This window comes from Humulus lupulus, chromosome 4 (assembly GCF_963169125.1).
Source record: "Humulus lupulus chromosome 4, drHumLupu1.1, whole genome shotgun sequence".
In the NCBI taxonomy this organism is placed as follows: domain Eukaryota; kingdom Viridiplantae; phylum Streptophyta; class Magnoliopsida; order Rosales; family Cannabaceae; genus Humulus; species Humulus lupulus.
In genome coordinates this window covers 242,653,289-242,725,377 of record NC_084796.1, presented here as the reverse complement: position 1 = coordinate 242,725,377, position 72,089 = coordinate 242,653,289, and the positions used below count along the sequence as shown (strand labels likewise).

The 72,089-nt window shown below is 32.7% G+C and overlaps 2 protein-coding genes across 2 annotated transcripts; one reads left to right on the top strand and one right to left on the bottom strand.

The window, feature by feature from the left end:
- Positions 1 to 5,227: 5,227 nt before the first annotated feature.
- Positions 5,228 to 7,853, top strand: LOC133831463 (heat stress transcription factor B-3). Its single transcript, XM_062261765.1, has 2 exons — positions 5,228 to 5,754; positions 7,009 to 7,853. Exons 1-2 carry the CDS (start codon positions 5,494 to 5,496, stop codon positions 7,546 to 7,548), a joined length of 801 nt encoding a protein of 266 aa, XP_062117749.1. The 5' UTR covers positions 5,228 to 5,493; the 3' UTR covers positions 7,549 to 7,853.
- Positions 7,854 to 13,845: 5,992 nt separating this feature from the next.
- LOC133831462 (ABC transporter A family member 1) lies at positions 13,846 to 38,231 on the bottom strand. Its single transcript, XM_062261764.1, has 40 exons — positions 37,971 to 38,231; positions 37,687 to 37,766; positions 36,983 to 37,151; positions 36,643 to 36,725; positions 35,697 to 35,913; positions 34,809 to 35,023; positions 34,630 to 34,690; positions 34,361 to 34,447; positions 33,548 to 33,780; positions 33,334 to 33,448; positions 33,154 to 33,243; positions 32,405 to 32,616; positions 32,207 to 32,319; positions 30,897 to 31,003; positions 30,641 to 30,703; positions 30,467 to 30,553; positions 27,794 to 27,892; positions 27,517 to 27,701; positions 26,326 to 26,380; positions 26,149 to 26,220; positions 22,698 to 23,408; positions 22,260 to 22,438; positions 21,712 to 21,922; positions 21,106 to 21,189; positions 20,455 to 20,496; positions 20,248 to 20,344; positions 19,722 to 19,849; positions 19,527 to 19,631; positions 19,030 to 19,176; positions 18,097 to 18,333; positions 17,739 to 17,859; positions 17,324 to 17,403; positions 17,121 to 17,228; positions 16,604 to 16,754; positions 15,873 to 16,009; positions 15,698 to 15,772; positions 15,056 to 15,359; positions 14,662 to 14,795; positions 14,202 to 14,260; positions 13,846 to 14,110 (listed from the first exon to the last, which is right to left on the bottom strand). The coding sequence occupies exons 1-40, from the start codon at positions 38,055 to 38,057 to the stop codon at positions 14,029 to 14,031; spliced, it is 5,622 nt and encodes a 1,873-aa protein (XP_062117748.1). The 5' UTR covers positions 38,058 to 38,231; the 3' UTR covers positions 13,846 to 14,028.
- Positions 38,232 to 72,089: the final 33,858 nt, after the last annotated feature.

Here is a 72,089-nt window from a genome sequence, read left to right as displayed (position 1 = left end):
TTCTTTAACACATGCCTATATACATTAAAACAAGATTAATTAAACTTATTATTACACATTATTTGAACTTTTAATGTGTATCATATTATAGTTTTTTTTTTATAATTAAATACAAGTAGTAGAATGGTTGTTTAAAGCTTTGCTATATGCTATGATATGCCGTGTTTTAAAGTGATTTTCACACACTTAGTGTAAATGAAATAATAATAAAGTATAATTTAATGATAGATGTTTGCAAAACTAATCTTATTTTCAAAAGTTTTTTTTTTACAAAAGGGTAAATTATTTTTTAAAATAAATTATATTGTGAAAGTGATTTATAAATTATAATTAATTTCACCAAAACTACTCTTCAAGGATATGAACAAAAAATATGTTTAAAGATTAACAATTAACCCTAATTAGTGCTTGGATTAGTAAATGTTTAAAGCAACACTAATCAAAGGATCAATGAATGGTTAAACTTAGCTAATTATAATTAAGTCCTCTCAAATGATTGGAGTTGGGATTGAAAAACTACAAATTGACTATAAGTTAGAAGGATTTGAATAAAGCACTATTATAGTAGGCACCTACTAAAGTGGTGTAACACCATACCACTTATATACATATATGTAAATGTAAGACTTATAAAAAAATAATACACATTATTTTAACATGTAACTTGAACATAAATACAACATATTTTTTTAAAAATAAATAACATTTTTGTCTCTTGAATTTTTGACACTACCAGATTATGCCCCATAAAATATATAATATGTTAAATTTTTTTTTGAACTATTGATACTATCAGATTGTGCCCTCTGTTACCGAATTGGGCCCCATTTAATTATAAAATTTTAAAAATCTATTTTTCTATTAGTTCTTAAAAAATTTAAGAAAAATTATTAAAAAAAATTCAATAAAGGACTAAAATTATATAAAATTCATTTAAGTTTAAAAATACTTTTTAAAAGAAAAACTAAATTGATACAATTAAAAAAATAAAGAAGAAGAAGGGAATATGTATTATTTTCTTCCTTTTTTTAATTGTAATAATTTAGTTTTTCTTTTAAAAAATATTTTCAAACTTAAATGTATTTAAAATGAATTTTAAATAATTTTGGCCTTTTATTGAATTTTTTAATAAAATTCTTTAATTTTTTAAGAACAAGAAAAATAGATTTTTAAATTTTTATAATTAAAGGGGACACAATTTGGTAGTTGTCAAAGTTTAGGGGACAAAAATGATAATTATTTTATGCAATTCGTAATAGATGACACAATTTTATAGTATCAATAGTTCAAGTGAAAATTTTACATAACCATATATTTTAGAGGCACAATCTAGTAGTGTCAAAAATTGAGGGACAAAAATGTTATTTATTCTAAATATGTATATATATATATTTGAATTGGTATGGAAAGACAAAGTAATTATTAGTATAGTTAAACTTAATTGTAATTATCACCAAATGGCCAAATATTGCTATATGTGGTCTATATATGTAGAGAGATGTCATCTTTTTCACACTATATGCCTTCAATTTCACTCGAAACTCCAAATGGAAAAGCAAATGTGTGGTTGGTGAGAGCCTATTGAGGACAAAAACCAGTGAAAATACCTTTAAACAAATAAATATATATATATATATGTATATTTAATTAATATGAAAGATTAAACCCTAGTCAAGAAAGCTCAGCTGCCTCTATGCCCCCACAACCAAAAAATAAGAAACTTCTTTATGTCCAAATGCCATGAATTTCTTCTAAATCATCCCACATCTTCCACACACATCTATATATACACTATAGTTATATACCATACATACATTACCTCAGCGCGTGAACTGAACTCTCCTATCATATAGGTTAGGTTAGTCTTTTCTTCTTTTCTTGAGAAAGAGTAAGCGTACACTTGAGAAGATCATTCAAACTCGTTAGATGAACTCCACCCAAATCGGTTAACATTTCAACTACAAAAAAAAAAAAAAAAAATTCTATCCAAAAGTAAAATAATTCATTAATTAATTAATGAAAACGTATTATAGTAATGATCCAATCATATATACAATTCTCTTAGAACCAATTAATATCATATTATTTATATTTATATTATGAATTAGTTTAAAATTATATATATATATTTTTAAATTATTTATATTTACTTATTTTGATAAATAAAAAATTTGACAAAAACTTTTAAATTATTATTTAGATTTAAAACACATTTATACTTTTTTATCAATAAAACGTATTTACCAAAATTTGGTGAAAAATATAATAGTTTTAAATTGATTTACAATATATTATACACAAAATATTAAAATAGTATTAATTTAACAATAAAGTAAGTAGGGAGTCATTTTGGTGTTGTCACTCTTTTACTGTACCGGTGCAGTCAAGTGGCTCATTTTGGCACTTAAATATTTTTTTTTTATTTTTTTTATAACAGTGTACATTCAAATATCTTATAAATTTTTAAAAAAATTGAAATAATTTATAGTGCTAAAAAAAATTTCAAATTTGCAGGATGTCTTAAATTACTACCATGTACACCTTTATAAAAAATTTGGAAAAAAAAAAAATTATTTAAGTATCGAAATAATAAAACGATTGCACTAGGACAACCTATTTTTTGGTTGCACCGTAGTCGCCCCCAAAGTAAGTATTAAAAATAGGATATTTCCTAAATTAAATTACACATGCAAAAGTTATCCCACCACTCTCCAATCACTAATGTTCAACCAAAGAAAAGTCTCTGGAAAAAAATATAAAAAAGTGAAAAGTCAATCCACCCTAAAGTTTCTTCCATCAATTTTCAATATATCTCTTTTATTTAATAAATGGGTAGATATTAAATTTTTTTTATTTTAACGGTTTTTTTATTTTTTTTAATGTTAATTTTAACGAAATATTTTTATATTTAATGGTAATTTGTAAATACCTAAACTTAAATAAAATAAAATAAAATAAATAATTAAAAAAATTAAATAAGATATTTGTTTTAGATATTTTACAATGATAATTATTTAAAAATAATAAATAATTAAAGAAATTAAAATATGATATTTTTGAGATATTTTACAATGATAATTATTTAAAAATAATAAATAATTAAATAAATTAAAATATGATATTTTTGAGATATTTTACAATAATAATTATTTAAAAATAATAAAATCATATATTTTATAACTTAAATAAAATTTAATTAAACTTAAACTTATTTATTAGAATAATATCATATTAAACATATAATATAATCTATTGTCAATTAGCAACAAATTGTTTTTGTTTTTTAAAATTAGCTGGAAACTAAATTTAGAATCCATGTATAATATTTAATATTACATTAAACATAAATATATAATCTCTTATTATTATTCCCAAATTCAAAAACTAGAACAAACATAAACTTAAACAAAAATAAATAAATTATTTAATTAAAATAAAATATTTATTTAAAATTTATATAATATTAATATAAATTAAAAAAAATAATTAATAAATTCTACCAGCTTTGCTTCTATCTAATATATATATCTATAGAAAGTGATACATACTCGCCAAAGTAGTGAGTTGGGTATTGGAACATGCAAATTTGTCAACAATAGAAATTAAGAAATAAAATATCACATAAAGTCAGAAAGTCACTTCTCTGATGGAAAATATATACACGCCCAAAAAATTAGATCATGATCCATATTGGAAGAAATCAAAGGAAGAGAAAGTGAGAGAAGAAGAAGAAGAAGAATAAGAAGAAGAGGAGAGAGAAAAATTAAGGAATAATATATAAACTAATCAATAAATAATATGTACGAAAGTACTAGCACACCTAAGGCTCTTAAACTAACATTATTCATTTTGAGTGAAGTGTTAAAATGGTATAATCAAATTGTCGTTTCCATGTGTTCACCATATTCTTGACCTTTTAAAAAAATTAAAACAAAACCCAAAATACATATAATATATTTTTTTAGTGTCAAACTTTCAATTTAATAACTAAGTATATATAATAGAAAACGATTATTGTCTATATAAGAGTATATAAAAATGGGCTTTTTATATCAATATAGCAAAATAAGTATAGTCTTTTTTAGAAGATATCATTTGGTTTTTTTATAAGTTTATTTGAAGACCTATTAAAATTGTTCTTTAAAATAGGCTAATTTAGAATACCATCTGGTAACTTTTAAAGATGAAATAACAAAATAATTTTTAGTAACACATAAAGTTGTTTAGTATATTGAATTTTGTTTAAGTTTAAAGTTTTGTTACTTTTTAATTAACCAAATATTAAAGAAACTAAAATGTTACTTTTGATTCCGATTATCTTTTCCAGCGACAATAAAAAAACTTATGCTTCCCCCGTATCAAAATGACAACTTCGAAAAGTAGATCGCAATGGTGTCACACTTGAGCCCAAATGACCGGCGATGTGGCCGAAAAATTTATTTAAAGTCGCAAAGAAGAGAGAGAATTAGTTAAAAAAATAATGCCTATAATTCCTTTCATTACACATTAGTCAAAAGATAAAATTAAAAAAAATAAGGTTGTACAATTTCATCGCAAACATCGGTATAAAAAAACAAAAAAAAGTATTAAAAAATGGTATTTTTGTAAATATAATGTTATACATTATTTTTAGAAATAAAATCTAAAAAATAATACCACTTGTAAATTTTCCTATAAAAATTTGTGTGTGTAATTATAGTTTAAAACCATATGCATGTTGCTTAAATATTAGGCCTTCATTGATCTAGACTATTGACCCAATTGATCAATTAATAATATCTAATAAAATTATGTGATAATTAACTAAAATGTTCTTTGAAGAATTGTCTTATTAATTGTCCAGTATTGTATGGAAATATATTTCACACCTGCTCTTGTAGAAGAAACCATATTCAATTCTTCTATTTGGGGCCACATATGATGACCAAGATGTTTACTTATTTGTCTTTAATTGACTGGTCAAATTACAAGAGATCGTAGAATATAATTAATAATTAAACTAATAATCTTGCCCATCAAAAAAATTTCGATGAAGGGAATCATAAATTGATCAAAGGGTTGACAATAGTGCATGTTTTATTAAGTAACATTTATACAAAAAGTTAGACTACTATAACCCCCATTTAATTATGATATTATATATAATAATAAAAAAAGGTGTGCATGAGATGAATAATAATATAAACTCTTTAATTTGGCGAGTATATAAGAAGTAGGCAGGCTTAGATCATACGTTTCAACCAATATTTCTTTTAGGTTTTCGAAGATAGAAAGAAAGAAAGGAAAAAAAAATCAAAGCCTTGCATTTCTCATGAACTGTGGAGTCGTGTTGGGTTTCTATTGTTGGGGTTGGGAGTTCTTAACTGCCCTTCTTCTCTTCTCTTCTTCTTCTTCTTCTTCTTCTTTTTTTTTCTCAAACTGATCTCTTTCTTCTTTTCTGATCTCTAATATATATATATATATATAGATATATAGATACATAGTTGAATATATATGGAAGGTGTAGTAGTGAGTAGTAGTGATGATCAAAAGGGTGTGTTGGAATTATACATGAGAAAGTCAAGTAGTCCACCACCATTTTTGTTGAAGACATATATGCTGGTCGAGAATCCGGCCACCGACGAGGTCATCTCTTGGAACGCGCAAGGGACGGCCTTTGTGGTGTGGCAGCCCGCCGAGTTCGCCAGAGATCTTCTCCCAACTCTCTTCAAGCATAGCAATTTCTCTAGCTTTGTCAGGCAACTCAACACTTATGTATGTATAAGTATACTCATCATCATCATCATCACTTTTATCAATTATATTACCATTAATCATAAAAACATCTATATTTGTATCGATTTCTTATAAGTAGATTAGAAAATTACAGAGATAGTATAATAATCATGCCAAAGTTGACTTCCACCTAATTATATTCCAAGATTGTTTTTGAGTCCTTTTTTGTTATTAGCTTCTTGAATATTGCTTTTTAATAATATGTATATGTGAAAATTATTATTATTATTATTAGCTGGTTTTGTTTAAAGGATAATAGTTTTGTCTTTTCAAAAAGGAGTCTCTATATGTTTACTGTAATAAACTATATATGTTAGACTGTACATGGATCCAAGCAAGAAGCTTCGTTCAAGTCCAAAAGGAAAATAGAATATAGAAAAGTCATGGAATATTGGCCTAAAAGAGAAGAAATTAACCAATGTTGTAGACCGTGGACTTTGAAGATACAACAATATATATATATATATCCAGGAAATAATCAGCTTTGAAGATAATACACACACATTATATTATCAATATACATGCCTAGCTATCTAGAATATATATTAATTAGGCTTGATTTCCTACGTAATTAGGTGGAATAATATATATTGATCAATTCAATTTTTTTACCCAATTACGCAAAGTTTCAAATTATATGTATATTTGAAGAGGTATATAATCATTAACCAAGCTCAACTTGATAATAAATAATATATAAATGTATTAATTGATTGATGATGATGTTCATTAGCTATATATAGTAGCAGCATCATATATTTTATTTTTTTTCCACTCTTGTCAGAGCTGTAAGAGTTTGGTAGAACATCACCTCTCAAAACTTTGGTTATACTCTCTCATTCCATAATTGGTTGATTCCAAATAATTAATCTCGAACAAACATTCTTAAGTCCTACACATAATATATATATAACCTTTTATATATATATATATATAGATCGAAAGCTATTGCTAGCTTAAACCCGAGGACCAATTAATGATCAGTATTGTTAACTATTCCATTTATACGATTGAAACTTTTTTCATTGTGTCCGAGTCTTGATTTTTGGCATATCAGGTGTTCAATATCATATAAAGTGTCACTTTATAATTGATTAACGATATTTACTTATAAAATTTAAATAAAATTTAAATAAGTGAGATTGCACACCTTAACAATTCTCTATATTTAATTAGCTCCTATTATAATTGGTTTTTGACAATATTTCATGCAAAAAATGTTCTCTTAACTAGGGTTTCCGTAAAGTTGCAACAAACCGATGGGAGTTTTGCAATGACAAGTTCCGAAAAGGTGAAAAAGACCAATTATGTGAGATACGTAGAAGGAAAGCATGGGCCAATAATAACAGCAACAACAAGCACCAATCCCTGGCGGCGGCGGCAGCCGAGGAGGAGGGGGCGGCGGCCGCGGCGGCTGTAGGGGTAGGAGGAGGAGGACAGGTTGTGGAGTCTGATGAAGACCAAAGGTCATCTTCAACTTCTTCATCATCAGAATTCAATACTCTTGTTGATGAGAACAAGAGACTGAAGATGGAAAATGGGGTGTTGAGCTCTGAGCTGAAAAGCATGAAGAGTAAGTGTAGAGAATTACTTGATTTGGTGGCCAAATATTCTCGTTCGGAAAAGGAAGAGAAAGTTGATGATCACAATGATCAAAGGCCTAAGTTGTTTGGGGTTAGATTGGAAGTTGAAGGAGAGATGGAAAAGAAGAGAAAGAGAGCTCAAGTGCTTAGTGAAAGTGCAAGCATTTTATTGTCTCAAGCATGCAAATAATATATGATTATGATAAATACATATATATATGTGATAATAAATATATAAGTAAAAAAAGTTACTTATATAAATTAGAAATTAATGGTTACTATGTAAGGTGATTAATGTCTCTCTGGTAATTAATAATATTTAGATAGAAAGAGTATGGTGTTTCTCAGTTATATGTAGTATATATAGTGATTAATGACTGAACTGAAAGAACAGTTCAGTAATTACATAAATATACATATATGTAAAATATTATTGGACTATTGATTATAAAGAGTAATTTCTTGATGAGCCGCATATTATTATTTTGGCTTCTATTATTGTGAAGATTTTAAAATTTATATTGTCACTAAATAGTAGTTTAATTAGCACCATATAGAATACTATTTTTAGTCATAAAGTAATTATAACTAAAAATGAAAGTTTGTGACTCTAAAAAAATTAATGTTATTATACATTGCTTTTTTAAAAAAATAAAAAATATCAATTTGATCCTTGTATTTTTTCCAAATACACGATCGACTTCTGTTTTTTGTTAAATAATAATTTGGGCCCTGTTTTTTTATCAAAATGGATTAAAATATTTTCAAATATAATCTCGACTACCTTTTTCGTTTATTCGAACCCATTGCATTCTTAACGACTCAAGAATTACTCTTGTAATTAAAAATATTTTGGCCAAAAATTAAATTTAGAGTACTATTTTGATTCATTTTGTAAAACGCATGGTTTGAATTATCATTTAACAAACTAATGGGTCGAACATGTATTTAAAACAACACAAGAGCCAAAATGATATTTTTCCTTTTAAAAGAATAGTACCATAAAATACTCTCTTTTGATCATAATATAATTTGACTAAAATTTAAAAAGGTTGTGACTAAAAAATATTATTAATTATAATTAATCACTCCTCTATTAAAAAAATTATGGTTAAATTTTTTAGTCACGAATAATAGAATGATCTTCGGTCATAATAATAAATAACTAAAATGATGTTAGTGATAATTTTGCTTAAATATTATTTTCTAGTCCAATAAATTTTTAATTTCTTAAAAAAAATGTCTAAATAATTTTGTTTATAGTGTTATTAGAAATGCTACCGCTATACATAATCCATTATATATCATCTAGAAAAACACGTTATGTGCGGAATAAATAGTAATAATAATTGTGTACTATTGACATTTTAGGAGAATTAGTCCCACAAAACAAAGTCAAGTCATCTTCCATTATTAATTCATGTCGCATAAGAAAAGTATGAAATTCTAGTAAGGTTGTTACAGGGTTTATACTTTTTGGATCTTAGTTTTTTCTAATTACTTGTTTGGACTCTGTATTTTGATAAATTAATTAGTGAACTTTGTGCTTGGTAAAATGGTTCAAATAGACCCTTAAAATCAATTTTGATGAAAAAAAAATTGAATATGACGACACAGTTATTAGACAGAATGAGTGTGCTTTTGTTATAATTGTTATTTTTGTAAATCATTTATAATTTTATTTAAAAAGATTGACTAAAATCGAGTTTAGGAATCTATTTTAACCATTTTACAAAATGTATAGTATGAAAGTCATTTATAAAAAAAAAAGTCTAAATAAGTATTTGAACAAAATATATAGTACAAAAATGTATATTTTTTTTTGGTTATTTATTTGTAATTAGTTTAAGTTGGATCATATATATTTGTAGTTTTCTTCTCTCAAACTAGTCAACCGATGATTCACTTTTCGATAAGAGAGTAATTTTTGTTAAAGACTTAAAAGTTGTCAATAAACGACTCACATACAAATGTCGACGTTGCATTATTTTTTTTATTGAGATCATATTATTTAAAATAGCGTAGTTGGAAATAATATGAAGAGACTGGTTATAAATTTGTATAATTACTATTTCAGGAAACGGTTGGCAAGTTAATTCAACATTAATTAAAGATAAGAAGAAAAAGAATATATATATATATTTATAGAAAACAAAAAACGTTCAAAGAACGTACGTAAGACTATTCCTCTAAACAAACAAAAAAACTCATCTTAGTTTGTCTAATTCTTCTTAAAAATCTCTGGTTTTGGAGAGATGTCAAAGTTTTATTTGGCAATTTTTCTAATGTACAGTGGTTTATGTCTACACTGAGCCGAGCTCATAATTCAAGTAAGCATGACGTCGCCAATTTAAATCAACTTTGGGATATATATATTTATGGATAATAATTTTATAGTAGCTTCACTTTAAGTTCTATCGGTGGAGCTCTCAGTATTTCTTGATCTGTGAATAGTTTTCGACACGATTTTTTTATGACTGTGTATATTGTAGTTGTTTAGAGCATCCTGCAAATTTTCAGAAAATTTTGAATAGTTTACAGTACCAAAAACTAGGTTCAAACATATTGTTTTCTACGCGCAAAAAAAAACTTGTCACGCATGCAACATGTTTGAACTTAGTTTTCGGTACTGTAAACTATTAATAATTTTCTAAAAATTTGCAGGATGCTCTAAATAGCTACAATATACACGGTCATAAAAAAAATCACGCCGAAAACTGTTTACAAGTCGAGAATACTGAGAGCCCCACCAGTAAAACTTAAAGTGAATCGTATAAGAGAATTCTCATATTTTTATTATTATATAAATTATAGTAATAGTTTCTTCTACAATTGATGATATAGTAACTAGGGGAACTCATCAACTCCAACCAAAATAAATAGAATAATTCTATTTATTGCTGAGAGAGACGTGTGCTTTGCTTTGCATCATAACTAGTGTAGGTGAATTCTGATAAAATATTATTAGTTAGACTAATGCTAAGAATTAATTGTAGTGCTTAACTCTATAATTAATATAAATGAGTTCTATCTCCCCATTTAATATTATGCCATTATCTGGATTAATATGTAATGGTTGACATAATATAATAATAGTATCTCACAACATTATTTGTTGACAAAGTTTGGAAAGATTTTTAATTGTTAATGTTTCGTCTGGGTTCAATTAAGTTTAGCATACACTTCCAATCACACAAATATTTGAGTAAATATATATAATAAGGATATTATGTAGTTAATATTATTGAGAAATTATAGGAAATGACCCAAAATAAAGCTATCAAGAAACTAATGTCCTCATTTTTAAAATTGTAGATAAATGACTTTTTTAGATTGTTGATTAACTAAATTATATTTTTTTTATAATTTATTTATTTATTTAGGACTGTATGACTTTAATATAGTGGTATATGTATATTAGTTTTGTTTAATTAGTTTTTATTTTAAAGTTATATTGATTTTTTAAGTTTTTTATAGGTTGTTGATATATTATTTTCCAATTAGTGTATATGTTTTTTGTGGTATGGTATATAATTTTTTTTTTTGTGATATTTAATTTCTATTTTATTATACATAGTGGTAGTATATAATTTTGTACCATGGTATATACATTTTAATGGTAGTATATAATTTTGTTAGCATAATATATATATTTTTTAGTAATAATTTTATAAGTTTTGATGGTATATTATTTTTCAACTCAGTATATATATTTTGTGGTATGGTATATCATTCAACAACTCATAAAAAACAAAAAAAAATCAAAATAACTTTAAAATAAAAACTAATTAAACAAAACTAATATACATATACCATAATATTAAAATATTTAGAATAAAATAGTAATTTGTTAAATGGTATATTTGGTAATATGTGATATTAAATAAATTATTAGGCTATTTTACTACAAGATTAAAAACATGGACATTTACTTACTTTCACAAAACATTAAGAATCATTTTGCTCCATGCCTCCTAATTATATCATGTATTTTGTATAGATGGTTCAAATAGATCTCTAAACTTAATTTTAATAAAGAATTTTTTTTTGAATATGATAATACACTTATTAGACAAAATGATTGTTGTTTTGTTTTGAATTATTAATTTAGTAAATTATTTGTGATTTTAGTTAGAAAAAAACTTTGACTAAAATTGGATTTAGAAATCTATTTTAATCGTTTTACAAAACATAATCTAACAAATAATTTATCAAAATATATGGTAAAAAAATAAAAGCACAAAACAAAAATAACCTATATTTAATAGATCAAACTATTGAAATGTGACTCAACCCATAATACATTCTCTGCATGTATATATACAAAACAAAAGTAGTTGAGAAGTTCTAAAAGAAAAGCTTGAAAAGTGAGTCCCCTAGTAACCAAAACAAAGCAAGATTATTCGTTAGTGGATAATGACTTGTACCCGGACGCAGTGCAGCAAATAAGGACTATAGATTAGAATTATGGGCACGGTTTGTTTGATGCTGAGACTGATTGCCGTTGTCTTTTTTTTTTTTTTTTGAATTTATTTATTTGTTATCTTATATTTTTATAAAATATTATTTTTGTATTATTTATTTTTCAGTAATACTTGTATGGTAACTTGTTTTAAGATTATACATATTTTTTATCTTAAATTCAAATTTAATAAATAAAATTTCATTAATATGAGTAAATTTTCATCCGCTATATGTAATTAATAATTTAAATTTAAAATTCATAAAATTGAGATAAGTTTAATTAAATTTACAAAATTTTATTAATTAAATTTGAGTTTAGTATATCAAATATGTACAATTTTAAAATACAAAAATATTAAATGAGTATTATTATAAACACGGTATACTAAAATGACACATAATATCAAATGATTACCTTCTCTTTTTTTTTTCCTCATTCCAAAAAAAAAATAAAGCATGTAGAAAAAATTGCATGACTAATTTAGTAAAGCACATGGCCTATTAATAATACTACAAAGTGAGTGTGCTAAACTACTAACAGCACCAACACGTATTTCAAAAAACTTGGGAAAAAGTTAAATTTGACGAAAATGGATGGAGAATATATATGCGAACAAACCAATAACTCAGAAAAATGCCTAACAAACAAAAACAGTAGTAGTGTAAAGCAGCAAAATGGCAAAATAATAATAATAATAACATTCCGACACCGTCCATCAAGAAAGACCAACAAAAAATAAATTGTCTAATCTATTTATATACTTTTTTATAGCAGAGATCTGTTTACAAGTTTATGTTAGGATAAAAAGAAAGACAGTATCTCTAAAGTTGAAAATAAGAGATTCACAGTTGACTGAACATAATAATTTAAAAAATATATATATAAAAATATACTCTTTTAAATTTTTTTTTAATGAATTTCTTTCTTTTCATAAAAAAAAATATAGGGCAAAAGTGTTTTGTGGACTCTCTAAAAGAAGAGTCCCACATCATTTCGGAACACTTATTTGTAAGTATATATATATTGTGGATTTGAGCTTTTGGACTATGTTCCAAGAAATACCCACTTTTGTGGAAAAGGAAGAAGTTATAGAGAGGAATCTATACCACGACTCAACCTATATGGTTAATTCGGTAATTTCGTCCATGTTTTAATTCTCTCATTTTCTTCGTCAATCTCTCCATGATATGATTTCCAAGGTCTCATTTACACATATTCTTCATCTTCTATTGTTGTTTAAAAGATCTGGTTTTTTTTTTTTAAAAAAACAAAATTTTTTCATTTTTATCTGAATTATTTTCTTCTTTTTCTACTGCTAATTTATTTTTCATAAATTGTTACAAAAAAATTAACCAAAACAATAAAACACATTTTGAAAACTAATTAAAACAATTAAAAAACCACAGTAATAATTACTTGTCCCCTTTAGTTAATAAGTTATACTAAAATCTGAATTTTGACCATTTATTTATTTATTTAGTTTAGCTATTTTTAAATAAAACACCACTTAATTATTAAACTTTTAAAAAAATAGCATCCGAATGTTCGATTTCTTTTTAGGCTGATGAGGTATCACCCAAATGTTAATTTTCACATTTTTTTCCCACAATGTATCTATGTATAGTAACTTTTGACGCATTAAAAACTGTTAATGTTAACTTTACCAAAAACAAAAAATAAAATAAAAAGGAATGTGAGACTTTGACCAACAACTTATTGTTGGCAACATTGAAAAAGAAGCTTTGGAAAAAGGGGGAAAGAACCTTTAAAACGAAAAAAATCAACACAAGCACAACTGTCCGACATCATGATATGCTATAATGCAACATAAGAACCGACCCTAAGAAATTAATTGAGCTCAAATCCAACGACCAAACCTTATCGAAAAAGATCAGATGTCCCGGCAACGTGCCCAAAAAAGTGTAATTGAAGAAAGATTTATCACAAAAGTGCACTTCTCTGACATGCTCTTATCCAACATAAAAAGTCCATCTTAAGAGACACATAATTGAACACTTTGAATGAACAATGTTGTAACTTTCAATTATGTATAAGGGTTTTGGTAATATTTACAAAAAGGTCATGAGATGGTCTCAACCTTCAATGGGGAAAAAAAATGAGGGGAGACACTTCTGTAAGTTGTGGTTGTTTAAATTGTTACATTGTTGTATGAGAGAACCCAGGGTAAAATTTTGTTTGTGTAAATTATGGGTTTGCCGCAAAATGATTGAAAATGGTTTCTAGATTGGACTGGCTGAGACTGTATTCTGCGATGCCAAGTTGATTTCTGAGGAACAGATTACAGAAGATATCATTTAGCTCAAAGGATCTAAAAGCCATGTAGTAGTAGAAGAAGAAATGGATCAATGGATTCGTACCTGTTTCGTTCGAGGTGCCCAAAGACATCGGCTAGTGATAGCCCTTCTCCATAAGGCAACTGCAGTAACGTGGAACCAATTACAATATTAACTGCACAGGTCTACTACCATAAACAATCAAAAGAACAAAGTCGGAGAAAAAGGGACCAAAGTGCAAAATATTTGGGGAAAGAGAGAACGAAGGATTCTTTGTAATTTCAATTTTAAAAGCCAAAAGCTATACTTGGGAAAGTAAGGGTTAATGTGCACTGTAATTTGTAATGGACTAACAGGACTTTTCATAGTTTAAAATGGAGAAATATCAGTGTATCAACCAAAAAAAAAAAGAGAGATGAGAATAATCATTATATAAATTATAAAAAACAGAACTGAGAAATATCACTTTGTTTTGATCCACAAGATTCTGAGAACATAAAATTATAATTTATCCAATTTTGACATGTACATGCTCATGTATTACCTGATATTTAACACTCAACCCATTGCATCCTTGGAAAGTTGCACCCGGAAATGATGAGACAACAAATGAATCAATTGCTGAAAACTTTTCTTTGGATAGCCACCATTCGGAAAATATTGGCAGAGGGATACCACCTGAAAACTCAGAAGGATTAAATAAATTTGACAAAAATTACATTATATATATGCACATTCATATTTATCACAATATAAAATTCCATGGAGACGCTACCAGTTTCCAGTTATTTTTACATTTTTTTACAGATTCCTCATGAAAGTACCTAAAATTGAAAGTTTTCATATCCACATTTTTAATGCAACAAATGTTTGAGAAACTACGTAGCATGTAAACGTAGAAAGAACATAACATAACAACATGCAGTAACAGATCATACCATCCCGAATCAATTGCTCACACAACTGTTCACCAAAAAACCCATCAGGTACAGGTGTCGATGAGATCAGCATCTGAATCCTTTCTTCATTGCCAAGCCACCTTCCAATCATATTTATAATTTCCCGTGACAAGCTAATCTCTCCACGAGACGTATTTTCTGATGTAATGGTGTCAGTTCTCCCAATGCAAGCCTCAAGGTCACCAAATAAACTTCTAGTATGTGTAGGAATATTGACTAGTCTTTCATGAATGATTTGGCAAAGATTTTCCATGTCCGCACAGCTGACTTCAATAGGTTTAATCTAAGGAGAAGGACAACGAAATTAGATATTTAAGCTTGCTGATACCACATTATTGAAACCCTAAGGTGCTGTTTGGTTGAGGGTAATGAAAACATAATAGGAATGAGAATGGAAATAAGAATAGGAAAGGAATAAAGTTTAATATGAATAATTAAGATATTCTTGTGCATTGAAATGCATTTTTTTCTCATTTTTTAGTAGCCATTCAACCAAAATAGTAGAAAAGCTTCCATTGGAATTGCATTCCAATATCTTAAATTGTAACCAAAATGGATTCTTTTCCATTCTATTCGTCCCAATCAAACATGACCTAAAAGTGAAAAGAAAAAGAAAAAAACCTCTAGCTCAAGATGATTCCCAAATCTTGTTTTCAGATGCTGGGGACTTCCAATGCATCTCAATCGGCCTCCTACCTTCAATGAAGAAAAAAATATAAAATTTAAGCATTAGTCTTGCCAATGACACTTAGTAGAGCTTCTGCTTCAAGAATCTACAGAGAGCAGAACTTGGTACCATTATCCCCATCCTTGTACACAGAGCTTGAGCTTCATCCATGCTATGGGTAGTAAGAATTACAGCAGTCTTTCCTCGTCTTGTTGAGATACGGGATATCACTTCCCACATGAAACGTTTGGCAATTGGATCCATACCTGGAAAAAAAAAAACATTGAAGACCTGCAATGGATTGAACTCTACGAAAACAATGTAGTATAAATGGAGAAACATTTCCTTCAAATAGAGCATGAAACATCTTCTGTAAAGATATGGTAGGTTTGCATCTTCTCATGCATCAAATAAAATCAAAGATAATAAGCCATTGCTTTTAAGCTAAAAAATTGTTCCACAATTTAGTACCAACGAAAGAGGTTTTGAAGATAAATGGTTGAAACTTGGCAGATGCCTCCAAGCAACATGAAGATGGAGGTGATTTACAATGGTAGGACATCAACTAATATGATGGTAGCCTTTAGAGTATAATTTCTATGCCCAATTAAATAATGTAAATATATTCTCAATATAATTGGCTTATGCATATTTAGATGCACTAGTGTGTATTAAGAGAGATTTCAATTGGCTATACAGAACTCCTGATACTCACTATGTTCAGACCTTTTATATGCAGTAATTGAGTTTAAATTACAAATCCAACTGAAACTTGTGGATCTACACGAGAAGTGGTTTCTTCATATGTTTTTGTATCACTTTGTGCCCCAACAAAAATAAATAATTCTCAGCTCTTTTACCTGTAGATGGTTCATCAAGTATGACTATAGGAGGATCTCCAATCATTGCAATCGCAACAGATAATTTGCGCTTGTTTCCTCCACTTAGAGAAAATGATGGCTTGTTAGCATGCTTCAACAAGTCAAACTCCATTAACTTTTCCATTACAACCTGTCCAGGGTAGCACACATAAGGGTCGACCTTTTGTTCATTACAATTATGCCGTTGTGTAGAAAACTTATGTTCAGTGTAAAACTTAATTTCAGTGTGCATGATCTCTCTCTCTCATTGTAAAAAAAAACATTACAGTCTCTCTCATTTTAGAAAAAACATTACAGCCAAAGGGAGTTTTAATAATCACATTTCTTTCAGTGTTTCTAATACAAGCAGACACAATTTACAAATGTAGAACCAAGCAATAAAAATGATGAGAAACCTGAGTTAACTAGATAGACATGTTGAGATTGAACACAAAATCTAGTTTAATAATCTTGTAGCAATGACAGAAAAGATCAAAAGTTTGAGATGAAAACATACATCATCTATCCGATAATCTGACACCCCTTTTATTTTTGCATAAAGCTCAAGATGCTCTTGGACAGTTAAAAATTCTAGCAAAGCATCGAACTGTGGGCAAAAACCAATCTGAAAATGAATAATAAAGACAATCAGCTTTCAACAGTATGATTATGAGAAATAGTCTAATATTTTGAGTACCTAAAATAAAAATCACAACATACGTGCTGACGAGCTGCCTTTGGATTGGAGCGAATATTTTTCCCAAATATGTAAGCTGATCCATCTGTTGGAGATTCCTCTCCTGCAGTAAAATTGGCTATGGTTTCAGACACCAAGCATCAAATAGAAGCCTGATTGATTAAGTAGTGCAATACAGGAATCATTCATACTGGAAACCATTTGAAATCTTTCCCATTTTCTTAATCTTATAGATATAAATATGCTGGAAGTACATATAGATACAGTTAAAGGTCGAATAAAGATCAACTCCACGAAATCATTACAGTACTCTTTTAATACTTGGAAACACACAAAAAGATAGAATCACCACCAATGACAAAGCAATAGAATTAGATTACAAAGGTCAGGCTTTCAAAAAAAAATGTATGAATCTCTTGGGTCAAAACTAATGCATACCAGAAAGCATTGACAGAGTGGTTGTCTTTCCTGCTCCATTTGTGCCTAAAAAGCCAAAACATTCCCCCTCTTGAACTGAGAAAGTCAGAGACTGCACTGCCACTTTTCCTCCAGGATACACCTGAAGTTTACAACATATATAAAGATTACAGAAACAAATTGCATAGGCCTTCGAATTAATAGAACTGAGTTTCATGCTGTTTTTTTTTTCTTCGTTAAAGGGACACCCAATTCTCTACTTACTTGTACTCTTGTTTGTTTTCTTACTAAAAGTTTTGTTTCTATAAGAGGGGGGATCAGGGGATGAAAAGCTCACTTTGAGAACTATCAAAACTATCCATAGATTATGAAGACATACCTTTCGAAGATTACGCAAGTAAATGATAGCATTCTCAATGGAACCTGAAAGTACTCTGTCTCTTTCCATTGCCACATCTGTGTCTTCATCAAAGTCAAGAGCAACTTTTTCTGCAGAGGATCCCAAAAGAGGTTCTGAATAAGAAGAACCATCATGTTGGAAACTTTTAATACTCCACCACTCCTTGTAGGAAGGCAAGATTTCAAGCCCAAGTGTCAAGAGGAAGTAACAAATGCTCTGTGACAAGTGAAAAGGCCAACTTAGATCATAGCATTACATTGTAAAGAGAAACTTGGTTCAACCTAGCATTTTATATAGGAGAACCAGAAACATTTACAAAATTACAAATAGAAAAATATGCAAATAAATGAGTAGATGTCCACTGCTAGATTAGCATAATAACAAAGAATTAGCAACTACCACAAAGTACCCAAATTTCTAACATAAAAAAGATACTATTTAAATTCTTTAACCAAAGCACTCCTTATAGACCCCCAATACTGAAGTTTATCTAACAAAGAAAGCAATTCTTCTTTGATTCCCTCAGAAATATTAATTTTTATCCAAGCCAAATTATCCCAACAAAGCACCAAAACTATAATTCCTCCATTAAATACTCATCTTGAACTCAAATATAAATATTTAACACATTCACCTGAGACAGAAGGATGCAAATCCTCACATCTCATGTGTCATATAATCCACAATTAACAGCATGAAACAAGTATAAATTACGTTTAAATCAAATGGTATTATTTGACCAGCTGCCATGTAAATATAAAAGATCATCTAAACAAATAACTTTATGAACCAGAGGCTATTGCTCATTGGCATCATATTTCTGAATAATTGTATTCCATTCTAATATAAAAAAAAATTATAAATGGAGAAAAAACCAAAACAATTTCATTAAAAAATTGAGAAGATATAAACCTCAACACCAAGATAGCATATCGAGGCACCAGTGACATTCCAATCAAAAGCCGCATCACTAGATTTATCTTTCATCCCTTGGCGCATAAGAGCAAGTGATGCAAGCCCATCAGCAAAGCAAAAACCTGGGGATAGTCGGAAGAAATTCTGGGAGAGTAGAGTGCACATGTCAGGAATGATAGCAAATTAATAATGTCATACAGTGCATTACACTGAAGGACAAAAATATGCTAATTTAATGAGGTTCATTCCTCTTGCTTGGTAGTGCAAAGTATGCTATTTCTCGTTTCTTATAAAAAATAAAAATAGACAATATGATATTTGAGTTCAATTCCTGCTTTTTAAATGAACGGGACGGTTAAAAATTTATGCACAATCCAAACCTCACAGTCATTTACTTTGATAGTGTTGTATAGAATGGACTTGATAAAATGCTGTCAACCTGAAGAAATACTTCTTCAGTTGGCTAATAATTTTTTAGTAAATAGGAAACTCACCTTGAGAAAAGAATTTGCACTAGCAGTTGTCTTAATAAGCCCCATAATGAAAGATATGACCATAAGAATGAGTCCCGAGAAAAAGTTGATCAAGAGAACAACATTCTGCATAGAATAAATTATTTGAATAAGCCTGAAAGTGTAAGCAGAAAATATGATTGTCTGGACATCAATAAGGATAAAAACATTTCTCACCTGAGCCATAGTATGGTCAGAAAAGAAGAAAGAAAGGCAATATGTTGATGATGCAACTGCTAAACCATATTCCAAAAACATGATGACTGTTGGCAAGAAACAATCCCTTCCAATAAACTGATCCAGACCTACAGACATTCAATTTTAGTGTAAGTGAAAGTAAAATTAAACAGCCTTATTCTATTCTGCACAATATTGCATTGCTTAAATAATACATGAATCTATATATTTACCTAAAACACTGAAAGAACACAACAGATGTAGACACCACAAAAGGGAGCATTTACGAGACATCAATTCAAATAATTAAGAAAAAAACCCCACTACATAACACTTTTGAGTAACAGATTTCTCACTAAATAGCTTGTATACTTATCAAAATAAATTAAAATTGAAAAAAATGATTTTCTTTTTATGTATTTTAAATCGCAAAGTGATCCAATTTCTTAACAATGATATAGTAGTTCAAAATCAACAAATTTTCTCTATAGAATATTACGTGTTGAGATTTAAAGATAAGACATACCGAAAATGCTAAAAAGACCTATTGCAAACGAGAAAGGAAATAAGAAGCTGATGAAGTCCCATATGTAAGTAGAAGCCCAATATGAAAGTATAGAAACCTGATCAAGGAAAACTACCAGTGTGAACCTCATGAAGAATGGAAACATAATTGCTAAATAACTAATAGACAAAACACAAGAAAATTGGTTTTCCAAGAAAATACACGTACCCCGCTTATCAGTTGTTGGTGCTTAGCTTTTACTTCTCGCTCCTACATCCATTAAAACTAACAAAATTACTCATCCATGATAGAAGTTAAAAATAATTACTGCATCACAAGTTATACAATGACAATGAAAATATATATTAACACAAACACACGCACAAAAGAGAGACTGATCCAAAGGATAAATAGCACGTTACATATGGTGTTCCTTAGAAAATGAAATTCACTGTCCAAAGAATTTTGCACAAGTAATAGACTTCTGGATGAGCCCAGTAGAATCTCTCATGAAAATAACCATTTCCATGGTGCAAACTGAAACTCAGTTCCTTTTCTTTTATTCTTTTTTTCTCTTTCTTTCTTTCTATCAGTGGACCTATCCAATTCTCTTAGTAAACATAGATGAAATTCAAGTTCATGAAAAAAATTATCTGAACATCGAGTCACATACTACATGAAAAATTCATGTACTAAATAACATAAGGGCAATTTGATCTTTCAACAAATTGGAGAGGTCTGCTTTTCTGAAAACAATGGACAAGATTCATCAAATCAACTAGAATTAACCACTGCCTATTGCAAATAGTTATAGTACTAAACTTCATAAAACAAAAGTTCTTTAGTAGAGTATCAAACAAGTAGTAGTTTCATCAGTACCTTCACAATGGAAACGGCAAATGAGGCAGGAATGAATGAGAAGGCAATGCTAACAATAACTGCAGCAGAGAAGGCATCCAGATCCTGCATAATTTACAAAACAACTCAAATTGCTGCAATCTATAAATCCTTCAAATTTGAGAGAGAGAGAGAGAGTTGATGTGGTTGAATGTGAAGCATTCTAGTATATTGTCAAAAAAACTCAGACATGCAACTACAAAAATATTTGATATTCGGATTCAGCTCATACATGATATAAGGATGCATGTTAGAAAAACAAAATCTGTGTAATTCAATTCTCTTCAATTTTGTGGAACATGAAGTTTCTCCATTATTTCATCTTAAATGGGAACAGCACTGATAATCCAAATGGTTGTTTAAACATTTAATATTAAGCTAAAAAAGAATGCAGTGATGGAAGGGAGGAAAAGTGAACATTTTAAAGGACAAAAAAGAAACTAATCTACACAAGACTGAGTTGACTTTATTTTTTTTTCAACAGGACCTATACTACTTAGATTCTTGTTTCTACATTTCCTCTCTCTGTATTTGAAAATAAAAGACTGTTTTTATCAATAAGCTAAATATTTAAAAGGAGTAACTTACATGACGTTGCAAATGCTGGCTATAAGTCATTGGAAGGGGGTGGTTGCGTGTTCTAATTGTCATATTTTTATCCTGAGTAGCAAGCCTAAGAATTGCAGCATTCATTAAATTAATAAAAGTTGGAGCAGCATGCTGACAAGAGCTGTTGTGCAGTACGGTGTATCCTAAACTTCCATCACGATTCTGATCATCCATTACAACTGCCCCATATCTGCAACAAACAGAGTCTACAATGAAATTGAACCGAGGGGAAACAGAACACATGTTCACTTGCCCTTTTCTTTCTGAATGAGAGGATGAGGCGTCAAGCAAGAAATGCCATAAAGCAATCTCTGGAGACCAATGTGAAGGAAATATACACAGCTTAAAATTTTGTTAGAACATGAAATTGGCAGAAATCATGGAGAAGATCTATTTCAAATACTATGAAAATTAATACGACATAAAATATAATTTATACGACTTTCATTTCGATGTGACAGAATAGCAGCAGTGTCATAGCTAACTGAAATAAATGAAAGGAACTTTGGAAATTTTTACCAGCATACCTTGACTGGTATGATTCATTAAAGCTAGACATTAGATATTCACTCATTGAAAGTAAAACTGGTCCCAGAGTTGGTCCTGCAGCCTCAATTGCATCAGTGAGTGCCTTTTCTGAATCAGGGAATCGATATGCACTTGGTTTAAAGATTTGAATCCAACCGCCTTCAATATACCGTGACACCTGCAGCATATATAGGTTCTAAGAGAAAATTCTGCATGCATTGAACATGGGACTATATTCTAACACCACTCCTATTCACACACAAAGTGACAGTTAAAGAGTGTAGGTCCAAATGTTAATTTATCAATTCTCCCAAAAGCTTAACCTGTTAGCAGGTAGCAATCACTGGACTAAACATACAGAGACAAAACAAAGAGAATGTACCATATATCAAAGAAACATAGATAAAATTATCAAGAGAGAATAATCACTGACAAACCTCTTTGGCAATAGGTGTCGATAGGTCAAAAGGAATTGGACCACCACCACCACCACCACTTAACAAAGTATTGAAATTTGAGGTTGTAAAGTTCACAGACTGCTGATCAGGATGTGGTTTAAGCTTGAGAAAAAGAAGACCGACAAACAAGAACACAACAGGAATCAGAAGCTGGAAAACAATTGTTTTCCGGTCCCTCCGAGCAGATATTGCTCTTTTTATGAATAGCGCTTTACAGTGCTGCCAAAATGTTGACCTTGAAATGATACAGCAGCAACAGCATTGCAGACTTAAGAAGTTAATGAAACTTAAAATTGTGGCAAAAATCAACCCACAAACTTTCCCCACCACAGTACACATGAACCTCAGAATATCTTTATAGTTCCCCAAAAGTTTGTCCGAGTGCAAAATCTTTTTGGGAGCTGTGTCATGAGAAACCTGAGAAGTCACAGGACCAGGTAAACAGAGACTATTTTTCTGCTCTAGACATTCAGCTTCATTGTAGTCACACCCCGCAACTCTGAGGAATACCTCCTCAAGAGTTGTGACAGATATACCATAACTTTCAATCATACAATAGTCTCTCTCTTCATCATCATTTGCTTTTATGTTGAAATCTGATCTTTTCATGCACCTTTCTATTTCCCTAAACATATTTTCAAACGACATTGAAGATGCTAAAGGAAGCTTGAAGGAAATCTCAGTTCCAACCTGGACAGACATATCAAGCCACATAGGTAAGCTATGAAACATGATAAAAAATCAGCAATGTAAAATAAAGTGTAAGAATCCACAGGAAATGGAGTATTATGCAGCCCACCTAATATCTTTTTTTAAAAAAAAATAAGAAACAATAATCATGTATGAGATAGACAGAAAAAAAATAAAGAAGATGAAAGGCATCATCTCATACTCCAGCCAAAGATGATGCCAAACTCTGATGAACTCAGAAAAAGAGAAAACTTTGAGATCATCCATGAGCCACCCAAAATATGGCCCTATCCCAAATCTTTAGTAATTCACAGTTTACTTTTGTTTCATATTAATCAAAGAACAATCAGTAGAAAAGCTAATCTCAATTTACCCCCAACATACATGCCAAGATTGACAGAAAGGCACATGGTACACAATACATTTATACAGATTTCTTATGGATACTTTTTAACCAAATTAGTGTCTTTCCTCAATATTTTTTTAGAAAAATATGAATAAATAAATAGTACTTACATATTTAATTAGATATGATAATGACGTCAATTATCGAAAATTTAAGATTATGTAAAATAAAGCATAATCTTCCAAGTGATTTTCCCTTAGTGGTGTGTTCTTTATAAGAAAAGGTCTGAACCAATTGACCATATTTTTTTACATTGTCGCTTTGCAGGAATTTTTTATGGGCTAAGTTTCTAGCTAAATGCAGTTTACAATGAACTTCCCCAAAAGACTCGTCCTGAATTGATGGTCCAAGAGTTTGTACGAGGGCCTTGATAAGAAAAGGAAGTAAATTTGGAACTAGGGTGTTTTGCATATGTTGTGGGCCCATTAATTGGAGAGAAATGACAGGATCTTCCAAGATAAGGAGACTAAGCTGAAATGCATTTGGAAAGAATCAAGTTGTGGGTTGCTATATGGCTAGAGTCAAAGTTTTTGCCTTGTTTTCCTTTTCTGACTTGTTAAGGGACTTCTGGATTTAATTTCTGGGGGTGGGGTTTGTTGTGGTTTTTTTGTTTTGTTTTGTTGTTTTATTTGTAACCACGGTATTCCTCCACCATAAGTGAGGGTTCTCAATTTTTTGAGAGGAGGTCAGCCTTTTTGACCTTTGTCTCTTTTTCAAAAAAAAAAGAAAAAAGGGATTGGGATTGCTTGATGTAATTTTATCTGTTTTAAAGTATTTGTTTTACTGTTGTGAAGTTATTTTTCGGTTTTGTGAGTTTAACTGTTGGAGCTTTGCCTCAGCTGGTCTCTTTTGGTTGCAATTATTCCCTACTTTTAATACAATAGTGTCATCATTTAAAAAAAAAAATTAAAAGTTAAAAAACGAACATTAAAGATTCCAAAAATCTAGTCATGATATAACCACAAATATGTAAAACATAAGTTATGCAAAACTCTCACTTTCTATGTTTTTAATTATTTCCTTTTCTATTTTTTTTTTAAGCATGAAATTAATGTGTTTGATAAATTATAATTTGAAATTACTATGAGATCCAAACATAATATTATTATTAAACATTTCAAAAAAAAAAACTCTATATTAATGTGGTTTATTAATATAAAATTACTAAAATAAAAAATATTTAAGATTTAAATATTGCTTACTTTATGCAATTTTGGATGAAAGAAGAGTTTGGGAGCCTGACTCTAGCAAGTTATTCTCTTGCAAGTCTGCTTTTCAGAAGTTTAGATTTGTTGATGGGTGGGGTGATGTGTTGTGGGCTAAGATCCTGTGGTAGAGCCGAGCTCCTTCTAAAGTGAAGGTGTTTGGCTGGTTGTTGTTTGTTGAGAAGCTAAGCGTTAATGATATCCTTTAACGACGGTGTCCTTATCAATGTCTTTCTCCCAGCTAGTGTGTTTGTTTTGTTGTAAGACGGGGGCTGAATCTCTAAGTGACCTGTTTCTGTTTTGTGATTTGGCTCAGTTGTTATGATCTAGAGTTTGGCTTGAGCTGGTGTTTGTCGAGCTCCTGCTATCAGTTGTTATGTTGTAGTTTAGTAGGGGATAAACGTGCGAATAAGCTATGGCGGTCTACTGTTTTGGCTTGCTTTTGGGCAATTTGGTTAGAGCGAAATAGCATAATTTTTTATGATAAGGTATCTTTATGTGACCACATTTGGGAGAGGGTTAAATTATGGGTTGCCACTTGGGTGTATCATTCTAAAAGTTTTGAGGGGTTATCCTTTTTAGACCTTACTAGGGAGTGGAGTAGTTTTTTGATTGTGTAGTTGGGTTGTGCTGTCTGTTTTTCTTTTTTCTCTATTGTGTTTGTTTTTGTTTTGATACCACGGTTTTCCTCCGCCAAAAGTGAGGGTTATTTATATATGTGAGAAGAGATCAGTTTAAGACAAGGTCTCTGTCTCTTTTTTCAAAAAAAAATATTGCTTACGTTATTATTATATTTGTTTATTTTAAATATTTTAATATAGATTAATATATAATAATTAAGTAAATATATTTAGATAAAAAAATACACATTTATTGCAGAATTTTTTTCAAAAAGCATCTTTTAGAATAAGCCAAAGATGGATTATGTCAGGTTTAGCTTTTAGCTATAGCTTCTGCATAAATTCTTCAATAAGTTATTTTTTTGACAGTTTATCAAACATCTTTATTGCACAGCTTTTTCAGAAAGTTATACCAAACTGGCCTATATATATATGTATATATATATTAACATATTGGATGCAATAATCACTAACAATTTTTTTTCCAAGTCATCGAATAATATGGATACCTCGCTCACACATGTAGCCGATGGAATATGGCGATAAACAATGTCCGCAGCTACAGAGGCAGTAGGTGCAGACTGAAGAAGTAAAACAGCAAGGTCACAACAAGTTAATTCTTCTATTATCATAAGATAAAATTATTAAATGGGAGCAACAAAACACAAACAAGAAAGGGAGTAAACCTTTACTAAAGTTAGGGTGTAACCAACTCCATATTGATGCTTCAAGAAAAGGGAACTGTTGAAAATGAACATTGCAATCAAAATATAAACATGTTAAGATCAAATCCTATAATTAGTGAGCATGTAATCAATTACTGGAAAAGAATAATTTCAATCATAAAAAACTGAATGTGTGGGTGTGTAAACACACACATGGACAAGCAAAGTACAAATGAACAATAATCCATATCTAAATAATAAATTTCTGATAATTCAAACCAACATGGATAAAAGCCTACTACTCCTGCTTCTTCTTTGACAAAAAACAACATAGTGATAGACCCCATACTGCTTATTCTATATGAAGTCAATCACGGGGATAGTATGAAAACCAGGTATTGGAGGGAAAAAAAAAACAGAAGATCAAGGAATTTGCAAGAGCTAGGTATTAATAGGAAAAGAATATATGGATAGTTTTTTTATGTAGAAGAGGATGTGGGAGTTGTTTGGGAAAAAGTTAAGCCTTGGGTTGCTATTTGGATCCTCAATAATAAGGATTTTCAGGCATACTCATTCTCTATGCTTCTTTGCGATTGGTATTTCTAGGATTTTTCTGGGAAGACGTTTTTGTCGTCTTATACAATGTTTTAGATTGAGTAGACTTTTTGCTACTGCCTAGGCTGTAAAACAGATGATATCCTATCATCTTTTATCTGTTTTTTTTTTTGAAAAAAGAGACAGAGGCCTTTGTCTTAGACTGACCTCTTCTCACATATATAGATAACCCTCACTTTTGGCAGAGGAAAATCGTGGTAACAGACACAACAGAGAAAAAAACAGACAGCTAAACATCCCAACTACACAAACAAAAAACTACCCCACTCCCTAGTGAGGTCTAAAAAGGATAACCTTGTTTCTTATCCAAAAAATAATAGAGAAGGAATATAAGGGATGGTATAAAATAAAGCTCAATGAAAAGGGCTACAGCTAAGAGTCTAAATTAGAATCAGAAGAAAACGTGTGTCCAATAACATGATGTGACACATTCCTGCAGCTTAAGGTATAATAGTCTTGACAGTTCAATAGCACACTGTATTCACCAGAATATAGTCCAAAAGAATGCACATATTGCTTGCAAAAATTCATGTTAAAATAAATAAATAAGGGTGGTTCAATGATAGTCGGGGTGAATAAGAATGGTATAGTATGTACCTTCCACAGCATTTTAAGGAACCGTTAGCCATGATAGCAATTCGATCTCCAAGTTCCTCAGCTTCATCCATTGAATGTGTTGTTAGTAAAATTATCCTGCCCTTTTTTATTTTCTTTATTAACTGCCATGTCAAACGCATTGAGTACGGATCCATCCCACTGGTAGGTTCATCAAGAATTATAACCTGTACATGACGCAAGAAATCATTCCAATACATTATTTCACACCAAAAAAAAAAGAAAAGAAAAAAAAAATGCTCCGCAGATTTCCAACAACCTTACTATTCCCTATCAGTGCAATACCAAGAGATAATTTCCTCTTCATGCCTCCAGAAAGAGCCTTCACAACAGTGTTACTTTTGTCAGCCAGTCCCACCTGACCATAATAAATGCAACAAAAAAGAAAAAAAGCTTAGTTAGACCAAAAACCTAAGATAAAGATTCTCAGAGAAACGAAAGGAAAAGGTCTAACAAATCAATGTTTGCCTATGTTCAAATAAGTATGGTAGATAAGGGAACTAATGCTTATACTAATTCTGTATGATAAGAGACCAAAATGTAGTTTGGCAACTGATAAGCCACGCTCAAGGATATTTTCATCTAATAAATCAGAGGTACTCAGTATGTACAAGTCATTTCAATTACCCATGGCATATTTTGCACCTACGGATATGGCATCATCCACTTTTATCTCACAAAAGCATCTTGTCAAAAATTCTATTCAAATACTCAAACAATCCCCTAGAGCATAGCAACACCAGAATTCAAAGAATTACCCACCATCAAGTATTCATCTTATAGCCATGTGGCTAGATCTGGGTCCCTTTTTTTGAATAAGAAACTAGATTGTAAATTAAAAAAATGATAGTATCATCCTATTAGCTTTAGCAGCAAAAGTACTCTTCCTTCTAAAACATACTGAAGAACAAAAACAAAAACATCTTCCCGAAACTAGATGCCAACCACATATACCAATCACAAAGAAGAATTGATGATGAAAATGCCTAAAAATCTGTTAGACTAGAATAGTCTTTGAAAATCCTCAACTTGTATAGATCAATTAGAACAATATACACACTACCAAGGCACTTCGAGAGGCCCTAAAACTCTCCCCAAGAGCAAAGCTCTATTAATAACAATCTAATTCTCTCTATGAATCTCCCCTTACGTCCGAAGTAGTATATATAGCTACCCCCTAGTCCACGTTAGCAACTTCTTATAATTTTATTGGACAAACATTAATTACAAATAACAGCCACTAACTAATAACAGCCTATTTTATGTACTTAAGTTCTATTATTTCTCCTGGAATAAGTAAACCTCACAGGAGGCCTCATATTCCTATCAAAATCCTTATTGTTGAAGATCCAAATAGCAATCCAATACTTTACTTTCTCCCATATAACTCATTGTTAAAAAATTTGTTATTTCTTTCCAACCATATTACCCATACTAGTGCAAGGACAGCCACGTTCCATAGTGTAGAATATCATGACATGATGCTGTCCTTTCCCACTCCACTCCCATCTGCTCTAGGAATTTCACACCTCAGAGGACAATGTAGAAACATGTAATTACCAGAATCCAGATTTCTTTTAGAACAACACACACCAACTGGGAGAGAGCTGTTAAATGGGTTTCCATCTTTGTAAGTTATCGTAAGTATTTAGCTTGTTGAGTGCCACCAACCACCCAAATACCTTCACCTTTACTGAGACTAGGGATTCCAAATGAAATGGAAAGAATTGAATTGGGAAATCCCATTTCTATAGCTTCTCAAATATGGTTTTACAAGAGAATGCCTCGTATTCCTCCATCTGTCATGTCCTCCTATCAGCCACCAAAGTGTAACTTCTAATAGGTTCTAACACCGAGATCAAAGTTGTCCCTCACTGCAACTCCCTTTCTGTTAATCTCCTAAAGAACTTAAGGTCCAATGTGAATGGTCTTGAAGTCTTCTTCTTTCTGTTTTCCCTTAATTATGCAATGAATTTATTGTGTGCAAGGATGATTCCATAGAGTTAAGGGAACTTGTCAGCCAGTGTTGTTTCTCTCATCCAAACATCCTCCCAGAATCCAATGGTGTTCCCCGTACCTAGTTTAAAAGTAAAAAAATGCTCAAGAAATTCAGTGCAACATACTGATATAAACTTCCACAAGCTTCTGATCGTAACTCTAAAGACCAGGGATGCATCCCTTCCATTCGAAGCCACACCATACTTACTCTTGATGACCTTGTGCCAGTGTCTTTTTCCAATGGGAATCTCCATAACAATTTCATAGGTAGAGCTCTGTTAAGATTCACAATATTGACTATGCCCAACCCTCGAAACTCTTTAGGCTTGATGAATTTCTCCCAAGCAACTATGTGGTTACCTTTCTCTCCATCACACCCTTACTTCTCATTTTTCATTCCATCTCTTCTGTCACCTTCTTAGGAATCCGAAAGAAAGAAAGGAAGTAGGTCGAAATAGTTGTAAAACTGAATGAAAAGAGGAACCCCTTATCTTTCGCATCTCTAGATAATGTGAGATTTTATTCCTCTTCAACATGTCTTAAAATATTAGGTCTAAGCCGCAAATATTAATGATCTAAAACTTATAATCTCAATACATTTAGACTTTAAAAAGCCATAGTATACAGAGTCTCCTAATTCAAAGGCTAGCATTGAAGACCATTAAAGCACTTAAGCTGAAGATAGCACATAATCATATTTCTTATAAAGCCATACTAAATTGATAGGGAAAAAAACCATTATCAAAGTAGAGCATGCGAGAGATTGATGGAAGAATTTGAAGGATCAACCACAAGCGAAAATGGCAGAAATAGTGCCTCTCACACCAATGTGGCCAAAAAAACCAATACAGCAGAAGATTCATGCAAGACATTGGAGATAGAAACAATGACAATGGTTTTAAAGCAAGTAAAGGATAATTGGAGAGGAGCTTACTTGATCAACCATATCAGTAACAACTCTTTCTTTAGAGTCCTCCTCAACACCTTTCAACGTGGCGAATATTTCTAAATGTTCCCTCACCTGTGTACAGTATCATCCAAGCTATATTGAGAGGTCACCTTATAGTCAAAAGCAAGTTCTATTAAAATAATCACACTTCTAACTTACAGTTAATTCTGGAAAAAGAATATCATTTTGAGGACACACACCCAATACCTTCCTTATCTCGTCCTGCACAACAGATTTTTAAGTCTATTATAATAACAAACTTACATTTACCTTTAACCAAAATAGAAATAATAAGTGGGAAAACAGAAGTTGACAGTGGACTGATATGACAAAATAGATTCTGTCGATAGATATTTTGAATCCTAAACCTTTAAAAGCCTAGCATAGTATAGGCAGCAAGAAATACATAATTTACCATATCTGATACTATATTCTTCCCAAAAACCAAAGCATCCCCTGAAGTAGGACGAATAAGACCAACAAGCATTGAAATCGTTGTACTTTTACCAGCTCCATTGTGTCCTTCATAATAAATAATTCAAAATCACTAAATCGGACAAAAAGTAGTATATCAAGATACAATTATTCTTATAAGAAACTAGAAGTTTCATTAAAATAAGGGAAAGGAATAAAGAAAATTAAAATATTATATATATATACGTGTATGTATATATTAACAAAAAAACAATAAGGACTTCTCCTAGCTTTTTTTGTTGTAGAAGACCAAAAAAACTTTAAAATATGGGTAACGATTGAAACTCTAAAGATATTTCACACTTCAAATTTCTTATAGCTTATAGGATTCTCTTCTTTTGGACCAAAAATGTTTAACCAATTAATTCATAATTAACCGAGTAGGGGCTGATAAGATCGTCTTCTTCAACAAACCAAAATTATAGCAGACTTACAACCCATATTATAAGTATATCTCCAAAGGTTCTTTAAGAATATAAGTGATTGTATCAAACAAAAAGTTGAAAAACATCATCATAGATGATCTCTAAACAAGAAACCTCTGCACTTTAGGAAGTGACATTTAAAAAAAATGAATAAGAAGGATGTGTCAAATTTATATACAAAAAGGTTTCCCTCTTAAAAAGGAACCACAAGATTTAAAAGTTTCTGAGATTCAGAAACCACTCGCTGCTTGATAATAAATAACAAAAATGATAAGGATGAGAAAACAAATTGCATATTGACCAAGGGAAGACATTGGCTGACAAAAAAATATTTATGTACTTACGTTTATAAATCTGGAAGATAAATGCTATAGAAGTATTAAAGAGTACAGTAGACAAACTATTAGACTAGATTTCAGAAGCATTAAATATATCTATCAATGGTTTTCACTTTTCATAAACAAATCGGCAAACCACGAACCCATAACATTTAATTGTTGATTTCAAGAGTACTAATTCACAATCTTCCTTCATAAGAAACTAGTCTGTTACTTTTAAAGGAAAGTAGGGAAAACTACAATTGAAGGAAATTTAAAGTTGCTTAAGTGATCAATATGCAAGTTAAATTTTACTAATGCCAATGCATAAACTACAGCATCACATAATGGGAAACATTGGCATTTCACCAAAATAATAGTAACAATAGTAATAGAAGCAAATGGCACCATTTGAATATCAAAAATCAAGCTCCAAATTATGAACTAGAATCACAAGATCATTGAATGATAAACATAACTGTTAACTGCCAAGTAAGAATAACCCTCACCTAGAAGAGCAAGAATCTGATTTTCATACAAGTTGAGTTGTAATGAGTTAACAGCACAACACTTCCCTTTTTTAGAGTCATATACCTTTCGCAGATTCCTTATTTGGATACATCTAGGTACAAATAAAAGATGTGAGGAAAATAATCATTTACTGGTCAGAGTTTACCATTACGACATTCAAATTTTAAAGCACATACCTTCCATCAAGCTCTTGTTGCTTCATGTCCAAGCTGATCGCTTCCACAGCTGGATTTAAATTCTCTGCACCAGAAAAATTCCCTGAAGCTTTTCCATTTACACTCACTTCAAGAGTGGAAGTATGATCAATGCTCATATTTATCTTCTTCCAAAAAATCTTCTTAAAAATGAAGTTCCATGGGTAACGAATTCCATTCTCTCTGGGAAGAACCTAATCAAACATATACAAATTGACGTCAGAAATATAAATGAAGTTAAAGTTAGAACTTACCAAATGAACTTCAGTTTGTAGCTAATATCAATTGAGTTAACCATCATATATGAAGAAGAACAAAACTTTGATAAAACAGAAACCACATTTCTTTCAATAGCAGGTTTATATATAAATATATAAGAAAGAAAGAAAAAAATCAATGTTCAAAAACTGAGGTGCATATGAGAGAGGAACAGCCATCCTAAAACTAACAAAATGAAAAGAAGGGGAAAAATGAAACTGAATGAAAAAGATGCAAGAAGCAAGCATCTATTCAGAAATACTTGAAACACAGTAACCTTTACTCGAATATTACTCAATTATAGTATCTGCACTGTTTCATGTCAAATATATTCTGGCATGCCAAATCTAGATATAAATTTCAAGCATAATTAACACAGAAAATTCAATAAACAAATAAAAATTTCTGAGGGAGAAATTTCAGCACAAAACTGAAAACTATAATAGAAAAAAGTCAAGCATCATAAGATATACCTTATCTAAGTAAAGACCGATTGCACCGTACAGCATTGTGTCAACCAGCATCATCAAAAGACAGACTGAAAAATTGACTCCAGATGATGGCTACAGACACTCAAAAAAAAATTAGACAACTGTTTTTTAATAAAAATAATTTATTATTATAATAGAAAATATCTTAGTTATAGAACATACTCGCCACATGTTGGTCCAACGAAGTCCCACATGAGCACGCTCATAATCAGCAATGTTAATCGAACCTAGAGCAAAGGCCGTAGGTGAAAGCAGAGAAGAAACAACCTTTAATACCCTGAGGAACAAATGTTAGAGCCCATTGCACCCTTTAAACTGCAACTGGAAAGTAGAAAAGGATAGTGAATCACAAACATGCTCAGAGCAGAGTACTTACATTGAAACAGCTTGGTCATCAACAGAATAATATGGAAAAAAGCCACCCAAAAAAGAAAGGGTTCCAACGGCAACAGCTGTTTTGGCTCGTGAAAAGAATGTAGAGATTAAAAATGATAGTGTTATTGCACTTAGTCCAAACAGAAAGAAGTATGTGAACACCACAGATTTGTCACTATATTTGAAAAGGTTGTCCATAGTGCAAGCCACAATAATTGCAGATGAAACTGCAAACTGCAGAAGAAATCAAGCTATCAAAATAAAAATAAATAAAAAAAAAACCTCTGAATAAAGAGAAAGAAAGTGCAGGTCATGCTCAGAACATTCAGCAGGAAGCAGAAGTATTTTTCTTAAGCTCTTGTACTTATCTATCTGATCTTTGATTAATAACACTAAAAGTTTTGTTTGAAAAAGTAAAGGTTGATTGTAACATGCTTCTAGCTGTTGTAACTATTTGACCCATAGAAGTAAAGGAAGTTTAAACATAAAAAGTGAAAGAGCTGAAAACTCTGAAGTTAAGGATCTAACAATAGAACATTTATAGCTTGTGAGGATATTGATTACTATTTGGACGGAGTTAAAGTATGGGTTGTTAAATGATTGACTGACATAAAAGAAGATAAAATTCTGTTTTCAAAATTTTTAAGGTGGTTGGGGGTTTCTGTTGTAATTGGAGAGGACACCCTGTAACCTTTTGGTATTTTTCTCGTTCTGAATAGTATTATAATCTTTGTTTCCTATAAATATGTATATATGAATATAAACAGGGGACAGAATACCACACTGAAACAGTAATCAGTTACGACAGATCTACCTGCAAAGAATACACAATAAACCAAGAAAGGTAGAATATTTCATCTTTTAGCCCCATCATGTAGAGACCCTCTTTTATCTTCTGTTCCTGAAACATGATAAATTCAAGAACTTTAGGGCAGAAAATGGAGTGCACATTCAAGGCAGTAGAGTTTTTTGTTTTTTGTTTTTTTTATTTTTTGACAATTGATGGTTAGGTTAATTATGTCCCCAGGGTAACTATAGTAACATCATTTAGTACACTTAAACTGATTGTAATCACTAACAAACCTTCTCAAATACCGTGTAGCTGATCAGACGAGATATTGGGTATAGAAATCCCAAAAGATACCTGCACATCCAGGGTACAGATTAATCAAGTACCGCTTGTGCTTTTAAAAACATACATAAAAAAAGATGGTATTTAAGAAAGGACAGTATATACATATTGAGCTCGACAAGAAACATACAATACACCCATGACCTTCTTGACGATTGACTGGAACTCATCATCAGTGTATTCACGTGTGGGAAAGGGAGCTATTCTTATGTTAGAAGGGCTAAATTGCATTAATGGCCCTTTTAGGGACGAAGACTCCCCAAAGGGATAGATATAAGAAGGTTCGTTTCCAATGTCGGATTGCTGTGCAGCAAAAATTATAAAAGAATCCAGTATCTGCTGGAGCTGCAGTAGTAAGAAATGTAAAATGTCAGACTAATAAACAGAAAACAGGGCACATGGAAAGTGGAAAGTGGAAAGTGGAAAGTGGGTATCACCAAACAATATGGTTATAGGATCACTGATCAAATTAGTGCTGGTAACACTAAGTGCAAGTCACTGGGCATAACTGCAGTGCACTAGGTATATCTTACTTAACATATTTTAGCAGACCATTGATGTACCATTGCTGCTTCCAATATCTCTACTAGCAGTTACATATTTCCAAATAGTGGATGTATCATCTTATTATCATTACTGATTTAACATACAATGTAAAAAATAATTCAAAACAAGATATATTACTCCTTCCCCAATATCAACAATTCTTTGTCCCTTATTTGTATGCTTGTAGCTTCAGCTCAAAAGATGAAGAAGAAAGACCAAAAAATTGCTATAAATGATCTAATGAATACAATGTGCAAAGCTATTACGAATTTGGAGCCAAATTCAATTTAATTGCAGATAATTTGCAAATTAGGGACTCTATCCATAATAAGTGCATAGCAAGATTTTTTTCCTAAAATAATATGATAGAAGCACTAAAAAGAAGAAATTGAATACATACAGAAAAAGAAAAAGAAAAAAAAAATCATGCATAAGAATACCAAAAACAAAAAAGTGAGCACAGGAAACATACAGTCAAAAAACCACTGAAGCTGTACTGCATTATCGGTACAGGATTAACGCCCAGTTCCAAATCATTAACATAAGGACCATTTGTGTCCATAATGGATTTAATATTAGGAAATCCCTGGAAAGCCCATGTGTGATTGAGACGTATACTATAATCAAACAACTGAGGACCCTGATCATGGAATACCACTGCTCCTTTGATTTTAGGGTTTGAACAATTCCTAGATAAAGAGAGACGTTGGAGTTAGTGAGTGCCAAAGCCTGAATAGCAAAATGCAACTCTCATAGAACCAGACAGACTAGTGTCAGTAAGAAGATCACCTCAATACACGTGTAATTAGTCAGACATTTGACACAATTTACATGTAGAAACATAAATATTCTTAAACCTATAAAACGATCAGGATAGATACAATATAATTGTAATCTTGTTGATCATAGCTTACACGAGTAACCCAATTGGTTTAAAGCAGTTGAGCAAATCAAAGCAGATCATAAAACCGTGACCATGGAGATAATAGATCAGTTTGCTTATTAAAGAAATAACCATATGACAAATCCTATCCAATTCATCTAATGACAAATAACCATATTCTTAAACCTCAAAAATGATCAGGATTGATACAATATAATTGTAATCTTGTTGATCATAGTTTACACGAGTAACACGATTGGTTTAAAGCAGTTGAGAAAATCAAAGCAGATTATAAAAGCGTGACCGTGGAGATAATAGATCAGTTTGCTTATAAAAGAAATAACCATATGACCAATCCTATCCAATTCATCTACACATGCAAATCTCATACATAAAAACGAAAACACATTTTTTAATGAACAAGGTCAAGTAAGACAATACAATCACATATAAAACCAACAACACAAAACAGTTAGCAACTTGTAACCAAAACATATTTCTGCACATTTAATTTATATCAGTACATAAGAATTACCTAATTTCACTGCAGATAGCGTAGTAATCCGAGCGAATATAGGTTTCCAGCTCTTCTTCATCTTTGTAGACTTTGCTAACTAGCTGGAAGTATAATATACATTTTTAGCCAATTTACAATAGAGTACATTTGCTCTAGCTAAAAAAAATTAAAAATAACAAATTTCTTTAACTTTCTTGAATGTGACAAAACCATGCATCAAATACAAGATTGTAAAAGCCACATTATCAGAGCATATATGAGACGTTCAAATGCATAGATTGACATCAATGAAAAATTGAAGTACTGCAACAAAAGAAAAATAATTACAATATTACCATTATTATTTAGCAAAACTTACTTGCAAGAGGGGAAATTTTATTGACATTAAGTTAATCATTGTCTTTGTCTTCTCCGTATCGGGTGCAAAAGCCAGATACTCTCCTTTGCTCAATAGTAGTTCTAGAAGCTGTTCAAAACTAGGAGATGCTCCTTTGCCTACTTCGACAAACATATCTTTCTGTATATACCTAGTTCATTTTAGTAAAGCTTATCAGCATTACTAGCAGTAGATAATGAATGCTATTTACACAAGCCAATTTTGTTCTGTTTTTTGCCATGTTCTTTTACACAACTTTATCTAATAGTAGATAAAAGTTTTCTTCTTCTTTTTTTCTTTTTTATACGAAACGAAATTAGTTTATTTGTAGTGTATAGCCATCTACTCCAAAACAAACTCATTGGGAAATAAGAATTCTTCGAAGAAAATGTTTTTCCACAAAGATCAAAATACATTAATTCCAAGAACATCCAACAACGAACCCTTACCCACACCAAAAAGAAAACAATACTACAAATTATTTATTAGAAAATTTAAAAAAAAAATAATAGTAATACAAATTGATCATATAAACAGCATAGTAACTCTTTTTTCTAGTTTTTTTTTTTCATTTTGCCAAATCTCTATTGGAGATCTCCCATCTACCTAAAATAAGTGATAAAAATACAAAACAAGAAAGTATTAAGCCGAGACAGAAAAATTTAACAATAATGGTGGAGACTCACGGTTGTGATGGGTGAATTTGTGTATCCACTTGAGTCCTCACAGCTATTAACAACAACATAACCACTGTAGGGAGCAAAATCTGCCATAAAAAGGAAAATTCAACATTGTCAAATTCTCAAAATCCAAGAATAACTCCATCAACTTCAAACTCGAAACAATTGCAATCACCAGTTCACCAAAACAACCAAAAACAATCCTCAACAAGCGATGATCACTAATCAACAACAACATCACAAATTGAAATTTCATCTTCAAGGCTTAAAACGGAAAGAGAAAGAGAAACCTCAGCAGCGGTAATGAAAGGATGGCGAATTTTGAGAAGCCAGTTCTTGCGAAGCATAGCCTTGAGCTGTCTGCTTGCGGCCCCCATCTCTGCTCGCTCAAAGTCTGAACCCGAAGCCCTAACACACTCTGGTTTCCTTTTTCTAGAGAGAGAAATGGGAAAGAGTGAGTGAGAAAGTACAGAGAGTCAAGAACACGGAGCCGACGACGTGGAAGAGGTGCCCATTCTCTTTGTTTTTGTTTTTTTGTCTTTTTTTTAAAAAAAAATAATGTTATGACTGTTGATGGCTTTACGCCTCGTCGAATAGAGCAAAGGATTAAAGACAACACTGTGGTACTGGTACTTCCAGTTCCTTTAGTTTCTTTTTTTTTTCTTTCTAATTTCCAAATAAATTTGTATTAAAATTATAAGTTTTTGCATAAATGTCCTGAGTTTTATTTTATTTGACAAATCAATTTCTAAAAAAATAAATTGACAATTAAGTCCTTGTTATAAACGGTAGCAATTAAGGACGTGTGTTGGTATTATTTTTTGTTTTTTATTTTAAAGTTATGCTTTAATAAATGATAACAAAACAGTTTTTGTCGTTTTAAAAAAATAATATATTTTGTTAATGTTTTTTAAAAATAATTTTTAAAAAATTAATAAATATAAGTACAAATAAAAAAATATTTTAAAAATTTGTAATAAATAATGAGATAAAGTAATATAAAATAAGGAGTTAGAAAGTAAATACATAAAAATTGTAAAAAAGAAATTGAGAATAGAGAAACTGATGCGGGAAAGTGAAGTGATCATAGATAAAAATAAATATATAGTTGTTAGAGAATATATGGAAATATATTCAATGGAAATATGGAAAATCAAAATACAACTCTATGCAAAAAATACAATAGACAATGTAATATTAATTAAAGAAATGTTACAACTCAATTACACAAAATACAAGTCTATAGGAAGATGTAAAAGAAGAATATTACAAACTCAAAACAATGATAATACAAGTAAAATAAGAACAACAAGATCAAAAGAATAAAAATAACAATAATAAGAACACAAACTCTCACACAACCAAAGTATAAAGTAGTAGGGATTACCAACTTGAACAAGGTCCAAAACTTTATTTACCCTATTCTCTAAGCACTAAGGGATCTCTCAAAGAAATAGCTTTTTATAATTATCAAGTCTTTATGGTGTATTTTCCAGCCAAGTGTTTTGTTGATAGAAAATAATGTGTTTTACAAGTGAGCAATAGGCTCTTATTTAAAGAGTTTTGAGACACCCTTTAAATTTCAAATTTCACTAACCTCATGGTTGTTACCAATAATTAATTTGATGTTTATGGAATTAAAAATGAGATTTGTGAGTTATTTTAGTTGTTAGAGTCATTCAAGAAAAATTGGCAACCAACTATCCTGGTCGCAGCAAGGATATTTCTTGCCGCAGTCGTGGCCCTCTGTCAGTGTGGTCGCGGCCACAGGCCTTTTTCAGCACACAATTTTTGTGCAATTTTTCTAAACGATTTCCAACAACTCATAATTGATTTTGTAACCTCAAACATATTATTGGGATTAAAATCAAATCTTCAATAACTATATTTCATAATGGCTTTGTGAAATTCAAACTCAAATATGTAACACACAATCTACACATTATTGGATAATATTTGAGAGTTATAAATTTGTGACTAATTTTGTAACTCCAAAATATGTCACATTTGGGCATACACATGTATCTAATTTTGTGACTCTCAATAATATATTAGAAGGTGTGACAAATCACATTTTGTCAAATTATTTAATCTAATATTATATTATTTAAAACAATATAACAATAGTAAATGATGATAGAGAAATTATAAGATTATAAGCGAGCAAAAATTGATGCGAGAGAAAGTGATATAAGGATAAGTGATGTGAGATAATAACAATTAAAAAAGTGGTGTGAGAAAATAAATAAAAAATGGACAAAAAAAGTTTGAGAACAACAAAAAATAATTCTTTTATTCTCAAAATTTTTTATTTTTTGTAACTTTGTTTTAAAAAATTATTTTATCAAAATAATGTCAAACATCCTTACTTATCTTAAAAATATATATAATTTTAAGTTAACGAGTCCAATACTCTCTAAATTGCCCGAAAATAAAAATTGAAGGATATATGTGGGGAAAATTCTTAAAATTTCATATGGTCAAGTAATTATACATACATAATAATTTAAATGATTATCTTCGTAAACAAAACTAAAATAACATTAGTCATTTTTTATTTATGAAATATTATTGTTATGAGATATTTTATGTTTTCCAACCCTTTAAGATGCAATTAATATGGATATTGAAGCAACTTAAAATTAGATTTCACACATTTTAATTTAATTCACTAATAATGTTATATGGTATTGGACATTGACAGAATCTGGACTAAAACATAAAGGCGCCCAAATTTTTTTTAATAAAGATCGTGCTAATATATATTCAAAATATATAAATGTATAATTTTGTTCTTAATTTTACGAGATAAATTTACATTTTTATATATATACTAGATACAAGCACATACATAGCTTAATTTTATTGATATAATTTATTAATTATTTTTATTAAATTTATATTAATGTCATATAAATTTTGAAATAAATATTTTTTTAATTAAATAATTTATTTATTTTTGTTTAAGTTTATGTTTGTTCTAGTTTTTGAATTTGGGAGTAACAACAAGAGATTATATATTATATGTTTAATTAATATTAAATATTATACGTGAATTTTAAATTTAAGTTTTAAAAAAATAAAAAATTTGTTACTAATTCATAATAAATTATATTATATGTTTAATATGATATTATTCTAATAAGTGAGTTTAAATTTAATTAAATTTTATTTAAGTTATAAAATATTGAATTTTATTGTTTTTAAATAATTATCATTGTAAAATATCTCAAAATATTATATTTTAATTTGTTTAATTATTTATTATTTTAAAATAATTATTATTATAAAATATCTGAAAAATAGCATATTTTAAAAATTTTAATTATTTATTATTTTTAAATAATTATCATTGTAAAATATCTCAAAAATATCATATTTTCATTTTTAATTATTTATTTTATTTTATTTAAGTTTAAGTTTAAGTGTTTATAAACTACCGTTAAATGTAAGAATATTCTGTTAAATATAAAAATATTCCGTTAAAGTTAACATTAAAAAAATGAAAAAACAGTCAAAATCAAGAATTTTCATTATTTACACATTTATTATATAGAAGAGATATGTATTTATAGGGAGCGACTACAACGCATTCCCTTTTTTTGCAATACCAGTGCATCCTTTTTCTATTTTAGCACCTGGATATATATAATCCCAATTTTTTTTATATGACGGTGTACATTGTAGGTATTTAGAATATCCTGCAAATTTTCAAGAAATTCTTAATAGTTTACGAAGCCAAAAACAAAATTCAAACTGTCAAATTTTACACGCGTACACAAAAAAATAAGCACGCGTGCAACAGACAGTTTAGACCATGTTTCGGTACCATAATTTATTCAGAATTTCTTGAAAATTTGTAGGATGCTTTAGATAGTTATAATGTACACCATTATATAAAAAAAATTGAGATTATGACTATTTAGGTACTAAAATAGAAAAAGAATGCACCGATGTTGTAAAAAAAGAAATACATTGTAATTGCTCCCTATATTTATTATAATTTTGTTAAAAAATAAAAAATTAGGGAGACACGGTGTCTGGCCCCCTAACTCCATTATTGGTATAGAAAACATATGGTACCCATTGAAATACCCTAAAAACTATGGTAGAAAATTGAAATTAAGTATTGCTAAAAATATATATATTAATTAAATAATTAAAGTTTAAGGCAGTTGCTAAAAGTGAAAGATAATATAAAATAAAAAGAGGGCGGAGAGTTTGGTAATGGAATGGCAAGCGTATGGGTCGGTAGCGTCAGAATCAGTTTGCCGTTGAAAGGTGGAGAGAAATTTCTTGTTCGGATTAGGACATAACATATATTATATACTTCTCTAAATACATTTATTAATTCAACAAAAAAAGACAATGATTAAAGGTAAAATTAACAATTCCTAAAATAACACAAAAATTAATAAATCAATGTGGAAAATTATCAGAACTTACTTTTTCTTCCTTTTAACTATTTTTAAATATGGGAGAGAGGAGAAGTCCTTTGATAATTATTTTGGCTTGAATTAATCATTTCATTAGTCATTGTGGATCGATTAATCTAAATTATTATTTATATTTTATTTGATTTTGATTGCTTTCTTGTTGTAATGAAATTCTACGTTTGCACTTATTTTTATTGACAAATCTACCAGTTAAATTAAATGTATATATAATACATCTAGTCAATGTTAACAAATAATTTAAGAAGGGAAATTTGACTTTTTATGCTTAATAGTGTGGTGTAATACAAAATAATGCTAGGCATTTTTAACATTACAAAATAATGCCAAAAGTTTTGCTAGTACCCAAAATGCCCCTGTCACAATTCCCCCCAATCCCACTTTTGATTCTCCTTCTCTCTCTCAAACTCTCGGTCAAGCTCTCCCCCGACCATTGAACTACCCAGCTCTCCCCCGACCGTTCAAGCTCTCTCTCTCAAACTCTCGGTTCAAGTCCCCGTCGCAACCCCCGTCGAAGCCGCGCTGCCCCCCGTCGCAGCCCCCGTCGAAACCCCGCAGCCCCCGTCGAAACCCTGCGCTGCTACCCGTTGTCTCCCCTCTCGCCTCTCGCCGTCCGTTCGTCATCCGAAACCCACGCCTCTCGCCGTCTGTCATCCAAAACCCACGGTTCGAGTTTCTCCATACCCAAAACAAAGGTAAGCTTATTACATTGAATTTGTGTTTGTGTGTATGTGTATGGATTAGTGTGAGATTGTTTGTGTATGGATTAGTGTGGGATTGTTTGTATGTATGGATTAATCTGGTTTGTTTTGGGTATGGAATAGTGTGGGTATGTTTTAGTGAAGTCTGGGATTTTTGTGGGTCTGGTAAGGTTGCTCGATGGGGGGTTCGATGCATGCTCGATGGGGGTTCGATAGGTTAAGCCGTTAAGGGTTCCAAGTTTAGGTTCGATGCTCGATGGGGGTTCGATAGGTTAAGCCGTTAAGGGTTCCAAGTTTAGGTTCGATGCTCGATGGGGGGGTTCGATGCATGCTCAATGGGGGTTCGATGCATGCTCGATGGGGTTCGATAGGTTAAGCTGTTAAGGGTTCCAAGTTTAGGTTCGATGCTCGATGAGGGTTCGATGCATGCTTGATGGGTTGGGTATTTGTTGGGTTCGATGCTTGTCGATGTTGGTTCGATAGGGTAGGCCTTAGGGGTTCGATGTTGGTTCGATGGGGTAGGCCCATTATGGGTTCCAGGCTTAAACCTAAGAAATTAGATGCATGCTCGATGGGGATTCGATGCATGCTCGATGGATTGGGTCTTATGTTGGGTTCGATGGTGGTTCGATGCATGCTCTAGGGGTTCGATAGGGGGTTCGATGGGTACTCGATAGGGGTTCTATGGGTGTTCGATATGGGTTCGATGGTTGCATGTATGTTTATTTATGGATTTTTCACGCGACTTTGTTTAACTGTATTATTTTTATCTTTATTTTTTGCAGATGCCAAAGTTTCTTTTACCCTTGACAGATCACTTTCTTGTACGAGTCACATATAGGGGCAATGGTTACTTTAAAACAATCAAGGACAAGTTTGAGGAGCTCGGGTTGATAGAAAGAGTGAAGGAATCCCCATTCAAACAATTTTTCATGGCTGAGAAGTTAGACTTCTCTGCATCTCTCATACATCAATTAATGTTGCACAAGATCCAGTGCATCAAAGAGGATGAGTTGCATTTACATTTAGGATCTAGACCCTACAGATTTGGTAGAAGCGAGTTTGCTTTGGTTACGGGGTTGAACTTCAGTTCCGGGACATCTGAGACTGATTTGAAGAAACACTTGACTAGTGACCGCTTAATCAATGAGTACTTTAATGATGAAGAAGCAGTGAAGATAATGCATTTGGAAGCTGCTTTAAAAAACTGCACTATAGTTGAAGATGCCTACAAGTTGGGCCTATGTTTCTTTGTTGAGGGGGTTTTACTTGCACGAGAGGGCAAGTTAAATGTCTGGATAGATTCGCTGAAGATGGTGGAGGACACTGAGTGCTTCTTTACTTACCCATGGGGGAAGGTGTCTTTTAACAAGCTTATGGATTCATGTAAGAAAGACATGCATCATCAGAAGAGGAACAATGAGAAGAAGAAGGAAGTTAAGGGGAAACAGAAAGAAGCAAAATACAGTTTGTAGGGTTATGTCCCTGCATTGCAGTATTGGGCATACGAAGCCATTCAGCAGTTTGCACGTGAGTATGGTATTAACCATGGAAACCAGTTTCCGAGGATGCTCAGTTGGTCGAGCAATAAGGAGCGTCTTATTTCGAAGGCCGACCTTGCACCGATGTTCAAGAAGACGAGTGTAAGTTCTGCTATATTATGTCAAAATAGAGTATTCTTTGGTGGTTTCAAACTAACTTAATGCTTTGTATTTGATGCAGTTGATTGTGTTGTTCATGTTGAAGCCCCAGCCTTCGGAGATAGATTATTATAGCGCTCTGACGGAGGGTGATGCTCCCTTGTATCCCGGGTTGGGCCAAGAAGAAAAGGTAGAAACTCCCACTGATTTTGAGAAGGTGGCGGAGATAGCTGTTGAGGTTGCGAAGGCAGCCAATATTTTTGTTGATGGCCCTGATGATGAGGATACCCCAGTCCCCATCAGCCCCACACCCTCGGCCCCAGCCCCATCGGTACACCCCAGTCCTGATCAACCTGATTTACGGGAGGTGTTGGAGAGGTTGGAGCGAGTCGAGAGTCGTCAGGATACCATCCTAGAGAACCAGGTGGTCATCATGGATCCTGTCAATAAGATCTTGACATTCGTACAAGATCTTCCAAATGATTCTGATTCTGATTCCGACTCACTTGACCTCCCAGATGATTTTGTCTCACATGACATAGGCACTCCTCCCCCGATAGTACTCACAGCAAATCCTGAGACCCCAGGTGTTGCTATTATAGAACCTGGGGATGTTGCTGGTGTAGAGTTTGAATTGGCCAAGAGGAAAAGACGCAAACCTAAGAAATTTGAAGACTACACCGACCCAACCAGAAAGAAAGCTCGTTTGGATGCGATTGATGACGTGCCATTAGTCCTCGACCCTCTAAAGAAGCCACTTGCTACACAGTACAGAACGGTCGGCAAGTGGTTGCTTGGAGATATTCCGAACAAGACGAAGAGGGATGTCCAAACTGGTGTGTATGGTCCGAGTTGGTTTCTGACGATGAAGACACCACAGTTTTGGATCGATGATGGGGTAAGTAATTTTATTAAATTTATTAATATTTGTTATCTGGTATAAACAGTGGGTTCAATAGGGGTTTCAATAGGCTGATTAATTGATTTCCTATCATTTTTGCAGCATATTGATGCGGCCAAGCATATGCTATGTAGGCGTCGACAGTTCTATCTCGGGGCGTATCGGCAAGATGCTGTTGTGATGAATATTATGTTCTCACAAGTGGTACCGGCCCATTATGATGCATATCAGAATGCCAAGGAAGCGGATAAGAAAATGTTTTTGTGGGATTTAGATGTGATATCAATGATTACGGGAATTGACAATCAATTTCTGGCATCGTGGAAGGGAGTAGACACTGTATATTGGTGCCAGAACTACCTTCAAGCACATTGGTTTGCAGTTGAAGCCTCCATTTCTACTTGGACTCTGAATGTTTATGATTCGGACATGACCGTGATAAGTGATAAACAACTGCAATCGTTTATGAAGTCATGGTCTACTTTGTTTCCATCGTTGTTATTGCAGTCACAACTTTTCAAGGACGACCCTCGGTTGACGATTCCACCTGGAGCTAAAAGATGCAATGTAACTCCCATTTACATTATAAACAATTATGAAAGATAAGAGAATATATTTTTTATTCATACTTTTGAGTGCGTTACAATGCTAACCGAATGCTAGAGCTATTAAGTAAAGTGGAATAATAACTAATGAATATGCAACTATAACATTCATGGGCATTTCATTAGTATAGTACCCATAGAATAATGCTAAATACAAGCAAACAATTACTAAAGTTATGAAAAATAAAGAGAAATTCATGTTTTGATGATGAATTTTATCTAGAAGGTTAAGAGATGAAGAAGTTGTGCAAGTAATTGGTTGAAGGAACAAGTATTTATAGGACAAAAACTAGCCGTTTATGATAGTTGGTGAATAGTGTTCATGACCGTTGGGGGTATAGTTGTTTTCTATTATGAGATTTTAACAATTCTAAGTAGTTGAAGTAACCAACAGGTGGAAATAATTAATTTATGGGTGTTAGAGAAACTTTTTCAGAAAAGTTTGTGAGTAAAAAATGTTGGACTAAGTAATATAAGAAGATTGGGAAATTTTAATTTTTTTTACTATTAACCGGGAACTATTCATAGTGGGTCCCACAGTGGGGTCCGCAAGGGTCCCACAGTAGGGTCCACATGGGTCCCACAGCGGGGTCTACCCCATGGGTCCCACATGTTGATGCAGCAGTGACACAGTGATGACTTAAGAAAATTACTATGCTTGATATCTTGAATATGTTATTATTCCACTATGCTTATTATTTTTAATATTTTATTAGAATAGTATCCCAAGTTTTTCCTATAAATAGCCCTTCCAAAACTCATCTTGAAATCACAAAAAACCTCATTTCCTTTCTCTTACTCTACCCAAAAATATTATTGTTGAGTCTAGTTTTTGTTATGTTTTGGTGATGTTTTTAGTAGTCTTTTATTTCGTTTTTCTTTCATTTAGTGCGGGTTTATGCTTTGTTTGTTTGTTTTTGTGAATATCAGGAAGAATTGAGCATGTGGAAGAAAATGCCAAAGAAAGGGAAGAAATAATCAAGTTTTTCATCATATTTTGATTAAGAGCCGCGGCCCGCCTCTTTAAAATTTGAAACCTTAGGTTTTAACTTGGCGAGAAAGAAGAAAGAAGAGGTACAGACGAAAGGGAAGAGGACTGGTTTTGAAGGCTCAAGCTTAGAGTATTTTTACATGTTTTTCTTCTTCTTGATGTTATCTTTAATTTCTGTTGTGATTAGCACTATGACTAGGAACTAATTTTCTGTTTAGGATGTTTAATTGAATCACTTGAATCCATGTTATGAACTAATGCAATTTTTAATATTCTTCTTCTTCACTCTTCTTCAATTCCATATAATCTGTTCTTTTAAATTGATTATTGATTGGCCATCTTTAGTCATTTACATATGTTTTTAAGTCAAAATCTGAGAAGTGAGATTTAATTATGCTGTGGTTATATTGGACATAATTCTAATTTAGAAAGAAAGTATCTGAATTAATTGTGTAACTGTTATTAAGTTGATTGAGATTAATGCTACCTGCGTGGTTCAATTTACCATAGAAATATAGGAAATTGTCATCTAGGTTGAGTTTATAATTCATAGTATGATTATAGGCTGCTTTATCAACTTGTTAATTGAATTAGGTCAAAAGAAGGAGAATTCACACTTTGCATTAGGGAATAATAGGGAGGATAGTTGATGAGATTGAATATCCTAATTGTTTCTCAGTGATTAAATTAAAAGTTTTTCCATTAGTTGTTATTCTATTTAATTTTCAATTATTGTTTCTGCAATTTGTAGTTTCTTTTGGTGTATTTATAAAAATCAAGAATTTCAATTCATCAAATAGAACAAGAAATTAATTGACTGGTAATTGGTAAATCAGTCCTTGAGGACGATACTTGGTTTTACCATTTTAATACGAGTTTGCGATTGTGTGCACTTGCATAGCTATAAATTTCGCAACAATTCTTAACACCCTTCTAAAGTTCTAAACCTTGAAGATCTAGGCGAAGTTCTGTCCGTAACGCTAGCCTACGAAAACCTTTTAGGTAAGCTCTTTCCAAGCCTTTCATTTAAGTTATTTAGTTATTATATATACACAGATTATTTTACTATGTTGTTATAATGCTAAAATTTATATATAGATTAAATTACTATGCCGTTATAATGCCAAAAGTTATATATAGATTATTTTACTATGCCGTTATAATGCTAAAATTTACATATAGATTAATTTAATATGTCGTTATAATGTCAAAAGTTATATATAGATTATTTTACTATGCCGTTACAATGCCAAAATTTATACATAGATTACTTTACTATAATGCCAAAATTTATATATGGATTATGTCACCATGCCATTATAATGCCAAAAGTTATATAGATTACTATACTATGCCATTAAAATGCTAAAATTTATATATAGATTATTTTACCATGTCGCCGTAATTTACAATGCCAAAAATTGAAATATAAACTATTTTTTTATGTATCGTTATAATACTAAACTTATATAGGCTATGGTCACACTTTGGACTATTTGGACTTTTATTATATGATCTTATTCCCTATTATTATGGACTGATACTATGACGTGGACATTTCCGCATGACCATGACCATGACCACGACTTTTAGACCAGGACCATCCCATGGACAAATATAGTATGACCATACGCCTGGACATAAAATAAACAATAAGAAGAAAAGAAAAATAGAATAACAACAATTATAAACTAAAATTACATCATGTAGATTTTATGTAAGTTAATAGTTTGTGTTTTTATCAGGAAGCTAACAATTTCGGTTGTTTTATCAAGACGCAAGGTAAGTAGAATCCTCATCTACAATACATGTCTTTTATGTGTCTTATGTGCATTTATATGCTTTATATGTTATCCTGCCATGTTCTTATGCATAAGTTATTTTCAAGAATGTTATATTTATTATGCATAAGCACGCTTAATGTTCACAGACAAGTTACTGAAAGCGTTAAAGTAGAGGTGCTGCTTGGGAGACCTAAGTCCCAAATAAGTAAGGAGGGAGATGTACGTCCCTATATAATGAATGTTTATGAGGGAGAAATTCCCTATTATCATGTTTATGTTCAGGTGGGAATGTGATTCCCTATGTAATGCCGGCAGCAGCATCCTCTAGGGCCCAAAAGAAAGGAAAGTGAAAGAAAGAAAATACATAGCATATTGCATGTTTATTTTAATGCATATGAGGTAGTTATTCTACTTACTGAGCCTTAGCTCATCAGATAATGTTTTGTATTGTAGGTAAGAGGCCCCAAATATAAATTGTTGATGAGTATACGTGGAGCCAACATGACTGTACATATAGGGCTGACCTGAAGGGAGTGGAGTTCTGCTATGCTATTTTATAAATAAACGAGAAACTTGACTTTATAACTATATTTCATTAAAAGTATTTTGTGAACTTTATAATTTACTTAAATCTTTAAAAGTATTTCATGAACGTTGTAATTTACATAAAGCTTTCAATTTATCGGTTGGATACATCTTCATTTCTACGCTAAGGTGTAGTAACGCCACAAAAATTATTTATAAAAGTATTAAGATTTGTATGTAAGATAAAGTTTTTTATTTAGTTGTGAGTATTGTACGGTTTGAAGTTATGAACATTAGTTTATGTATTGTTTAATAAAGTTTTTGTAAATTCAGAATTTCAGTAGTGTTATATTCAGGTAAAACTTTTTTTTTTTTTACACTATATATATGTATGTTAAGAAAGGAGGTCGGTACATGCAAAGAGTTCAATGTGCACCGCATGCCAGTTGATTCAGTACCCCAAACCAAAGTCAAGTAAACAAAAGTCTAGTTTTTATTCAAGTTTTTAAAATTAAATTCTATGTTTATTTTGTTACTAATGCAATTTATGTTTTGGTTACAGTGGAGATTGTGGTGTGTACGCCATCAAGCACATCGAACACTTATTGGGTAGGCTACCACTTGACACGATTTGCGATGACAACATGGAGTTGTTCAGAAACAAATGGACAGTTGACTTATGGTATCAGAATGTTAGACATTGGACATTCTCTTGTTATATTTATTTGCTTAAAATGTAGATTTTTAAGAAATTTTTTGAGTCGAGCATCTTTTTATTAACGACAATTAACAACCAAAATTCATTAACGACAATAAAAAAAGAAAATGAAAAATAACCTTCAACTTCAAGTTTAAATAAAATACAACAAAAAATAAACTCAAAGCCGAGCTTTGCATGAGGATTTGTTGTGGCCACGACCACCACATCTACTGCACTTACGCATTGTAACTGGTTTTTCCCCACCAGATGGCCAACGGTTTGTCCTTAGTCTTCCTAGCTTTGGCTTTTTTGGGCGACCAACTTGTTGTTTCTCTATGGGTACACCAACTACCATATTCTTAATGTCATCTGGAAGTATCCAGTCATCCTCGTTCCCAGTTGGGTAAATGCTTTCTTTGTACGAATTCCTCCATGACTCAATGGTGTAAAACGGTGAACACAAAGAGTAAAGGTTCACTCCACGCTCTATAGCTGTTGCAGCTGCATGGGGACAAGGTGTGCCTATGATTTGGAATACCCCACATGAGCATGATTTCGTCATCAAATTCACCTCAGCATCGCTGTCTGCACCAGTTACATGAAACTCGAATTGACCAAAGGCATAAACATTCATGAACCTTCCTTTGTCAGCATTGTTCGATACATCTGCCTCCATCAGGGTGGATAATTTGGTGGTAGTCTTCTCTGTCACACTACGTCCTTCAGAAAACCAATACTGTAGTGTGAACCGAATGAATTCTAAAAAAATTGTAACTGGAAAGGTTCTTGCATCCTTGGTCTTGTTGTTGAAGCTTTCAGCGTAGTTGCTTGTCATTATATTGTATCGTTTTCCAGGAAAGAAAGGACGAGACCACTTATCGAAACCAATTCCCTCCAAATAGGCAGCTATAGGAGGATCCATTCGCTTAATATTTTCAAAATGCTTTAGAAATTCGGTCTTCTTCCATGCATAGGCTGCTGCCCACATCTCACTGTGACAGTGATCAGTCTTGAACTTGGCTTTCACATTCATACTGATGTGATGGTAGCATGCGCCGTGGTGGGCATCAGGAAAAATAGCCTCTAGAGCATGAATAATACTCGCATGCCTATCTGACACGAAAGCCAAGTCATCAACGTCCCCAATGGCTTCCTTCAACTTCGTCGTGAAATATTTCCACGAGTTGTGGTTCTCACTATCCACCAACCCGAAGGCAATTGGATATAAATGACTATTCGCATCCAAAGCAACGGCACATAGCATGTGGCCACCGTACTTATTCTTAAAGAACGTGCCATCCACACATATCACAGGACGACAAAATCTGAATCCTCTCCTACAAACTCCAAGGGCAAAGAAGCAATATAGGAAACGACCATCTTCAGTGACAAAATCAGTAATTGTACCTGGATTCTTTTGCTGCAACATGTGCAAGTAGGATGACAACTTGCAATACGAATCCTCATATGTCCCCCTAACATACGTAAGTGCCTTCTCTCTACATCTCCATGCCTTTTCATAACTCATATCAATACCAAAATTCTTCTTCATATCCTCCTTTATGTTGTTTGCCATGTAACTGGTCCCATTAACTGCGTATTTGTTCTTTATGAGGTGTCCAACGACCCACGGTGCAACTTGACGATGACCTTTTTGTCGCACTTCTAGTGTGCATGTGTGTACGCTCTTGTATACCGGGATCTCAAACATGGGGGACATTGGTTGTTTTTTCCCTCTCAGTCTCCAACAACAGTCAGGATCTTTGCATGTGATATACCACACGTCAGTACCAGATTTTTTCACCATATACTCAAAGTTATTCTTCATTGCAAATAGAGCAGCTTTGGTTTTTAAATCAATCTTGTCCTCAAAAGTCTTCCCAACATATTTTTCTCCCATTAGTCCACCAGATGATGAGGAATGGGTTTTAGTAGATGCCTCAATATCTTATTTTGTAAACATTGGGGCACTCCATCTGGTGTGATCTTCTCTTGATACAATTGTCTCCCTCCATCTAGTGTTATCTTTTGTCCTAGCAGGACGATAACTACTTCTAATAGGTGTTCGACGCCCTTGAGTTAGGAGGTGTGCCTGTGCAAGAGGCAGTCCTGACCCTTCTTCTACTTGTTGGGCTTGGGAAATGTCTAACTCCTCATTTGAAACATCTTCACTATAATATGAGTCATCCTCGGAACCATCATCATTATCTTCAAAGCAATTACCAACTGGATCATCATTCACATAGAGATCATACTCACATGCCTCAAGCACACCTGTGGGACCTCCATGTGGTATATCAAGTTGAACAGTAGCCATTGGATCAGTAACTGGAACAAAAGTGCCCACCTCGCTAAGATGCTTGTAACTGCTACCTGCAGGAGATGGATCGATACTGGTCGTGTCTTTTTTGTTCACACTAGGAGAAGGATCTGATATGACATTCTTCTTAACTGGAGTCACACATAACACTACCCGTTCATTCAAGCTTATTCCTAAGAATACACGAACTTGACAATCATTCTTCAATTGAACCGGTGCAAATGGTTGCTCGCCGCATACGTATGGCACCTCGAGTTTCAATTCATACACCTCTCTATCCACCTGAAATGTCTTGTGCCGTATGTCAAGTAGTTGCAAGTAAGTGACATCATTCTCTACTGGTATCACTTCACCTTCAGCATCCTTAAAATACAATTTCCTACCATGCATTTCCCAAACACCGTTGTAAGAAACAAATACGTAAACAGTAGAACCTGAAATAAAAAAACACAAATACAGTTAGTTGAAAAACAGATGGTAGGAAATAGTATTTTAATGATGCTGAAAAACATGACCATCGAGCTTGCATCGAGCATGCACGAAATAGTGAGAATGCACATTACCATCGAGCTTGCATCGAGTAGCTATCGAGTAACCATCGAGCACAACATGCAACGTAAAAAATGATGTGCCATCGAGCTTGCATCGAGCAGGCATCGAACATCCATCGAGCATGAATGAAATAGTGATAATGCACATTACCATCGAGTAACCATCGAGTAGGTATCGAGTACCCATCGAGTACAACATACGACGTAAAAAATGATGTGCCATCGAGCAGGCATCGAGCATCTATCGAGCATGCATGAAATAATGAGAATGCACATTACTGTGCTGTGGGGTTTGGTACTTTGTTACCCACTGGGGAGCTGGTTGTATCCAGGAGGTGGGTCAGGTCTTTGCCAGTGATAGTGGAGGGCAGAGAGTTGTCAGTGGATCTTATAGAGTTGGTTATGACCGACTTCGATATGATACTGGGTATGGACTGGTTAGCCAAGTATGGGGCAACCATTGACTGCAGAAGGAAGATGGCCACCTTTGAACCTGAGGGTGAGGATCCTTTTGTATTTGTTGGTGCTGTGCATGGACCTCGTATTCCTATGATTTCTACATTGAGGGCTAGGGATTTACTGCAAGGGGGTTGCATTGGATTCTTAGCCAGTGTGGTTGATACCACCAAGGTCGTGCCAGTGAGACCAGAGGATACTAGACTTGTGTGTGAGTTTCTGGATGTATTTCCAGAGGATTTGCCAGGGTTGCCACCGCACAGAGAAATTGAGTTCGTTATAGAACTGGCCCCAGGGACGGAGCCAGTGTCTAGAGCACCATACAGAATGGCCCCAGCTGAGTTGAAAGAATTAAAGGTACAGTTGCAAGAGCTGTTGGACTTGGGTTTTATCAGACCTAGCTTTTCACCTTGGGGTGCGCCAGTTCTGTTTGTGAAGAAGAAAGATGGTTCTCTGAGGATGTGTATAGATTACAGGAAACTGAATAAGTTGACAATTAAGAACCGGTATCCTTTGCCAAGGATAGACGATCTGTTTGATCAGTTGCAGGGTAAGACGGTATTCTCTAAGATTGACCTTCGTTCTGGTTATCATCAGTTGAGGGTTAAGGAGGGAGACATATCGAAGACCGCTTTTCGTACCAGGTATGGGCATTATGAGTTTCTAGTTATGTCATTTGGGTTGACTAATGCCCCTGCTGCTTTCATGGATATGATGAACAGAGTGTTCAAGGATTATTTGGACCAGTTTGTGATCGTCTTTATCGATGATATTCTGGTATATTCTCAAACTGAGTCAGAGCATGAGCATCATCTGAGGTTGGTTCTATAGAGGTTGAGGGAACACAGATTGTTTGCAAAGTTCAAGAAGTGTGAATTCTGGTTGTCTCAGGTATCCTTTCTTGGGAATATTGTCAGTAAGGAGGGGATTATAGTAGATCCAGCAAAGATTGAAGCGGTCAGAGATTGGCCAAGGCCAAAGAGTGCTTCTGAGGTTAGGAGTTTCCTTGGATTGGCAGGATATTACAGGCGTTTTGTGGAGGGGTTCTCAAAGATTACTACTTCGTTAACTGAGCTGACACGCAAGGGTCAGAAGTTTGTGTGGTCGGATAGGTGTGAGAACAGCTTCCAAGAGTTGAAACAGAGATTGATTACAGCTCCAGTTCTGAGTCTTCCTACAGATCAGGAGAAGTTTGTGGTATACTGCGATGCTTCTCATCAGGGTTTGGGCTGTGTTTTGATGCAATCAGAGAGAGTTATAGCTTACGCTTCTCGTCAGTTGAAGGAGTACGAGAAGAGGTATCTTACTCATGATTTGGAGTTGGCAGCGGTGGTTTTTGCTTTAAAGATATGGAGGCACTATCTCTATGGAGAGAAGTGTGAGATTTATACAGACCACAAGAGCCTGAAGTATTTCTTTACTCATAAAGATTTGAACATGAGACAAAGGCGTTGGCTAGAATTAGTAAAAGATTACGATTGTGAGATTCTGTATCACCCAGGGAAAGCCAACGTGGTAGCTGATGCTTTAAGCCGGAAGGGTCCGGGACAGATTCATGGTATTAGGCTGATAGCCAGGGAGTTAGCTGACAATATGACCAGAGCTGGTATAGAGTTGCTGGTGGGCCAGTTGGCCAATGTTACGCTACAGTCTACGCTGTTAGAGAGGATTAAAGAGGGTCAGTTGAGTGATCCACAGCTGATTAGGATTAGAGAGGATGTCTTGGCTGGAGTATCCAGAGACTATACAGTGTTTGATTTGGGGTTATTGAGATACAAGGGACGGATATGTGTTCCGTTGGACACTGCATTGAGGCGGGAGATTCTGGATGAATCTCATACTACACCTTACTCTTTGCATCCAGGCACCACGAAGATGTACCAGGATGTGAGATCGTTGTACTGGTGGCCAGGGATGAAGAGGGATGTAGTAGAGTATGTGGCTAAGTGCTTGACTTGTTAGCAGGTCAAGGCTGAGCATCAGAGGCCGGCAGGGTTATTGCAGCCTCTGGATATCCCAGAATGGAAGTGGGAAGACATCACAATGGACTTTGTGGTGGGTTTGCCCAGGACTGTTGGTCAGCATGATTCCATTTGGGTGATAGTGGATCGCTACACCAAGTCAGCTCACTTTCTACCAGTGAGGACTACTTATACTGTTGACCAGTATGCAGATCTCTATGTGAGAGAGATCGTGCGCCTCCATGGAGCTCCTAGGTCGATCGTGTCTGATCGGGACCCTACATTCACTTCCAAGTTTTGGAAGAGTTTACAGACAGCCATGGGTACACAATTGAAGTTCAGTACAGCTTATCATCCTCAGACAAATGGGCAATCTGAGAGGACGATCCAGATATTGGAAGACATGCTGCGGGCATGTGTGCTGGACTTTGGTGGATCATGGAGTAAGTATCTGCCTTTGATAGAGTTCTCCTATAATAACAGCTACCAGTCTACCATTGGAGTTGCACCTTATGAGATGCTATATGGTAGGAAGTGTAGGTCTCCCATTCATTGGGATGAGACAGGTGAAAGGAGATACTTAGGTCCTGAGGCAGTTCAGAGGACCAATGAGGCTATTGATAAGATTAGAGCTTGGATGCTTACTTCTCAGAGTAGACAGAAGAGCTATGCAGATCCCAAACGCAGGAACGTAGAGTTTCAGGTAGGAGACTATGTCTTCCTCAGAGTCTCGCCTTGGAAAGGGGTGAGAAGGTTTGGGAAGAAAGGCAAGCTGAGTCCCAGGTTTGTAGGTCCATTTGAGATCCTGGAGAGGATTGGTCAAGTGGCTTACAGGCTAGCTTTGCCTCCGGCGTTGTCAGCCGTGCATAATGTATTTCATGTTTCCACTCTTCGGAGGTATGTATCTGATGAGAGTCATGTTTTGAGTTATGAGGATCTGGAGCTTGAGCCAGATCTCTCCTTTGAGGAACAGCCTGTTCAGATACTTGATCAGAAAGATAAAGTCCTCAGGAATAAGACAATACCTTTGGTTAAGGTGTTGTGGAGGAACAGCAAGGTCGAGGAGGAGACCTGGGAGCTGGAGTCTGATATGCGGAGTCAGTATCCCGAGCTGTTCAGGTAAATTTCGAGGACGAAATTTCTGTAAGGAGGGGATAGTTGTAATGCCCCGGATTCCCTAATGTGGTTTAACGACTGGATTAGTAGGTCGGGAGGGCCATAATTGTTTAATTATGCTGTTAAACGTGTTTATGTACGTTTATGAGAATTATATTATAATATAATGTTAATTGTATGCATGTCGGTGATATATGTTGAGACCACATTATGATGTAGGTTTGTTCGAGCTGTTCGACATGAGACGATCGTAGATTATTGATTAGCGATTTAGTCACAACGGGATTAAGCGTCGGGACTTGGGTTGAGTCTCGGGGTGGTTTTGATGGTTAGAGCTGTTGACGCGGTTCTTCGGCAACAGATAATTAAGAGAAGAAGAAAGAGATTAGTACTAAAAGTAGAACCGTCACAGATAGGAAATCTTTTGGGAAAGAACTAGGTGACTCAAGACACGTTTTTAAGTGGTTCGAAGGTTAAAATCCTTCTACTCCAGTAGTCAATATTATTGATATTCTCTGGGTATTTGGTTTACAAAGTATATAGTTCTTCAAAGACTATTTTTTCCAACCCCCCTCAACTCCCAGGGTCTCCATATTTATAGGAGAAGGCACCTGGAAGTTGGTAGGGAGGTCATCCCGTGACCTTACCATTTGTCATATCAAATCTGTGATATTCATGATTAATTCCTAAACCTGACACACAAGTGTGGTCTAATCAGTATGGAAGGAGATAATGGGCCGCACGGCCCAACCCGTCCGTGGGTGTCTGAATACGCACGTTCCTGCTGCGTGTCCGAGAAGTCAGGGGGATATCGGACACGTGATGGCAGGAATATGCACGTTTATCTTGCGTGTTGACTTCCCATAGGGTCGGAGCTTCCTGAGAAGCTCGCGACCGGAGCAGTTCATAACCCGAGCTTATCCGTCCGTGGCCGTCGGATGTTATTCCCAGCTCCTGGGACAACAAGTCTGAGCTGGAAACAGGACCCCCTCGAGCTGACAAGGGCCCGTCCTGGAAACAGAGCCTCCGGCCTGTGGGAGCCTCGGACTAAACCATGTTCAGTCCGAGGCTCGTCCTGCTAAACAGCCCGTGGGAAAACCAGGGCGTACAAGAGCGTTACCGGGAGATAAAGGGTAACGGGATGTGAATTATTGGTGTTTATGATTTTCGAGAATAACGGGAATTGGAGAGCGTTAATTATGATTAACGAGTTAGGAGGAAAGTACCAAAAATGCCCTTAGGAGCCTTTAGAAAGTATTAATTGACCTAGGGGTAAAATGGACATTTCACCCCTAGGATAGATATATCACCTGTTGGCTGAAGAAAGTAGTGAAAACAGAGTATGCAAAAAGGAGTTCTCCCGTACCTTCTTTTCTTCATATTTTCTTTGTGGTTTTTGAGCCAACTTTGAGGATTCTAGCTTGGGAAGCAAGCCTTGGGAGTTTAGGAGTGTGATCCACCATTGAAGGCCATCATAAGCCAAGCTTTGGGTAAGTTTCTAACCATAGTTTCTCTGGTTTGCTCTGTTTTGGTTTTGTTTTGCAACTGAAATGTTTAGGGTGAATTCATGGGTTTTGTTGGGAGTTTTGGCTAGGGTTCCCATGCTTGTGATGTTTGGGGTGTGATGGGATGGTTTTTGGGTTCATTTGGCATCAAGAATAGGCTTTGGAAGCTTGGAGATTGAGTTAGAAATGAAGGAGATGAAGAAGGTCGGTTCAGGGATGTTCTGGGCTGGAGGTAGCGCTACAGCGCCCACCCTAGGGCTATAGCGCTCCTCAGGAGGGTTTTTGGCCTTTGGGAGGTTCTGTGTAGAGCGCTGTGGCGCTAGGGGTTGAGCGCTACCCTGTTCCTTCCAAACCCCGTTTTGAGTGTTTTTAAGGGTTTTTGACTTGGGGTTTCAATCCTTAAGGCCCGGGATCGAATCTACTCACAGTGTGGGCATGTTTCGAGGTCCCGAGGGTGGTGCTTAGGTTAAGACCCTATTATTGTGGATTCTCATTAATGGAGGTTATAATTGGTTGTGATTAGGTAACCGCTAAGGAACTAAAAGGTCGATCGTTCTCAGGGGTCGTCTTTATCATACTTCTCGCTCGAACTTGAGGTAAGAAAACAGTGTATGGTTACAGTTGCACCCTGTACAGGTAGATGACATGCATGGTTTGATATTGAGGCGTGTTGGTTGAGATATATGAACGTGGATTTCATATTAAATGTTAATGAATGCTGATTACCTGTTTAAGACACTGACTAGTCAGGGACCGACTCTAAAGTCGATGATCACGCATTGAATGGCTCTATGGCATTAATGCGGGACCGGCCCTAAGGTCGATGAACTTATAAGCGCTTGTCTGGTCTACGACCAGAAGACTATAGCCAAGGTGTATGACCCCGGTGACCGTTTGTCACGTGGCTAGGGGACGTTGTCCATAGCTTCGACTCTAGAGTCGTGAGGAAGGTTATGTTGGTGACTAATCACCATGCACCTGTCCTGATCGAACATATGAAAGAATCACCTGTCAGTTAAGCCCTGGTGACCCTATCGTCACATGGCTAGAAGGAGCGATGCTCATTGTTGTGACTTTTAGCTAATGTCACCTACTTGTTGGACTGATAGTCCTGAATGGTTATTATGATCGTTGTTGATATTACATCATGTTTTATTATGTTTTCTTGCTGGGCCTTGGCTCATGGGTGCTATGTGGTGCAGGTAAAGGAAAGGAAAAGCTTGACCAGCCTTGAGTGGAGAGCTTGGGCAATGTGATGTACATACAGGGCCGCTTGACCGCCACGGTCAAGGAGTTCTCAGAGGGACTAGGGGTTTACCCTATTTTTGCCGCTTAGGCCAGCGGGGATTGTAAATTTGGAACTGTAGCGACTCCTTTGTATTACAAACTACTTGTAAACATTTTGAAAGGCTCATGAGCAGTTTATTTACTTAATGAAATGTACCCTTTCCTTTTTGCTGGTTTTTCACCTTAACCTGATATTAACACTTAGATCACGTTTTTAACCAAAGGACTCGGGTAGCGGGTCAAATTTTCGGTTCACCGTTCTCCGTCACCGTTCTGGGGTAACCAGGGCGTTACAAATCCATTCACCATCGATACACATTCTCTAAGCGTCCACGAATCTTACCGCCTCTAAAGCTATTTTCCTGCACATAAAACAAAAAGGAATGAGCCTAATGCCCAGCAAGGAAAATCTAACACATAGTCATAAACATAAATTTCATAATAAACATAAAGACATATCATAACACTTATTACATACACATACTATAATGGCCATTATTACTTGGGGTCCCATAGACTAAACAAGTCATATGCCCATGAGATTAGTGGGGTCCTACTAGCTAAGTAGGTCATATGCCCATAATCTATTTGGGGTTTTGCTAGTCATATGGGTCATATGCCCAAGCCTACAAACATACACATTTCATAACATATTTATAACATATTTCATAACACATCACATAAGATAACACAAGCATAAAACATATAGATTCTATCCTATTTTCCTTACCAAAGTTACCGGGATATGTGGACAGTGTTGGGACTTTGGAACACTCCTAATAATCATTATGAAAAAGAGTGAGTCTAATGAAGAAAAAGAGATGAAAAGGAATGGGAAGACTAAACCATTGAAAAACATGCTTACCAAAACTTATGTGCTCAAGAACTTAGATTTCCTAACCAAAATAAAGATTAAGGTTAGAAGCTGAGTAGAAGATTATGAGAACTTAAAAGAACAAATACAGAATTGAACTAGAGTTTTGGGTTACCTTGAAGACTTGTAAGACCAATCTACTCCTCAAACCGAAATACTCTAAAACCTTACTTCCCAAAGTGTTTGATAAGCTTAGGATGATCAAGCTTATGATTCCCAACCCAGGTGTTTATACTCTCACACTCACTTAGCACTTGCAGCCTCTGAACTTAGAGCAAAAGATGAATAATGGCTGGGTACTAGGTCCTATTTATAGAGTTTAGGAATGAAAGGATCTTGATTTTACTTGAATAAAAATAATAGTTTTTTAGGTAAAAATAATTTGAATAATCGTTCAGCAGAGGCTGAAGACTCGTTCAAAAAGATGCTGGACTTATCAAGAGATTGAATGGCTGAAAGGGAAGATTTCAAAACATTTCAAAATACACTGATGGAGGCGATATATCGCCCCCTGTAGGCGATATATCGCCTGGGCCAGTATGCCCGAGGCTGTCGTGCATCGTCTCGTGTTTTCCGTATCTACGTGTTGCGATATATCGCCCCCTATAGCTGCGATATATCGGCACACGCTGATTAATTAAACACGAAATTACACATTTTTTGCTAAGTTTGAATGGAGTAAACAGCCTTGACTAAGCCCCTCAACGTATTCAAAGCTGCTGATTGACCTTATAGCATTCAAACTTTACTCCTTATTAAATTAAATCCTCAAAATACTTAATTCTTAATCACCCATTCATAACATGTGCTTAAAATCCTATTGGTCCTCATCTAAACCTTATAGTATAATAAATATTATCTTAATATCAGTCATATTAATCAAACCTTAGGTTAAAATTAATATTCTTAAACTATAGGTTAAACTTAGAAAGTCTATAAGTATTACTATGAGTGTCCAAATAATTCTCGGTCTGAACCAAAAATCCACAATTACAAAGATAATACTATACATACTATAATACTACTAAATAATTAGCTAAGTAAAGTTCTTGGACTCTACAAAGTGTATGTCCTACCAGCGCTTGCATATGTCCAGCATGCGTGTGTCCGACCAGCATTTGCATGAGTGGTCAGTAGGAGATATGGGTCGACCAGATAGAGGAGGACTAAGTCAAAATTCCCAGAAACGGCTTCAACAAGAACCGGTCTTGGCACGCGCGGGAATCTCTCATTCTTCCCACAAATTGGGGGTTTTGTTACATTTTGAATGTTTTTTGTAATTTAAATGTAATAAATATAATAAAATATCCTGATTCTAGGGGATATCAGATGTATGATTCTAAGCCTATAAATATATGGCTTATGGGATCAGAAAGGTTCTCCTTTTTTTGGGACTTTTGGGAAATTTTGGGTCTGAGTTTTCTAGAGAGAGAAAGTGCTTGTATCTAGAAAAATTCTTGTATTCTTGTAATTTGTACTGAAGAAACTCAGTTGGCTCAGTTCATCTGATCTTGAGTACAGATCTATAAATCACAACTCTAAGTGGATTAGGCTATTACCAACATATTGGGGCTGAACCACTATAAAAATTGCTGTGTTATTTACTTTCTGTTTAAAAACCGTCTGTGTCGTTTTATTTCTCTTGAAGGTTTGTCGTTTTTGACGTTCTGACGTCGTTGGCCAAAAACGCGATCAACAAATGCCTAGCATTATTTTGTATTACACCATACTATTAAGCATAAAAAGTCAAATTTCCCTTTAAGAATTAAAACAAAAATAAAAATTCTTAATTTTTTTTACTAAATAGAGTACATGATTTTTTTATTATTGAATAGATGCTTTGTCTAAAAATAAATAAAAATTGATGCACATGGTTATGATTAATTTAGAAAATAAAAATCGATGCACATGGTTATGAGCAGTTTTTCTAAAGGTTTTGGATTATTTATTTATTTATTTGGCATATAAATACCATAATTGCATGATCATTAGCTTAAACAAAAATATGAATAATAAAATTTGCATTACTTTACAATGAAGAGTTTGATCTAATATATTCATTTTAGATATAATAATAAAATATTATTTAAGGTTTGTACCTTGTTCTCACCTTTTTCGTCACTTTAAAGGTAGAATAATATAATGAAAAAAGTTTTGTAGTCATCTATACTATTGTTATCAACACTTAATTAGACTAAAAATATCCAGGATTGTTAAGAGGTATCAGTGGTGTCAAATATTATAAAGAGATGGTATATTGTTATTGGTGCAATTCAATATCAGATCTAACATATTTAAATTTAATAAGTATTATGGTGTATCATAGATGTTACATCATGTGGTGTTGGACACCTTAAAATGTCAAATAACAATACTTAAAAATATCATTAGGGACATAATCAACCACTCGATATTAAAGGACTTTCATTTTTATGCATTCCTAATAATTTATTTATTTTCCATTAAATAATTTTATCTCATTAGACTTGACTTTCTCTTTGAGTACACACCAAAAGCTGGCCATGCTTATCCTCGAGCCTTTTCACTACCTGATCTCTCATCTCATCCAAAAAGAAAATAATATTTTTATTAATTATTTTTTAAAAAATAGAATAAAAAAAAAAATCTTGCTTATTTCATTTGAAAAATATTATAGAAATTTTTTTTCCAAAATTGCTTCAAATTACTTATTGATCAACAATTTTAGTCAACTTTTTCCCTTAAATTTTCTTGCACATGACTCCCATTATCATATTTTCATTTTCAATATCAAACGACTTGAAAAAAGATACCCAAGCTTTGCATTATTAGAGAGAAATGTATGTCATAATACAAAGATAAAAATTAAACAATTTTGAAAACATAAAAGTTTGGCCTCATATATTTCATACATAATATATAAGACTTTTTTTAAAAGAAAAAATCAAGCTCAAGCTTCTTCTTCTTCCTATTTTTTTATGTTTATTTATTGTAGGTCTTTGATACATTGGATAAACTAGAATCTATAATAATATTTATTTAAACGTACCTAATTTCTATATATTATTGTGTATTGCTATTTGTTCTCAGGACAAGTAGTATTTTTCTTTTTCTTTTTATTTTAACAAAAAGAAATAACAATAATTTATTTTCTCTTTATTTTTTACCGTTTCAAAAGATTATACAGAAAATCATATTCAGAACAGAAATCAATCAAGTTTTTGACTGTGAATTGCATTAAGCAAAACTTAAGTACATGTTTTTCTTACAGAGAAAACAACAAAAAAGTCTCAATTATTTTTTTAATTTAATTATTTAAAATTCTGTTGACACATTTATTAACCGTTATATCTTTTTAAATTATTAGAACTGTTTAAAACAATTGCATGATTTCATAGAAGACAATACTTTATCTTCAAAATAATAATCATTTTATTTGGAAGAAAAAAAAAGTCTAAATGTGCCACACACACGCCCGTGTCACGTGCCTTCCCATGGCCCTTGCCCACTCACACATCAACCATGGGAACTACAAATATGTTAGATTTGTATTTATTATTATTTTTTGGTCACAATAAAATAAGAAACGGGTGAAAATTGACTTTTTTTTTTAACTGATTTTGTACTTAAGCCTATTTTTTATATTTTTTTGCAAAATGCACTTCTAAAATTTAATTAGTTGTTTAAATTTTTTGATTATCTATCTAAATTTTCTACCACCTATTTAAAATATGAGATAACATTTTACAAATAACTATTAAAACTAGACCAGAGTACATAATAACTTTAAAAAATAAGTAATTTTACCAAAGAACCCAATAAGATTCATTTAAAAAGTTTATAAGGTCAACTTGTAATCTTAATTTCAAACTTCGTTAGAATAACAACTCTTTATAAATTGCTTTTATCAATTTATTTGTTTTCAACGTGAAATTAGTCTAGTCGTCAATACTCTTCTTTTACTCTTACACCAAAAAATACCAACAAATATACATAAATAGACCTAAATTATGTGTCACCATATGCATGATCTAATTTGGTTATAAGTTCGGTAAAGTTAAGAAATAACTAAAGTAAACCAAAAGAATATTTCTTCTTCATCTTTTATTTTAAAGGATATTTATTTTTCTTTGAAAGGAACGCTTGACAAAAAATAGTATTGGTATGGTATGTGAGATGTTTTAAAACGTTTAGAAAAGTCTCATTATGGCGGCTGGCTCAAAGTGTCCTTAACTTCATCGAAGGGTCAAAGTTTGCTTGGTGTACTCTTCCTCTTTTTTGATAAACACTTGATATGATGATTGTATAACTATAATGATTGAACTATAACTTGTTGAAGACAACTCCATTAATAGGAAAAAATAAATAAAATTAAATATATAAGTCGAAGGCTTGTAAAGGAAAAATTAAGATGAGGAATGAGGTTTGGTGAATGTTGGTGGTCATTGAGTAGCAAAGAAAACTGTCTTTATAAGAGAAATTAGTGAGAATAATATATTTTTTTGTCTAATATTTTTTGTTTTCTGACCTAATTTTAATAATATTTTTTAAAATAGTTTTTGTTTAAAAATTCGATTAATTGTTAAATTTTTTTGATTGGTTGTCAAAGACCGACTGTTTAAAATTTTCGACTTATTATTTGAATTATCATATACAATTTTCTAAAAAAATTATCAAAACTAAACTAAAATGCAAAATAACTTATAAAAATATATCATTTTGCAGATAAACTATTTTATAAACTACCAGATACTCTAGCTTGCACGTTCATTCCAAAGTGATGTATTTGCATGAATTTTTTTTAGGCAATATGTGATATTGGGCCTTGTTGGCATCTCTTCCAAAAAGTGATTTTTCACTTTTAATGCTTAAAAGCAATTTGGAGGGATTGATTGGATTTACCACACAAATAAGTTTTTCATTTTAATTTCCAAGAAGCTACATGGAGTAGCTTTGGTAGAAATAGTTTCTAAAATGCCAAAAGTTTTTAGCTAAACGCAATCCCAACCAAACCCAATGTATGATTAATTCTTATGCATACATACCAAAAAAAAAAAAAAAACATGTATGAGCTATTGAATGGTAATTTGAACATAGAATACATTTGGGATATGTCCAACCTTCAATGAAGGATCAACTCGAAGTAGGGAAGTGCTCGAAAACTATGACATAGATAGAGAGTACTCGAAGACTATGATGTAGATAGAGGGTGCTCGAGATACCTTACAAATCACTAAGTATCACCTCCTTCGTAGCACAAGTGTTCATGTGTAAAAAAAAGATTGAACGCATATGCGTGTCGGATGAAGACTATCCCCAAGAAAGGGGAGTGCTCAAATATGATGACTACAAGCATTAAAAGACGACCAGAATTATGGAGATACGATCTCATAGCAGTGCCAGATTCACTCACAAAGTGTAACGGGGAATAAGTTGTTGGAAAAAATTGAGTGAATGAGAAATTAATGCTTAAAATTGTAATGATTTAGCCAATCACTTTGATTAAAGATGAGATTATCTGAATAATGTGTGATTTAATCTTATTGATTTTGGCAAATCACTTTGGTCAAAATTGAGATATCATAATATTGTGTAATTAATTCTGATTGATTGTTAGAAAATAACTTTGGGTAACAACTGATATTACCAGAATAAATGTAATTAATTCTGATTGATTTTTAGAAAATCAATATGGGTAACTGTTGATATTAGCAGAATAAGTGTGATTAATTCTGATTGATTTTCATAAATTAAGATTCTAGATTTGTTGGATATTTGGGCATTAATGCACTTGATTCTCACACATTTTCAACTCTCCATGAAGCTTATAAAATAAGGCTTCTCCTCTCATTTTAGGATACACAGATACAAAGTATCACATACTTAGTATCTTTCTCTCTTCGGTCTCTGTAGTATTTTATGGTGATAGAGGAAAGATTTGTTTCAAGTTCGCCTAAACAGACGCAGTGGTGCTTTCATCCTGCTTGATATCTGTTGTATCCTGTGAAGTGGTTGCTCACGAATCATCTAGCACCGTTCAAGTAGAGGGGGAAAATATGCTTTAAGGGTGTTTACCGAGTTTTTTAGAAACTAGAAATGTATTAAGAAATAAGAGCTAGAAAGAAATGATCAAATATAAACAAACTGAGTTTTTACATGGTTGAGGAGTTAATGAGTCTTAGTCCACGAGTCTATTGTATTAGATTTAAGGGAGTTTTTGACAATGGAGTTTTCTGTAAGTTTTAGCAGAGTAATTGCGTAGAAGAGAAAATCTGGGACCCCCGCTCCAGTGCACAACTGATCCTATTTATAAGTAGTCAGGTGCAATAGGCTTGGGTCGAACTAATCCGGGCCCAATAGGGATGTAATCATAGTTTGCTCGCTAATGGAGCCATAATACAAAGAATGTTGCTTAATAAAACATAGTAATCTGGGCCCATTAGGCCGGCTTGGGCATGGCCAAGCCTTACAATTGCCAATGGTACGTAGTTTTAGACTGGTCTGCGTGGGCTTCTAAGGGGATCTCAAGGACATGATTTGTCAGAGTAGTGGCAATACTGTTTCCTAGGAGCAGCGTACATTCTGTGTGTAACCTCTTCTACAAGTTAGTTAAAGAGACCAACTTCCGTGTTTCTTGGGGACATGTCAGCGTCAGGGAAGATCAAACTTGCCCTATCCGGACGTCTGGTCCGGATTCCTTTACTAATGTCTCAGTTCATTTATCGAAGCCCTGGTTTGCTCACCAGGACGGGTTCATTCTCGACAAGGTCTATTCCCAAACTAGTGAGTCTACCATCTTTATTGGCATCCCAGAGGATACGAGTAGGTTGGGACCGAGAAGATGAGTTAGACCTGCACCTTGGTCCCGATTCCCTTGTTATGGTCGCACCCATCGAATGTTATTGGGTTCATTGACGATTGGGCTATTAACTCTTTCTTCTTCCCTGTTCATCGGGCTCAGGATGGGCTTGGATCTCTATGTGGGAGCCCATGAACCCATTGTGTGATGCCACGTGTCCTGGAGGAAAACATGGATAACAAAAGAAATCGTGTTTTTGAGTGCCTCGACTTTGGTTTATTCTTCCTATTGAATTTTTTGCATTTCCGTTCTTCAACTAAATATATTAATATATATTTCGTTCTTCTCCACTATATTATTTATAACATAAGAAAAGTTGTTTAGATATGTTTGTGTAATTAGTCACCCGATTTGAACAATTTGAGTGTAACAAACCAAGTAACCATTTTCAAATTATGAGAAATTCTTAGTACACTGGTCACTCTTTATATAAATAGATGATAATATAACTCATTATGAGTATGTTAAAACGATGTTAAAATTGTAACCCAAACAAAAAGAGAAATACTACACACTAATAAATATAAGTTTTTTATTTTGAACCGAACTACTATAAAATATTCCCTCCTCCACTTTACCGCAAACACAATTATTTCCTTTACAAAATAATCACACGGTTAACACCTACTAGCTACATACATTTGTGGCATATTTGTTACTAAAATGGAATAAAAACATATAGGGTGCACAATATTTATAAGATACACTATAAGAGTGTTGTTTCAAATGTTGGTCTTAACATAAGTAATATTTGAACCACTTGCTTATTAAAGAGCGAAATAACATTGTTAGGGCTGCACACCAAATTCAAAACCCACTTGATGTAAATTGCTTCGAGTGTAATCTGCCTTACTTGAGTCAATATTGGTTAGGCACATATAACGTTTTTAGAGTATTATTTATTTAGGAAAAGAATAATTTAATGACTTGGGCTCCATAACAAATAAGAAAATACTTTCTATCCTGATTGAAACAACATCATGAGCTGATTTGGCACAAAATAATTGAGAATTGCTCAGGGTCATTATTGGTGCCTAACAACACAAGTATGTGACATATATCACTATTGGTGCAATTTAATATCGGATCCTATTTATTTGAATTTAATAAGTATTATGGGGTATTGCTATTGGTGCAATCCACTATCGCAATCATGTGATGTCACCTCATATAGTGTTGGACATATTAGAACAACTCCAATGGTAGCTAGCCCAGTAGTTGCTTAAAATGAATCATCCCAAAATATAAATTTTTATTTTCTCTCTTATCCACATTACTTTTGACAACTTTTTCCATAAAAATGTTTCAATGCTAAGCCATCTCAAAAGTTGTCAGCTATGGTCCCACACATTATTATTTAATATATTATTTTATAATTATAAATATTGTCACACTAAATTTTTTAAATCTATATATTAATATAAATAAATATTACATAAAATTTAAATTAGACGAAATTTTGATAATTTTGGGAATCCATTCTTAAGAAAAGAAATTTTGTGATATTAATAATTTGGAAGAAGAATGTATGAAATTGTGTGAAAATTGAATGAAATAGATGAATATTTATAGAAAAAATAAATAAATAAATTGTGTGCCAACAGTAATAAAAAATGGTAATAATTTAGACCATTTTTTTATAATTGTGTCCCAAACATTTTTTATGCAACGGTAGTAATAATTGTGTGCTAGTCATTTTTTTACCTACATAGATAATATATATATGCATAATTTAAAAAAAAATAAAAAAATAGCAACCGTTGTGTGACAGGGGCAGCGATTGTTTCAAATTTAAAAAGTAATATCTCCAATACTAAGAAATTTTCTATACCCGCAGCCTGTCAATCTATGTCATTAAGCTACTACTTTAACCGCATACATTGGACTTACTTTTAAGATGTCAAATAACAACACTCCAAAATAATTAGATACTATCTCTATTGAACTTGGTGCAATTTAAAAATAAAAAAGTTTATAATACCGAATCACAATTAAATAGTTCGTTCGAGTTGGTCTTCAAAATGAGTAGCATTACTCAATAAAAAAAAAGACATGAAGAAATACTCTTTTTAATATTGTATTAAAAGAAGTTTTTTCCAATAAAAATATAGTATTTTTAACAATATTTAACACTATAGCGCTATTAGCACTATTGTCAATCAATGTAACCTAGGTTAATAAATATACAAGCATTATTGTCATGTACAATCAATGTATTGGAATTAGAAAAGGGAAACTCTTGTGTTTTGGTGTTCGATAAGTGACGAAGCTTCCTAGGTGGGTCCACTTTGAACAGTCCAAGCCCAGTTTTCATAGTCTGTTCTATCTGTTTGTTTGGTTTGCTTGGCCCACTCCCACAAATAAGTTTCATTAGTTCAAATTGAATAAATCCATATTTTTTTTCAGAAAAAAAAAAAATCAATATCATGGGTCCTACTGTCCTAGTGTCCTACTCTCTCAATAGCTATCGATTTGTTCTATCAGAATCTTCAAATGTTAATTTTCTTTTTCTTAACAAGGGTCCCCAAATTTCAAGCTTTTACTAATTGTTCCCCCCACTTCTTTCATTTCATGGGGACTCATAATGTGATATAGATAAGTACTTGAAATTGTTCTTATTAGGAAAGGATAGCATTTATTAAGGACATGTCCATTATAATAAATGAAAGCAGTTTGACACTTCTTTCCTACATTGTATTTTACCTTAAAATGTATATTTATATATTAGCTATAATTAGTACAAATTACACTGAATATCTAATTTTAGATATGTTATTTAATTTTTAAAAAAATTTTATATCCAATATTTATTTAATACTACCAATTATACCTTTGAGACATACATGCCTTATATGTTACTAATGGGTAAAATTTAATTAAATTTATTTAATAGCTAATTTTAATTAGTGGGTACTTATCAAGATTTTCCTTGTATGTAATATTCAAGATTTTTTCCATAATAAATTTTGTAGGTTCATTGAAAACTCTGTACAAGTGCAGAGTTAATAAAATTTGTACAAGTGATGGGTTGGTGGGAGCCATATTTTTTTTATAGTATTTTTTTTAGTATATTTATTTATCATTTTTTTGTTTTATTCAAATTTATAAATTTGAGTTCATAGTGGAGAGAAGAAAAAAATAGTTGATGCTATACTATCTGTTTCTTCTTGCAACATAAACTTACATTCTAAGAAAGATGAAGTGTATAATTTTTATCACCTAGTCATATTGCTAGAGATCACATTGCATAGAGAGTGATCTCATGCATGGTTTTGGGCAATCTATATCATTATATATAAATGGGTTTTCTCTCATTGGTGATTCTTTACAAGATTATCAAACCCAAATCTATGTGCCCCTTATGATAGAATAGGAGAAAAAAAACTTATTATTCACTTTGATCAATGAAGAGTAGTTTGCATTTCATTTCTTCACCAAATCAGTTCCACATAACCGATGAGGATGTAACCATTAATGAGAAATCATAGTGATCCATTTATTTGCAAATTGCATCATATAATTTTAAGTTGTTTGGTATTAATTAACTAAACATGAGAAGTTTAAGCATGTAATAGGGTTGTGCAAAAGTTCTGGCAAACCGCCAAAACTAAACAAATAAAAAATACAACCCGAATAACCTGACAAAAATTTAAACCGCCAAATTATTATATTAGATAGTTTGAGAATCATACCAACTTGCCTAATATAATCCGAATAAAACCGATTAAGAGTTTTTTTAAATTTTTTTTTTTATAAATACATATATTACGAATATTATTACATATATTATATGTAATATTAAATATTGTTTTAAAATTTTTAACAATGAATTTAGAATATTGTTTTAAAGTTTCAATTTAGAATAACATGTTTAAAATTTAGAAGATGTATACTATATTTTTAGTTTGTTGAATCAAATCATTTTAGTATTTAACAAAAAACCTAAGATTGATTTAGGAGGGTTAACCCGACCAAACCGCTCAAAACATTGGACGGGTTAAACATTTTTTTTCTTCTTAATTGGATAGGTTAGAATTAGATTTTTGCAGCCCACTTTTTACATTGGGTTGATTAAAATATGTTATAACCCCAATGTAACGAATAAACAATAGGTAACAAAGTGGTATTATTCTCTTATGCCCGATTTTTGCAGCTCAATTTTTGCATTGAGTTGATTAAAATATGTTATAACGCCAATGCAATGAATAAACAATAGGTAACAAAGTGGTATTATTCTCTTACTATTATAAGAGTTTTTTTTTTATGGGTATACCTAAAACAAGAAATAATTATAAAAATACTAAACTTAAAAAAGTAACTCCAAAAAAAAATATCACCATAACTAATATAATTATACAAATATCAACATTTTGAAAATTAATAACAAAAGTACCGATAAATGAACTTTCTCCATTAAACACATACGCCAAGGGTAATCTGTAATTGTTTTCTTAGTTTTATATTACATGGAAACAAGTTACTTAAATATAAGTACCAGGTTACCCAAAAATCAAACTCACACACCAAGAGTAATCTTTCGTCATTTTCTTAGTTTGTTATATATTGGATGGAAATCAGTTACCTAAAGTCCCATTAAAAATATAGGTAACAGTTACCCACCAATCAAACACATATGCCAAGTTACTCTAATGGTAACATGTTACCCTTGATGGTAACTCAATCTGGAAAAGAAAAAAAAAAACTAATCTTCTACGTCCAAAAAAAACTGAAAAAATATCGTAAAGAATATTTAGAATTATACATCTACCTTTAGCAAAATGTGACAAAACAAAATTTAAATATTTTGCTGGTTAAATAACAAAATTGTTCAGACAAAGGAAATGTTGATTGAAATATTTACTCAACGTATGTTTCCTATGAAAATAAAAGAATATTAGTCCGATAAATGTTTCAATTTAGAAATGTCTGAACATAAAAAGAAAAAGAAAAAACAACGGAGGAAAAGAAAATAGAGAAGTAACTTAGCACTCATAATGTAAAATAAGTACATATTCAAGATATTTAAAAAAAAATAATAATAAAAAAAGTCAAAAAAACACTCCAATAGATTTTCCCTTTTACATTTTTTTGTGTCTTCTCTATATTTTATTTTAATAATTACTATTCTTTAAGAAAAAGTAAATAATATTTCTTTCCTCTCTCACCTCTCATTCTCTCCCTACTCTTCTATATATTTCTC

Bases quoted from the DNA above. Each gene is read 5' to 3' on its own strand.
- LOC133831463 (XM_062261765.1), top strand. From the start codon at position 5,494: ATGGAAGGTGTAGTAGTGAGTAGTAGTGATGATCAAAAGGGTGTGTTG. The intron at 5,755-7,008 runs GTATGTATAAGT...TCTCTTAACTAG, and splicing joins TCAGGCAACTCAACACTTAT to GGTTTCCGTAAAGTTGCAAC.
- LOC133831462 (XM_062261764.1), bottom strand. From the start codon at position 38,057: ATGGGGGCCGCAAGCAGACAGCTCAAGGCTATGCTTCGCAAGAACTGG. The intron at 20,497-21,105 runs GTACTGATGAAA...TAATGGATGTAG, and splicing joins TTGCCGTTTCCATTGTGAAG to GAGCGAGAAGTAAAAGCTAA. The intron at 20,345-20,454 runs GTACGTGTATTT...TTCCTTGATCAG, and splicing joins ACCAACAACTGATAAGCGGG to GTTTCTATACTTTCATATTG.